Source organism: Clarias gariepinus, chromosome 22 (genome assembly GCF_024256425.1).
Source record: "Clarias gariepinus isolate MV-2021 ecotype Netherlands chromosome 22, CGAR_prim_01v2, whole genome shotgun sequence".
Taxonomy (NCBI): domain Eukaryota; kingdom Metazoa; phylum Chordata; class Actinopteri; order Siluriformes; family Clariidae; genus Clarias; species Clarias gariepinus.
In genome coordinates, this window is record NC_071121.1 from 4,766,145 (window position 1) to 4,838,233 (window position 72,089).

A 72,089-nucleotide genomic window follows, 5' to 3' on the forward strand; every position below is an offset into this window, starting at 1 on the left:
AAGCCATAATCATCGAAATTAAAAGAAATAAACACTTGAAATATATCAGTCTTTGTTTAATGAATTTACATAATATACTGTATGAGTTTCACTTTTTGAATTGAATTACTGAAATATCAACTTTTCCTTGTACTTCCAAGCTCTCCAGGTAGGTTGGCAGTTTTGGAATATGTCAGCACTGGAGGATAATGGATTCTTGTTAGCTTCACCTTTGATTCTCAAATTTTTCGCTGTTAATTTACCTCCTTTTTTCTCAACGAGTGCCTTTTAACCCTGTTGACTGTTTGCAACAAAACATTTGATGGTACTGTAATCACGCCCGATAAGTATTTTAGGGGTGTTGAATCCCTCTGAAAAACATTTTAACCTTTTCAGAGTCAGTTAAATCTCTTTTTGCCCCATTTTGCCTGAGGAAAAGAAGTTGCCTAATAATAATGGACACCTTGATATATTGTAGGGTGTTGGTGTCCTTAGGCCACACCTTCTCTTATTACACAAATACACATCACCTGATATGCATGAATCTACTAAGCATCCAAGTTCATAGAGCATGGGGAAGGATATATATTGTATATAAATTATACACACTTTACAAAAAATAAATATAGCATATTAACCTGATATTCATATAGGTATTATAATATTATCATTATATAAAACTTATAGCAGGTATTATTATTATTATTATTAGTAGTAGTAGTAGTAGTAGTATTTTTATTATATATTATTTAGAAGTTAAAAAAAAAGTTTTTATTTTTTTGGTGTGTATACATTTTTGCCCGACAGTATACACAGACTTTATATACAGACTTTATACCATGTACGTCTCGCCATGTGTGTCTCACTCTGTGTTGTCTGTCTGTCTCTATTTTTGTCTGTGTGTTTATCTTACTCTGATTATACCTTTCTCTTTTTCTCTCTCTCTGTATCTCTCTCTCGCTCTGTTTGTCTCACTTTAACAGTGTGTCTATGTGTCTCTCTTTCTTTTTGTCTCGCTGTGTGTAACTTTCTCTTTTTTTTTTGCTGTATTTACATGTGTCTCTGTCTTTTGTTGTCTGTCTACCTGTCTGTCTGTCAAGGTATTCACAGGGTCCTTTATTTATAAATCAAATGTTACTGCTGATTTTTAATCATCATAATAAACAACAACAACAATAATAATAACAATAATAACAATAACTCTCTCCCTCTCTATCTGTCTCTGTATGTGTATCCCTCTGTCTCACTCCCTCTGTCTCTTGCTCTATTTGTCTCCCTTTAACACTGTCTGTCTGTCTTTCTCTCTGTGTTTATATCTCTCTGTATATCTCTTGCTCTGTTAGTCTTAATTTAACAGTTTATGTATGTGTGTGTATGTATGTGTGTGTCTCTCTCTCTGTTTCTCTCTCTGTAACTTTCTCTTCTTCTTTCTATATCTACATGTGTGTGTGTGTCTCTCTCTGTCTCTGTCTCTCTCTCTCGCTGTCTGTCAAAGGATCCAAAGGGTGCTTTATCGGCATCTCTCTCTCTCTCTCTCTCTCTAGGCGGTGCTCCACACACACACACACACACACACGGGGGGAGTGGTTGCAGGGTAGTGGTGGTGGTGTAGTTAGTCAGTCAGTCAGTCACTCAGGGCGGGTTTGACAGGCCGCTTCTTTACCGCCATTCTGAACGAAAGACGGAGCGCAACCAAAACACACACACACACACACACTCTCTCCCCCTGACACTCACACACACTTCCTCAGCCATGTCGTCGCGTTGAACTCGGGTGTTTCGCTGGAACCCAAACTCAAGCGCGCGCCTCGGTGTGTGTTTTTTTTTGTTTGTTTGTTTGTGCAGGCGGATACCGGAGCGCGCGACTCTCTGCTTCAAAGCAACATCAATCAGGATTAACGCGGAGTTCAGGTAACATCAAAGCCTTTCATCTGAGTGCTTGTTCTTTTTTCCCTTTTTAAGTCCGAAATGTCCAGTAGAAGTGTCTCTGTGCTGCTGGCTTTGGGTTTATTGATCTGTTGCTCTCTGGGCTGATCATCACAGTGTGTGTGTGTGTGCAGGAACATAACCATGACTGCACTCTAAACTGCTTCTGCAAGACCCCACTTATCATTTAAAGGGTTAAATGGCAAGAATCAAAACTCTTGTTTAGTGTTATGGCTGTAATCAAACTCTTGGACATAAAGATATTAATCTGCTGTCATGGTTATAAAGAGTATTTTGGGATGCTGCACTAGCATTAGTATTTTGGGAAAGTGTACTATGAAAAACATTGAATAATGTTATACCTTATGCATGGTAAAGGTCTATTCTGTAAGTTATCAGGGACTACCTTTAAATCAGGCTAAAACTGGACAAACACCCTAAACAGTAATACAGTACAATTTTTCTGTTTGCAAGAAACGTTGCTCATAACAATCCATCATTGCTCATATAACATGTACCCTTTGATTTTTTTGAATTGACAACATAAAAAAAATGTTAAACACCCTCCAAAAGAAAACGAAAAGCGGTCGGCTGAGTTACGTAATCTAGTTTAAAAATGATCTATACATATTCTTTAAACGTTTCAAAAGGAAAACGAAAGCAATCTGATGTGAAGCATTTATTATTTTCCCATAACAACACATCATGAAGTGATTTATTCCTATTGTACTACAGTGACTTGTGTAAAATTGCATTTTTTTAATGAATAAAAAACCCCCCATATTATTAGTTGTAGGTCTATGCTGTTGTCAGGAATGACCCCGAAACATGTTAGTTCCTGTTCTCACTTATGTTATAGTAGTTAGAAACCGTCACTCTATCATCACCCTGTCTTCCCCCCCCAGCAATATTTTTTTGTACACCAAAAAAAAAAAACAAGGCGAGTTATTTAAATTATTCAGCAGCTGAGTTGCTGACTGCACATACAGTACAGTACGATTAAATACCATATACAAACATTTCAATATTAAGAATGCTCTTCTTATGCTCTAAAATCAGTAAGTGGACAACGCTGTTTTTTTTTTTTAATGATCAGTCATCTATTTTTAGGGCTTTAGATATCATGTATCTATAGTGTGATGTTATATGATGCTTTCTCTGTAGCTTATTGTCATATCCTGTCATTGTCAAACCTCTTACAAATCTGAGTTGCTTTGTGCTTTCTGTGTAATCCAAGAAAGCGTTGGAAGCCCTGATCGCGAAGGATTCCCACAGGGTGAGGTGTTCCTGCCAAACTCGTTCTCCCTCAACCTGATTTCACACCGTACTGGAAGTCTTTGCGCGATAATAACAAAAATCTAAACCTGTTTCTTTGCTGCCCTGGGTGTCGCAGATCACGGCCGAAAAAATCGTGTGCGTCTCTTTGGTTTCAATGTAAATTGTGTTTTGTTGTTGCGTCAATCTGGTGGTCATGTGACCCAAAATTTCCATGCGTGTGGCACAGGAACAGGCAAAAACGCAGATTTTTGCATGGTCAGGGATGTCACCGTGATGGGGAAGGGGACAAAAAAAACCTAAGCGTGGACTGTATAGCTGTTTGCGTTTGCATCAGCAGGATGTCGATGAATCATGAAAAGTTCAGCAGCTCGGTGAAAGTTTGCTCGTCTTTTCTCTGTCCTCCTCCGCTTCTTTACACCTCTCAGCTAAAGTGTTGTGAACGCTTCGGGTTTTGCAGTTGTTGTCGTTTAAAACACAATGGAAAGAATGTAAGAGTGCTCCGCTTCAGTTTTTCCAACCCAGGAGTTGATGTTTGTGCTCATGCGTCATTGCGAACACGTCACAAACACACAGAAAAGAATCGAAATTAAAACGGTCTGGAGGGTACATTTTCTTCTTACACTCTCTCTTACTCACTCTCTCTGTGTTTCTCTGAGGAAATCCTGACCTCGCAAGTTTTAGAGGTCAGTAAGTGGTAAATTCCCTCTGCTCCGATATTTATATCTACTCAGAAATCAAAACTGTGCCCAAGAACAACACTGAGGTTTTCCTAAACCGTACATGAAGCTAGCGTTCCAACCGCTTCGAACCCTAAACGGCTGAGTGGAAAAACCAGGCCCGGTGGGAGTTATTGGGGGTGATAATCACCATCCCAGAGTTCCCTTTTTGCTAGCTTGAGGCTGCACATGATCTTATTATCGTGCTAAAAATGGGAAAAGAACTGCTGGATTTAGAAACCCCCAAGAGTTTTTAAATCCTTTCTGACTCCAGGGCTGCGGCTAATCAGAGCCTCTGAAGGTACAATTACTGTTTTGTTTTGAGGTCAATTATCGCCCTGTTGACCACTTTTGATTCACCTCAGATTTAAAGCCCTTTGTTTCATAGAGTAGAAGATAAACCATCGATTCGGTGTCGGTATTGATAAGTAAATGACAAAGCCACATTCCTGTTGCCACCATCTGAAGTTTGGTCTCTGATATACTACGGTAATCTGTTAAAAGGTGCTAGTTTTATCTGTTCGTGCACATTGTACCCTGCGAATCAGTTACGACTACAGTTACAAACATGTGAGAGCTCCAGTTATAGGAAATATATCAACCAATCAGATTTGATTACAGAGGTACACAAAAAAAACACAACTTAATGATGCACTGATTTAACAGTGAATATCGATATTGGACTACCAGTAATACTCTGCCTGAAATTTTGGATCACATTCAGATTTCATTTTTAAAAAATATAATACTTTAGCATGTGTTGTTGTTGTAGCTAGTGCACCATGATATGAAATGGCGTTACTCTTCCGACCCTGATTATTGAAAGTTGATTATTTTCCCATAACGACATGTTCTTCTGTGGTTTTTCATAACACTATTTCTCACTTCTAACAAACTCCAGTGTCTCAGAAACAACATAGGTTGTGTTTTAGTAATGATATCGTAACCTCACCAACTTTGCATTTTACTTTTTTAAAGTTATTATAAAACAAAAAAGCAGCACATCTAACAATTTAGCCTCTTCCAAATGGTTGAGATGTCACTTCATAGTAAAAGAAACAGGAGATTTACAAAAAAAAAATTCTGTAGAGTCATATAAAGTGGTGACTTTTTGTTTGTGTTAGATGGTCCACCAGCACATATGGTTTTGGACATCATATTCACGTTATTTCTTATAGTATGCTAAGAAGCAATTAAAAAGGCATGCTATTTAAATACAGTGATATTGTGACTCCAAATGTGCTCTACCAAAAAGTTGAGCAAAGGGTTAAGTTTTTGCTTTTGCCACCACCTGTTACGGAGCACCGACACCGAGGTCTCCTCCCAACATTGTTAAAGACGCAACTACACAAAACATGTCGTCATTTGAACAATTGCTTACACTTTTCAGCGTGTGGAATGTCTGTCAAGCGAACTCCTGTATTAGGTGTTACTATAAAAATAATAACTAAAGAGGGAAAAGTAAATAATAAAAATAAATATTTAATATTTCCATTTCTGTCCTTAAAACCAGCATTTTTAAACCAAGTGCAGCTGAATGGACAGACCTCATCCTTTCCCATGAGTTCGTCAGCATCAAAAGCATTTTTTTTAAAAAAAAAAAATGCTTTTAGGTCTGGTGATAAGGAAGCAGTGAAGAAGGCTCAAAAAATGCTAACTGGTAAAATCAAGGAGGGGAAAGAGTCATACAGGAGAAAACTGGAACAAAGGCTGAAACAGAACAACACGAGAGAGGTGTGGAGAGGCATAAGAAGCATCACTGGCTATAAGACAAGCGGCCAGACTATTGAGGGAAATGTGGAACGTGCAAACGACCTTAACACTTTCTTTAATAGATTTGATGTCCCTATGTCTCACACTCCTCCCGGCTTCAGCCCCAATCCACACTCTCCTGCTCCTATGTCATCCCCTACACAGAAATCAGTCACAGTCACTACTCCTGCACTTCCAGCAATCAACATCTCAGTGGATCAGGTGAAGCATGGTCTCGGGAAGATCAGCCCTACAAAAGCTGTGGGTCCGGATAAGATCAATCCGAGAGTCCTGAAATCTTGTGCTCCCCAACTATGTGGTGTCCTCCAGTACCTCTTTAGCCTGAGCCTGTCTCTGCAAAAAGTCCCTGCACTGTGGAAAACATCATGCATTGTGCCGGTACCCAAAACACCACGTCCTTGTGCCCAGAACGATTTCAGGCCTGTTGCTTTGACATCGCACATTATGAAGGTGTTCGAGAGACTGATCCTGGATACACTACGTCCCCTGGTGAAGTCCTCTCTGGACCCTCTTCAGTTTGCCTATCAGCCGTTCATGGGAGTCGATGACGCCATAATACACCTGCTACATCGTACCTACTCTCACCTTGACCAGCCTAGGACCACAGTAAGGATGATGTTCTTTGACTTCTCCAGCGCCTTCAACACCATCCAACCGGCAGTACTGGGGGAGAAATTAATGAACATAAACATCGACACCCGCTTGGTTTCCTGGATCATGGACTATCTGACCTGCCGTCCCCAGTATGTCCGACTTCAGAACTGTGTGTCCGAGACTTTGATCTGCAGCACTGGAGCTCCACAGGGGACGGTACTGTCTCCTTTCCTTTTCACCCTATATACATCAGACTTTAGATATAACTCAGAGTCATGCCACCTGCAGAAGTTCTCTGACGACTCTGTGGTTGTTGGGTGTGTAAAGGAGGGTGACACCTCTGAGTACCAGTCTGTGGTGGATGACTTCGTTTCCTGGTGTGAGCGTAACCACCTACAACTAAACATCAGGAAAACAAAGGAGATGGTTGTAGACTTTAGGAGAAACAAGTCCCCTGTGACTGCTATATCTGTAAAGGGAGAGACAGTGGACATGGTCTCTGAATACAAATATCTCGGAGTCCACCTGGACAACAAACTTGACTGGTCACTCAACACAATGGCACTCTACAAGAAAGGACAGAGTCGGTTGTATTTTCTTCGAAGGCTCAGGTCTTTTAACGTCTGTAACACCATTCTGCAGATGTTCTATGAAACCGTTGTGGCGAGTGTCATTTTTTATGCTGTGGTCTGTTGGGGTGGTAATATTAGGGTGTCTGATAAGAACAAACTGGACAAGTCAATTAAAAAGGCCGGATCGGTGCTAGGCATGGAGCTTGACTCTGTGGATGTAGTGGCAAAGAGGAGGATTCTATCCAAAGTACAATCCATTTTGAACAATCCTTCTCACCCGCTACACAGTGTCTTTGCTGAACAGAGGAGCAGTTTCAGCCAGAGACTGATTACTATCAAGTGTTCCACAGAGCGCCACAGAAGATCCTTTCTCCCAACAGCCATAAAAATTTACAACTCCTCCCTGTAACTCATACACACATGTATGTGGATTTTTTCACTAACCGTTTCACAATAGGACATTATCACATACCATATTAAAAATACAACTACTGCAATACTACTTCACGAGAAAATATGTAATACAAGATCTCACACAATAATACAATATTACATAAACAATACTAGATTACTGTGCAATACTTACAAGTGGCCCTGAGTCATATTCTTATGGTACTTACTGTTTTAAGAGTTTTTTTTTTTTTTTTTTTTTTTAAAGATTATTATTATTATTATTTATTACCTTTATTCTTTCTTAGTTAACAACTGTGAGCACCTGTAACCGAGCATAAGCAATTTCCCTCTGGGATTAATAAAGTTATTTGAATCTTGAATCTTGAATCTTGAATCTTGAATTACGACTGTTTGATTCCGTGTTGTGATTTCCCTTTCCGTCCCGTTATAGCGCTCCATTTCAAATGGACCATTTGGAGTTCACAATAAAGCCGCGTGAGCTCAGTCTGCCTCCTCCAGCCTTTCTGTGAACCCCTGATTCTCTGAAAGGCTGACATTTCGGACCGCTTTCAGACTGTATGAAGTACTTTAGTATTGTCATTGTGTTCGAATTAACCTAACCTTTGGGTGAAAGAAGCTAACGACACTAATAACAGTAATTAGAGTGACATATTTAAAAACAGGTATTGTAATCATTAAGCCTGAAAAGGATCGGTGTCTTGTAATTGATATTAAACAAAGATCACTGTGTGTATGGAATGAGAGAAAGAGCAACTGGGTTGTATTAGGCAACAAGTAAACAGTAGGTTCTGGAATTTGATGTGTTCCTGGTAGGAAGTTGTAAGCAATAATAATAATAGTCAGCACGTTATTAATCCTAAAGGGAAATTGAAATTTCCGCATATCCCAGTTAGGAAGCCGGGGTCAGAGCGCACCGTCAGCCAGGATACAGCACCGCTAGATCAGATAGGGTTGAGGGGAATAACAGTGGCAACTTGGCGGTGCTGGGGCTTGAATCCCTGACGTCCTGAAAAGTCTTAACCATTTGAGCCACGACTGCCCCAGAAGTAGTACCAAAAGTTGGTCCAAGGAAGGACAACTAGTGAACTAGTGACAGGATCTCAGTGATGCATGTCGAGAACGAAAGGCTAGCTGGTCTCGTCCAATCACTAAAAAGAGCACAAGTTGGTGAAGAAGTTAATGCTGGCTCTGATAGAAAGGCATCAGAACACACAATGCTTCGCAGTAGACCAGCCATGGTGCTCAACCTGGTCTGTTTCCACTGCTGAAAGCTCCTACAGTGGGCATCAGGACTGGACCACAGGCAAGATGGCCTGGTTTGAAGAACTTGATGTGGATGGGTGCTTGTTTATTGTTTTCCTGGGAAGGAGATACCACCATGAGGCGCTATGGGAAGAAGGCGAGCCGTCAGAGACATTGTTATGCTCTGGGCTATGTTCTGCTGGGAAACCTTAAGTCCTTAAACCATGTTGAAGAACAAGTACACCCCTTAATGGAAGCATTGTTCCTTAATGACGGTGATAGCGTGCACTGCTAAAAGGCTTCAGGAACGGTTTGAGGAACATCACAAAGACTTCTTGGCTTCCTCAATCAAAAATCTTTAGTATGTGCTGAACAAACAAGTCCGACCCGAGGAAGGCCCCACCTCGCAGCTTAAGCACCGTAAGCTCTGCTGCTTACATCTTGGTGCCAGATACAAGCGCATTCCTCGTGGAGTCCCTGCCTCGATGAGTCAGAGCTGTCTAGGTGGCACAATGAGGACCTTATACAATATTAGTCTGGTGGTTTTAGTGCTTTGGCTGATCGCTGTGTATAATGTTGACCAATAGTGCCTTTAGGCTGATTACGTAGACACTTATTCAGATGTTTACGTAAATGTAGGCAAATCAGTAGTCCAGAAGCCCCAGCGCTTAGTCAGGATGTGGAAAGTGACGCATTTGTCCGTCCTTTCTAGAACTCGCACTGAAAGTGTTTTAAAGTGCATCATAACACGTCCCCAGGGGGAGAGCGTTCACCTGACCCGAGCGGTTCAAACTTTATTTACAAGGTGTTTTTGGCTGAGACGGTGCGAAGCGTCGTGCTGCGTTCGCTGTGTAGCGTAGTCTGCTGCAGTGTGTGTAGGAGTGAGCAGAGCGAGAGAGATTGTGAGAGCGTCCCAGCCCTCCTCTGCTTTGCATACTTCCTCTCTCTCTCAGAGCGTTCCAGGAGAAAGCAGAGCGCAGCGTTGCAGGCTCAGGCGTGGTGTCAGCAGGCCCAGACGTGCCTGTGGTTTGTGTGTGACTCTGAACGGGTTTCCTCCTGTCACGCTGCATCTGCTGTTCTCATAGCGCGACGCTGCCACCACAGCGAACAAACAGCAGACCTTCAAAGAGCTGTGAGTCATCCTGGCTGTCTGCGAGCTAGAGTTTCAGCTCAGCGCTGGGTGGAAGAAACGAGAATCTTTTTTTTTTTTTTTTCGGGATTTTCGGAGCAATTCGTTTGAGTTAGGATTCGAAACTTCATTGGCAGTGGCTTTATTTTACATGCAAAATCATGTTGTCCCAGGCGTCATGAACTAACGCACGCACGAACAGACGCATTTGACTTGCGATCCTTATAAGGGCCTGACGGGCCAAATGTTCCCCTTAGTTAAAACAGGCAAATATTCTAATCCTTGTGGGGATATTTTTCTCTTACGTCTTACTATTGACGTCACTATTGATACAGATGCTTAAAGTACAGATGCTTGACCCTGAATCTTATAAAGCTTTCCGAAACCCTTTTTAGGTGTTGATGTGAAAGTCTTGTCGTGACCAACAAAATTTCCCCACCATTTCCAACCTACCAGATATTCCTTTTCCTTAGTCCTCAACAAGATAGGAAAAACAAAAAATGTTCCAGCGTGCGCACACGGACACCCAGACGCGCATGCTGTGTGTTTCAAAAGCAGTGTTCATTTATAGACATGGCGCACCCCCTCACCGAGGAAGATGAATCACGCTCGTATCTGCAGGTGGAATGCAAACCAGGCTGTTTGAAGGCCGCGAGAGTTCAACAGCGTGGGTGGAGACCAGGGGAAGACCCATTCAACTCTGTTTCGTTCTCTCTCAATTTCTCTCTCTCTCTCTCTCTCTCCTTCTTTTCCTTTCTCTCCCCCTCGTTTCTGGCAGTCACCCATGGCAACACTGTGTCATGAAACCCAGCTGAAGGGGAAACTCCTTTCATAATGATCAGATCTGGATTTTGTCCGTAATGACCAGATGTAACCCGGCCTCTCCCTCGCAGATAGAAAACCGTTTCATTCAATTATGGCTCGGGAAAATCCAATAACCTACGATGATATACGAAAGGGAAGGAGCCACGCCTGTTTTTTTTTTTGTTTTTGTTTTTTTATCTTTTCTGAAAAGGCCAGGATATGAACTCAAGTGGTTACAAAAGAGCAAGTAGGCTTTGACACATGCATTGTGTGGGCGAGACTTCATCAAGCACAGAAAGACAGAGCAACAGCAATTATGCTGATAGAGAGAGAGAGAGAGAGAAAGAGAAAAAAAGGTTTAACTTGTGGATGTGCTTGAAGAACTTCCCATCTTCTTATTCAGAGAACGTACCGTCTGTCTTATGCACTGTGGGACTTGGGCAGGGCGTCATTGAAGGGCAGAGTCCTCTGCTTTATTGGAAGGGTGGTGCAGGTAAGTACGTTAGCGATAAGATCAGCAAGGAACGCTGCACGGGTGTGACAGGTGCTGGGTTTGTTTATCAGCGTGTTCTTGAGTGCTAACAAACCGTCTTCACGCATTGGAGTAATCCAGAGGTCTATAAAGAGCAGGCTGAATATCATGTGGATTGAGAATATACGTGCGTGTAAATGTGAAAATGTGCCATATTCGCTGTATTTAACTTATTATTTAGTGTGTAAGCGCTCTTCTCTGTTTTGATGATGATGATGATGGGATGGCGTGGGAGCATCGTAATTATTTTTCAGCTGGATTGTGACTACAAGCCATTTCCGTAGTTCTCGTGACGTCAGCATCGTCACACTTTTGTACCTCAACTCCTGCTAAACCATTCACGGGAATTTGAACAAACGTTTACCGAACCTTTATAAGAAGCGTAGATCGCAGTAGTTGTTTCTTATAAATGTTATTTTGTTTAATACGATGAGAGGTTTAATAATTTTCTCCCTAATTTAGTTGTAGCCAATTCACACCCATCATTAGGCCACTTCCATACTCCCATATCAAGGCTACGACTACCAGTCAAGGAGGGCCAAAGACGCTCTTAGAGCCGCGATTGATGTGAAAGCGCTAAGTGCCTCCCATTCCTCCCCTCTGAATTACGCCGGCCAATCAAAGCGAGAAGCTACAGCGTCACCCGGGATTCGAACTTGCGAGCTCCTGATGATAGGACAAGCTCGTTAGCGCTTTACCACTAAAGACGTTTTGCTGTGATTAGTCTCCTCGCTGAACTTGTTCTCCTCAGTAATGAGCTGTAAAGGGTGTGATTAAATTTTTTTTTAAATTGATTCCCACCTAAAATCATATAGGTAAACTTAACAACAGTTTAAAAATTGCAAAATTTCTTGAAAATATGACACTGTTTTTGCATAAGTGCATGTCAAGTGTTTTGCAAAATACTTTTTGATCATTTTTTTAAAAGATAATTTTCCTAATAATATCACGTCTTCTTCTGAGTTTATGTGTGGTTGGTGCATTACCGCCACCTACTGGACTGGAGCAGAAGCATGGAGAGGATCGATTTGTTTGTTTTACATATGTATCAAAACCTGTAAGAAATTGAGCTGATTGAAAAAAAAAATAGGCAATAAACATTAGTGCTAATAAATCAGAAAAAAAACCCTATTCAGCACCTGAGAAATCAGATCAAATCGACAATCTAGCTATGACTCATAACGCTAAACACTTCAGCGTGCGCTTTTGCCATTGTGTAAAAATATGATTGTTTTGTTAGAAGTAATTGTTGTAATTGTTAGAAGTAATCTGTAGTTTGTGATGTCACATAAGAAACTCCTTGGTTTTGGAACAATCGCATATAATATGCAAATTATGCTAGTTATGCTAGTAATTTTTACTGGTGTAAAATGAATAAACAATGCAATCACAGTTTTGCTGGAGGTCGGGCGTGGGCCAGTTTATAAATTGCAAAGCAGTAGATTCTTTTCTTTTCATCAGATTTGGGCAAAATAAACAAATTCGGGACTTAAGTAAAAGTAGAACTTTCCTATTTACACGCGTACTTGCGTAAAAGTTCAAAAGTCCTCTTCTTCAAAGTATCAAATTCATAGTAAAAAAATCTCTCTCTCTCTCTCTCTCTCTCTCTCTCTTTCTCTTTCTCTCTCTCTCTCTCTCTCTCGCTGCTTCCTGATTGTAAACGCGCTGTTTTTCGTCGCTGTCTACAACAACCTCCGCTTTTGATTTCAAACACCTGTTGCGTTATTAAATGTGCCAAGACAGAAAAAGTCGTGCACTTACACGTAATCGTGAGCAGGAGGTGAAGTTCCCGCTACAAATACTACATACTGTATGAGCACGTTAGTACACATTTATGGGTATATTATTGACGCTAAACTTCTGTATGTTTATGAGTCAGAAACCAGGTAGTTGAATTGTTTTACCTGATCCCTCTTAAACACCTCGATCTGTATCTGCGACCGCATCAGAGGACAGAGTTATGTTGCAACTCATAACACGAGGAAACCTCCAGCTTTGCAACCTGCTGCTAACCGCTGCAGCGCGCCACCGCTTTAGCACCGAAATTTCCATAGCAGTCATCACATTACTCTTTTACTGAGTAACACCTTCTACAGGATCGCTCTCCAGACGTATACGAGAGCCACACACTGAGCTTCATTACAAAAAATCATCACCTCTGCCTCGCGTTTTCCCCCCTGCTTTAATCTTTTCATTTTCATTTTTATTTATCTTTTGTTTTATTCCAGCAGCTTTGTAAAAAAATGTTTTTTTGGTGCTCCAGGCTCAGGACAGATGTACAGTATGTGTCTCTACTTGCCTGACAGTTAAGGAAGCTGAGCCGCTGCAGGTTTGGCAAGGTGTCCATGTGTGTCATGGGTGTGGCTTGGAAGCGAAGACTAATAAGCAAGATTGTGTTTGTATTTTAAAACAGCTGCTTTTCACATAATGAACGCCGAACGTCGATTATGCGGCGAATTTATGTTGCAGCGCCGCCGTGCGTTTTTGATTCACGTGATCTGACAACCAAGAACCTAATCAGTGTCCTCACACAGAAAGACCTTTGGCAAAACATTTCATATTTGAAATATACTCATGAGAGTATCATCAAGGGGTACTGTATGTCTGGGTTTGGGAGAAAATCCCACGTCATCATATGAAGACATTCACGTCTGTAGAGGTTAAAATGATCCAACATTATCCTTGAAATTGTAGAATTTTGTTTAAAACACTGTCAAACAAACTACTCGCTCCTGCATTTGTTATTATTTACAAAGAGCGTTCAAGTCAACTCGGGACATTTGAACACGGTTATGAGAATAAAAAAAAATCCTCTCCTTATTTCTCTATATAATCCCCTGCTACAATAATGCACTTATCCCAGTGTTTCACTAGTGCTTGAAAAGTTTTCTCAGTACGCCAGAGCCATGATTGGACCGCCTGCTTCATTTTCCAAAACGCCGGCCTCCCAGGAACTCCTTTAATGACTTAAACATGTGGAAATAGCTTGGAGCGAGGTGAGGACTGTATGGGGCATGTAGCAATAACTCCCAGATGAGTTCCTGTAGTGCACAAGTGGTCTTGGTGTACGATTGAACCGCAACCATCGTTCACGGACTGTGAAATGTTTTCACCGTTCAAATGTTTCATCAGAGTCTCATCGCCGTACTTTGCTTGAAGTATTCTATAAATGTTCAATTTCATCACACGTCCCGGTTTGACTTGAACACCCCTCACCTAGTTACAGTATTTTCAGTATATATATTTTTTCTTTTCAAAATCTCAACAGAACATGTGAAGTGTTTCGCTCTGTGCTGCACAAGCAGGCACTCCGACCTTCTGCCGACCTTCATAAGTGTGAGAATAAATAACATACTCCTGCCATTTATTATTTTTTAATACAAAAAAAAAAAAAAAAATAGTGTTAAGGCCTTTAGAATCCCAGTCCTGATGCACAGGTGTCATATACAGACCATTAAATTTGCTACTGACAGCCAAACTTGCATGTTTTTGGCAATAGAATCGACCGTCTGTTCATTGATTAAGCATGAAACCGTACAGTAATACTCACACCGATGCTTTACGGACTCTCTCTTGTTTAAGCGACAGGAGCAGCAGGCGTCATGAACGTGAATATCTTTTAAATTTCATTGCAGCCTGACCTCCTGAATGGGAACAATTCAGTGCTATCCGGTGTCCCCTGAAAGAGGACATGTTCCCTTTTCACACTGCCTCCTCTCCTGTCAACCTCAGGTGTCATTAGGGATCAAAAGCTGTCCCTCCGTAAAGCCACTTTGTGACAACGTCAGGACAATGTTCAAACATGCCCACCGAATATAATTGTATTGACCTGAATAGAAAGTCCTTTATATCAGAGTGTCAGAAAGCATAAGAGACCAGTGGTGCAGAACATAGAGTAGTGTGCAAAAGTATTGATCCCCCTCATTTCTTCATATTTTGCTCCCGAAGAGCAAACATAAGCTTGTCTTTGTTCTTGTATTTTTTTCATCTTTAACCTTTTTTGTTTCCAGTTTCAGAGGAACGTTTTTTTTGTGCCACACAGTGACCTATGAATCATTCAAGCGTTGAAAATATTTTTTTTTTACTTAATGCATGAGCCAGTGAGAAAACAGTGAGTGGGCAGATGATGACGGATGATCAGGCCGGTGATTAGTGTACTGGTGATGGTTGGAACAGAGGAGAGGGGAAATGAGGTTGCTGCTAAGGTTGGTATTGTACATAAACAACCAGTTTTTCAGTGGTGCCTATAGGCACTTTGCAGCCGGTCACAATAAAACATTCCTTCTCATTTCTTTAATTGAATCTACATCATTTAATATGAAAGAAATAAGGGTGGCTTAAGACAAATCTTATGTGGTGCAATCTGATTGGCTCATCATGTTGTTGTGTAGGGTGTGTAGATTTGTTCGAAAAAACTAAATGTTGATTATTTTGCGATATTTAACTATTAAATGCACCATTTTGTATTGTAAACTTGTTTATGTAGAAACACATAAAAAAATGGCAAGAAGTATGTTTTACAACATGGTTTCAATAGTTACAATATCTTACCATATACAGTAGTTACAATATATATATATAAAATTTTGTGCATTAGCAACTGTGCAATAACACCATTTTAAAGCGTGCATTATTATCCTAGTGTAGTTTGTTTGGACGTGTAACAAAGGAATTCGCCCACTGTGGGACGAATAAAGGTACTGTATATCTTCTCTTATCTTAAATCATTAAGAAGATGTTTGCCAATATTTATTTAGAAATTAGAAGCCTTTATTTGTCACGTATATATTACTGCATAGTAAATTTTATAACTCTATAAAAAAAATTATATATATATATATATATATATATATACAGCTTGTTGTTTGTAGTCGGAGCGCGGGGTCAGACACTGGAGCAGACAGGGTTAAGGGCCTTACTAAAGGGTCCAACAGTGGCAACCAGGCGGAGCTGGGACTCGAACCGCCGACCTTCTGATCAGTAACTCAGTGCCTTGACACACTGAGCCAATACCACCCCTGTAACACCAAAATAAAAAACAGCAAAATGTATTTAAATAATGGACCAACTCTACATCCTGTAGATTCCCAACTCTGTGTATATTAACTGTAATAAACGGCAGACTTTTTCGCGAATACATAATCGCACAGGTCCGTTTTGCGCTTTCTATTTATATGCGTTTACCAAATGAATCAAACACTTAAGCTAAGATGTCATCATCACCGGATCGAACAAAAGATTCACAGCGATGACATCATGTTGAAGGAGTTTTGTTCGGCGAGTGAATGTGAAAGGCTGTTTTTTTGTTTAGTTTTGTTTTGTTTTTCTTTTAAGCTTTTCCTGTGAAGCAGCCAGGTCTTAGCCGGATGTTCAGTCAGAACCACATCACACACGAGAAACTCGAGACGAGTTCTCCAAGGTGCTCAGAGCGGCGTAGCAGCTGATTTCCTGAACCACATCATGGATTATGGCACTGATGATAAAATTCTCACAAATTACACATTTTTTTTTTGTGTTTGTTTTTTGAAACTGTCCCTTTTTTGTTGTTTATACAGTTTTAACTGTTTTTAGTTAGCAAGTTGAAGTGTGATTTTTTTTTTTTTTTCTGCCAAAAACACACACACACACACACACGCTTACTCCTGTGTTTTTGTGCTGTGAGTGCGTGACAAAACGCCAAGATGCATCTGCTAGTCCTGAGGTTGTGTCGAGTTTGGCGAAAAACAGCAATGAAACAAGAACATAGTCTTCTCTCTGACGTGTTCACCACAGGGTCACCGCGAAATTTCAGAGAGGAATAGCGTGCATGCAGTCATCATTAACCCCCACAACACACACACACACACCCCTCTGTTTCACGATACGATAAATCTATATTTGGTCCTTAAAAAGATTTAAAACCATGCCCGAACGTGTGTATCTACACACACATTCTTTACACCCATCATGTGTCTGATGCATGCACACGGACGCTCCCCCTCTCTGTATAATTAGCCTCCACCCGCTTCTACACACAATCAGAGCATCGTTTCGCCGCTTCATCACGTCCGCCGCTTATTCGAAACCTCGTCTCGATGGGTTCGAGATGAATCTCAGTAAATTCCTCGCTCTGAGTCCTTTTCTGGTTCGCTCTGAGGATCTTCGCCCGACACTCGAATTCAGATTCAGCGAGCGCGAACGATGAGGACGAAGCAGTGGTGAGAGGGTGAGAGCGTGTCAGAGCTGCCATGCAACACTTCTTTGTCACACACCAGTCAGCAGATCGCCTGAACAAGTGCTAAATGCAACCTTCGCTAAATGTCAAACCAGACTCCTAGACTGCTGGGACTTCTGAGAAGCCCGCGGCATTAAAACTCACTTTTTATCCCTCACTAAAGGTACGGCGACATGAAGGGTAAAGTGACAAGAGTGTGACAAGAGTGTGATATAATAAAAATATCGTGTAATTATAACTAAAGACTTTTTTCTATGTTACACTCCCTCTCTCCTTCTCTCTCTCTCCTTCTCTCTCTCTCTCTGTATATGTGTGTGTGTGTATGAATATCTCAGTAAATATATATACATTTGTATGTATACATGTAGACACACACACACACACACACAGACGTGTATATATTTTATATATATATATATATATATATATATGCGCGTGTAAATATGTTTTGTGTACTGTAGGTCTTAAACTGTAAAAAAAAGTCTAGAGTTTATTTCACGTCCTTAATTATAGACAAACTAATGATTAATAATTAATAGCAAATCTATACAGTATATTTATTTTCTGATTTTTTATATCAGTATCTTTTATTAAATAAGCAATAGAGATTTTTTTTTTTATAGCAACCTTAAACTTGTTTTGCAGTATTTATATCACGTTCAAGTCAAACCAGGACTTTTAATTGTACAGAATAACAGAGCACAGTTATATACACTTCCCTATATAACCCCCTGATACACTAATGCACTTATCCCGGTGTTTCACTACTGCTTGGACACCGTCAATGTAGAAAGTTTTCTCAGTACGTCGGAACCAAAGTTAAGGGTCTAAAACCCTGTCCTCCCAGAAACTCCTTTAACCTTTTAATGACCCTTTTATTTAATAGGAAAAAAAAAGGCTTGGTTTGATCATCAGTTTTTTTCACGGACCTTGCACGAACTCGTACTCCTCACCGCACCACTTGTACGGTACACGATCTCAGCTGGGAGTTATCACCGCTTCGCCCGTACGCTCCTGACCTCGCTCCAACATCAGCACCAGAACTCATTAATAGTCACATAGTCATGCTCTACAATCTAATGGAAAGCCGTCCCAGAAGACTGGAGGTTATTATAACCACAAAAGGAGGACCATATCACTTTAATGGCCACGGTTTCAGATAATGATGTTCCTCATCACATCACATCACACAACACCACATAAGGGTGTGATGCTCCGGAGTTGCTCAAATTCGATATAAATCACAAATGGCTTCTCATTCACTGTATACAGCGATCATTCTTATTAAATACTAAATAAAAGCAAACTCTAGGTATGTAAACTGCTTATATGTCGTTTTAAAAAAAACGTCTGATGTATTTTCTACTTGTGTCACAGCAGCAAGACAAATGACGGGTTTATATAAATATCTCTGTTCTCGTTTGTTATTGTTTCTATGGCAACATGTCGTTCTTGGGATTTATATTATAGGCTCAATTAAACATATAAACTAAACTGTTTGGGGATTAATCAGTCCGGTGAGTTTGTTACAGATCAGTTTTTCAATAACTTCATGTTAACTTTAAGCACGAGAGAGAGAGAGAGAGAGACTGTTTCTAGGTATTATAGTGGAGCCTCATGATAAAAAAGCATGATGGGAAATCCTGCAAACTATAATAAGTAAAAGTCTGACATGCTGTGGTAGGGACATGCTGTTCCCAACGAACTTCAGGGTGGGAACAGGGAGACCCTGTCATTGCTCAATCCTTACATAACCTTCTCTGTTTGCTGAACTTTCTGTGTGTGCGTGTGTGTGTCGTATTATATCACCTCATCATCATCATCATCTCATTACCACTTGATAATCCAGCTCCTCTAATTGCTCGCTCTTGCTAATTCCTCCGTTTTCGCCGGAGAAGAGTCGTGATATTTGATTTGCTTTCTGCTCGCTCGCTGCCTCCTAAACGACTGCAGGATGCTGCCAGGCTGACTCACTCCTCCATCCTTTCTCCATTAGTCCATTTCACGCTTTGTTTATGGCGGCGTCTGAAACCGCAATAGGCTACAGCTCGATCAGAACTCCGCAATCAGGGCGGTTACGCGCATCAGAGAGAGTGGTTCAGCATCGCTACGCCACGCCAGGCCGCGGCTCTCGGGGAGAAATCGTTGCTTTTATGGCCTCTTAATGGTCCTGCACTTTCGTCCATTTCATGATGATTAACAGCCTGACAGGTTGAAGATCAAGTGCAGCCTCGCTCAACATCCTTCAGCACAAGAACAATGAAGAAGCAGGCTCATTTTTTTTTTTCTTTTGATTTTTTTTTTCTTTTTTTTTTTTATGCCCCAAACATTACAGGCCTTCGATGTTCAGTACCGGTTTAAAAATTTTAAAGAAGCAGCTTGAGATATTTGTATATGATTCTGACAAAGTGTATATATTTTTCATGATGTCATTCATTTACCCTCTATAATAAACAAACACCCTGTGAGTGTTCGGAAAAACGGACAGGGGCGGAGTTCCGATTCGGATTTCCAAGCGGAGACGGAGCTAAATGTAAGACTCAAAAATATAAACCATGCCTAAAATTAAGAATCAACAAACAATAGCTTTAAAATCCATTTCTGTATTGGCGTTGTATTACCATGGTATTTATATATACTGAAAATATTTACTTTTTGACTTGCATTGATTGACCTTTTGCGTAAACTACATTGCTGTTGAGTTCTCAAACCTGATTGGTCAGAATTTAATTCATTTCCTATATAAATTTAATTTAGTTTATAAATTACACCTTTATTTTATCGCACTTCTTCTAATATGCATCATTTTCTATACTGTCTTTATGGAAGAAAACATTTATTATTGTTATTGTTATATAAACATTTTCTTAAAGGCAAAAACTTTTATTACATCATAAGTGGTGATGTCGCTGATGATTTTTCTTATTCGTATTAAAAAACATATTTTATCCCACTTCGATCAAATAAGGTGTCCTCATGTTACGCTCTCATTAATGTCCTCATATACTTTCCCTGATGTCCAGAAGCCGGAGGAGGTCGTCCACACCCCCCTTAAAGTGGGTCACCCAATTCAACGGCAATTAGATCCGGATGCTTCTTTTGTCTTTCCCTGGAGGACTGAAAAGTATCGGAGTCTTTAGCACGCTGTCATGCTCTCGCGTGTCTACAGAGCTCTTCAAACAGACGGCAGAGCGACAGCGCGCTAAAGACTCACTTCCTACTCGTTCCTCCAGGGAAAGCCGAAAAGAGGCTGCTGGATCACACGGCTCCGTGAGCCAGACACGTTTTAGCGACGGCAAGTTGATCTGTTTCCCATCACAGATGAGATGCGCGCACACACACACACACACACACACACACTATAGACATTGCATGCTATAGCAGAGCGTGTCAGTTCGGTCTGGAGCCTGAATTCTTGTGCACGACACCATGCACGGTCACTGCCTTTGGTTTTACGAATGCATCAATATCGATGTGGGTCTGAAACTGTTTATTACTTGTACTGTATCTGATTTTACGTGATGTATTATATGCCGTGAGCATAGTTAAGCAATATTGCGCGAAAGTGAGCGCTGTTGTGCTGAATATCAGCACAGCTGTGATGCGGATGACTGTGATATTGCTTTTATTTAAGATTTCCACAAACACAATTTTAGGAACCTTGCAAGATTTACTTTATATTTCCACGTATTTCGATGTAGAGTATCAGCTACTGTAAGTTCTTGGGATTTTGGTGTTGAATCACAAATAGCGTTAAATGGAAAGCTACAGTATAGCGCTATGTACAGTAGGGTGTACAATCCCTTGTTCCACACACTAAGTAGTTCCCTTGATCAGAGGATTGGAGAGGGATTAAGGATTTAGGCTTGTGTTAGAAGCTAGTTAGCTTTGTAGTTAGCCATAAACAGGACAGCATGGACGGTTGAGAGGCAATTCGGCTGTACAGTTAAACGTCCAAGTGCTGTTACGCTTTATATCACCACTCATGGAATGCTTCTCATCCAATCAGTCCAATTTCGCAGTCAGAACTGGCTGCTGTATGAAGTTCATTGACGCACCACTCGTTCCCACGTGTCCTTCGGAGGACAGATGAGTTGTGTCAAATGTTCCCTGGCTCTCCTGGCTGGAATAAAAGCTCACAGCCCGCTCCAGCCCTCAGTGGATAAGCTTGGACACCCCTGAAGTAAGGATTTGCATTTGATTCGGGGAGGGCTGATCTGTCTGCTGTTCAACACGACCATGTTGTTTACATTTACATTTGCATCGACATCGACATTTACATCAATTCATTCGACTCCTTTATCCAAAGTGACTTGCGAGCGAGACAGGATCCAGTCCGCACACGGAGCTGTCAAGGAAACTGACAGTGATAAGAGAGATTATAAATAAGTGCAGGATGAACAAAGAGAGAGCGGAATCCCAGCTGCGCTTTCCTGCTCCTAAACAGAACGGAATGTTAAGTTGAGGACACACTGTACGACTTTGACAATCCTGAAGGATTCTGAAAAGACTGGAGTACACACATCGAACGGTGGATCATACACTTAACCGCTGCGCCAGGTGAGGAATCGGGGGCTACATGACTCGTCAGGCCAACAAGAGAGTCAAGAGTACACTTTTAAGACGGAGAGAAGAAAAAAAAAGAAGGATGCCAGACAGGCAGCAGCAGTTTTAAAATGCCCATCTGCACGGAGAAAGAAATCTGGCAGCGTTTCTGGGTGCACGACTTGGCTTTACTTCACTTCCACGTTGGACACTTATCCCTTCTTTATTTTTTTCCCTATTATCCATCCTTCCTTCCTAATTTCCTTCCTTCATTTTTCCTGGTACTACAAATCTTTTTCTTTTTTTTGCCTTCCTTCCATCTATCCATCCATCCATCCATTCATTGATCCATCAGTATTTTCCATCAATCCTTCCTTCAGTCCTTTCTTCCATTATATACATACTGTACATACACCCATCCATCTATCCATCCTTGTATCCATCCTTCCTTCTTTCCCTTTTTCCTTTATGATCGAAAATGCCGGTACATGCCAATTCTTTTTCTTTTTTTCCTTTCTTCTATCTATCATTCATCCAGCAATCTTTCTATCATTTTATCAATCTTTCCTTCCAACATTTTTCCTCCCTTTTGTGCCTCCTCCTGATCTTCCATCCATCCATCCATCCAATAGAAGTATTTTTTCCTCCTTCCTTTATGATTACTGGTATGTGCTGATTCTTTTGTTTTTTTTTCCTTCCTTCTTCCATCTATCCTTTCATCAATCTTTTCATATGTCTGTAATTTTCTCTTCTTTCCATTCACCCCTTCTTTTTTCTACCATCTGTCCCTCCATCTGTTCATCCTTCCATCCACCGTTGCTCCCTTCCTTTCTTCTTTCCCTTATTATTACAGATGCATTACAGCTCTTTCTATTTTTTCATCCAACCATCCATCCATCCATACATCCATCATCAATTCGTCTATTATTACTGGTACACGACAGTTTTTTCTTTTTGCCATTCGCTCATCTGTCCATCCATCCATCCATCCATCCATATATCTTTCTTCTTTTCTTTCATCCATCCATCCTTCGATTTCTTTCTTCCTTCAGTTTTTCTTTTTTTCATGTAATTCATCGAGCCATCTGTCAATAGTTTTTTCTGTTCCGTCCTTCATTCTTTTTCTTCATGTTTACAGGCACATTCAACCAAAGATCCATAAAAATGAAGAACATTAAAACAGGAACAACTGACAAATGTAGGAAGAGCAGTGATGCAATGTTTCACAGACCGGATGTCCATGTCTGTACTGTAGGCTGAAAAGTGTGATCATGATTAGATCTTCAGCATGATATAAGATTAAATGCTCTCTCTCTCTCTCTCTCTCTCTCTCTCTCTCTCTCTCTCTCCCTGTAGTGCGGTGTCTCGTCGCGGGCCGTGATGTCAGATCCTGTGGAGCAGGATGGTAAGGAGCTGAGTCCGGTGGATTTCATCCAGCTGCAGCAGTACATGGACTGTGAGTGTCAAACCTCCCACACACTGGTTACAGGGTCTCAGTGCCTCACTCATCTCGCTTCACACACCTCTAATGTGTGAATGTGAAAGCATCTTCTGTGTGTAGTGTGTGTGTGTGTGTGTGTGTGTGTGTGCCTCAGTTTAAAAGAGGCATATTAAAACTCAAAGCCAAGGTTTCGTTTTTCAGACATTTTCTCTTTCTGTGTGTGTGTGTGTGTGTGTCTCCAGACTGCAGTTTGAAGGTGAAAGATGTGCTGAAAGAATTTGACGCAGATGGCCAGTTGGCTCAGTACAGGCACGGAGAGGTGAGAGTATGAGCTGGCGGGTCGGGTACCAGCTGCCCTGCTTCACTTTTCACGTCAAACCAATATGCAAAGTGGACATGACTGTGTGTCCCTCCTTTAGCCTCAGTCACACACACTCCCACTCCCACCTCCACACACTCGAAACTTTTCTTTCTGCGTGAAATCTGCCAAGTGGATAATTTTGATTATATACTAAATTATATGTGAAAGTCTGAGGCCTCGGTGAACATTTGGGAACATTTCTACATTTTTTATTTTTTAAAGTTTTTTAATCGAGAATACATTTTGAAAAATGAAAAACCCAAACTTCCAAGGCAACTTATTGCAATACATTTTTGAGGTTTGAAGAGGTTTTGAATGTTTGTTTTGGAGAAACAAACATTATCTTTAATTTAGATCATTTATCCTTTATATAGTGCGGTCAGTCGATTAAAATTATTTTTTTTAATCTAGTTAATCACAGTTATAGTCTGTGATCAATCTTGATTAATCACAATTTTAAAAGACTCAGATTCACTTGTACTATAAAAAAGAGATGCATGACAAAATGGTTAGAGGAAACAGATTATGCAGTTTTATCTTATAACATTACCAATCACATTCTCTTTAAATTTATAATCTTTTAAATGGGCCTGGCACTGCGTACAGTGGCTGGGTATTATGGGGTGTAGAAACCCACCAACGGTAGGGCTTGATCTCCGATCCTCAGATCCGAGGATCAACATCCTAGAGCCTTAGCCGCCTGAGCCACCGCTCACACGTCTTACATTTAACATATTCTTGCAAAAATAGTTTCCCTTAAAGGTAGCTTGAGCACAAAACTTTGGTTTTATCAAAACTATTATGTAGAAGCTTTTTATAATAAAACTTGCCATCAGCACACCTGGTGACGTCTCCTCTGTCATTTTATTATCCGCATTAAATGTCCCGTCATTAGGGTCATGTGATTAATCACACACATTAACGAGTTAATATTGACAGCCCTAATATATATATATACATTTACATTTGGCATTTGGCAGACAGCCTTACCCAGAACGACATTTTTATCTAATTATATATCTGAGCAGTTAAAGGGGTTAAGGGCCTTACTCAAGCGCCCAACAATGGCAACTTGGTTTGAACCTGGGACATGACAGGTGGGGCGCAATGAACGGGAGGAAATTAATGGAAAATAATTTTAAAAAGTACCTATTCTAACTCATGTTTTTTCTTTATTGACACTGAAGAGCGTACACTCAAAACTAAACAATCACACACAAAGAAATTGATCATTAATACAAGTAAATGTAAATAACATCAGTTGGGGGCCGGGAGAAAAAGTGGAACCATAGTGCGTCAATAACGGTACAACGTCGGCATGGTCACAAACCGGGTCAGTGGCGTACGCAGTGGGCATAATAACGTCGATGGATAAATGTGTTACATGGACCACAAAGAAGCAGGTGATTCAGCACCATCAGCCTAATCAACCGAAAAGCCAGCCGAAAAGAAAATATGATGACTCAGTGGACAGCAAAGCACAAATGGCTTCATTCAAAGCTGCATACAGAATTGCCCCGTGCAAAACACCTACAGCAGCTAATGCAGTGCAAACTCACTTCAAATGTGGTCAATTTGAGAGTTCTACACGATTCTTGCTCTGCGCTAGAATTCGTCTCGGTGTTAATTCTAAGGGATTTTTTTTGGGCTGCCCCCCCCGACCCCATACAAAAAGTCATAGCGCCCCATTCCAGAATAAGCCACTCAATTTGACAACACAATGGTTCATGGGTCTACGCCAAATTATGGTACGGGACTAATTACGCACAAGTTCGAACGGAAGAAGAATAAAAATAAATAAATAAATAAACAAGGTTGCAAGATAATACGGGTGATGCTTTGCTTCACCATCACCACTAATAATTTAGATTTCAATTCTTATTAATGTAGCAATGCTGAAGCCGTATCTTCTTAGCACATACCGAATTCATCATGTCTGAGCTCATTGAGGTGTGTGTGTGCCTGTGTGTGTGTGTGGGTCTAATTCTCTGTGGCATGCGGCATCTTTTTCCACTTTTACACCACAGGAGCCCAGGTGTCCTCAAGGCTTTAAAGTTTGAGTTTGTCTCGCAGAAAAGAGGACGGCATTCGCGCTGAGACACAGAACTGGGTTTGGGTTTGTAGCGCAGCACCAGTGGGAGGAAAAAAAACTTCACCTTCCCTCAGGAGCTCAGATGTTATGTTATGGTGCTATAGTTCAGTTTCTCTTCAACTTTTTGGTAACATGTTCATGAGCACATTGGAGCATCGCTGGTTCAGTTGTATGAGTAAAAAAGGACTGTGAATGGGACGTCGGTTCCCATCAGCAGATCGCAAGCTCGGATAAAATGGGAGGGGTTGCGTTAGGAAGGGCGAGTGGCATCCATAAAACCTGTGCCAAATCAAATACGCTGGAAAGATTTTCTGCTGTGGAGAGCAGTAATGGAGTAGGAGAGGTAAAAAAAGAAAAAAGAAAAAAAAAAAAGACATTTATTAGTGCATTGTAACTGTGCTTATACTTCTTGCTGGTAATTAATGCTTGCTTGTAAACATTATGATTATAGTGATAATAAGTGCACATAAAACTCTAATCCTCTAAAAATAATTCTAATATTGAATAATTATATGATTATATAAGTGTATATGGGCGAATAGTATTATAACGTCTTTTATTATTAATTAGATGAAATGCCAAAAATAATTAGTTGATAAATGACTTATTGTTTTGATCTTTGAAAAGGTTTTAATCCTAAACTCAAAGTTTTTTCTCCAGCTGTGATTAAAAAGCATTCTTCTTTTTTTTTTTTTTTTTTTTATAACTCGCTCTGCTGGTTGAGTTATTTTAAGGGTAGCAAGGAAATCCTGGTGTGACAATGAGGCTGTGGGTTCCTTATTTCTTAATATGTCGCAGAATCATCATTTAAATATTAGAAAATAGCATTCTAACGAGTTTATTCCAAGCTCCTCTACATAACCATGCTTTCGATAGCTATATCTCACAGTACAGTAATCAACTTGGAATTAAATGGAGTTAATTGAACCAGGAATCTGAAAGTATGCTTAACTCAAATCTCCCAAAATGTGACTCAATACCTGGAAAAGAGAAAACAAAACCTTAATAATGATTATGTTCCATGTTTTGGAAAATGAGGCGTAATCAATAATGACACCATTATGGTATTATTTCTATAAAAACTCATTAAAAACATTTCTGAAGCTGACTATTGTCCTGAAACACTACGTCCAACAGTGTACAGTCCTCATTTATCATGAAAAATAGGCAAGGACTATTATTTTTCATTCATACTTTTTAACCATTTATGTTTGCATGTTATGTTGTTGAACGTCCATGAAACACGTCAGCTCCAGTTATCACTTATGCTAGACTTTTGTTTCTTTTTATTAACCCTTTCTTTGATTAGCTGTCCTATAAATAAAACTAATTTCTATTATCTGTCCAGATAATTTTGGCAATAAAGGTTGTAAAGTCAATTTTTTATTATTGTAAATTTTTAAACGAAGACTTATCAATAGTGGACCGCTTATCGTTTCAGAGCTCTGACACTGGAGACTCCTTCCTTTTCTCGCTATAAAAAAAAACATATTAGAATGGACATATTCATTATAAACCTAGATTTTGTGTTTAAGCAATTAATCAACAATCCGAACAATAATTTAAACAGATTTAAGACTTATAAGCAGGTGTAATGATTCATGAGGATGTGGTTTGAAGAAAACACTTTTTTTCATCTCAAGCTGCATTTGAATTCTTTATATTTTACTTTAACTGTGCGAGGAGTGTGTGTTACTGTGTTCATTAATCAGAGGATTGTCCTCTTCTCTGTCCATCAGTGCATTGATGGGGAAGGCTTCCGTCTTTTCCTGAACACGTATCTGGAGGTGGACGAGTTCCCCCCGGAAATGTGCGAGCGCCTCTTCAACACCTTCAAGACATCTGACGAGGCCGGTGAGTCTCAGAAGCCTAAATTCGTCCTATGAGGAAGAGATCAGTGATAAAGCTGCACTATATATATATATAAATCCTTATGCACATCATCATGGTTAGATTATTACGTATGCTAACTGTAAAAGATTAAAAACTGCAAAACTGGCAGTGTTTGCAAATTCTTTAAACTTTATCTGTTTCAAGGGTCTTCAATTTTCCTTTATGGAAAAATATACACAGGTTAAAAAAAAAACCCTGGAAATTGCAAAGACATGCACAAAAGATTATAAAACCTGTTAAATCATCTGGTTCACTTTTACATGTGTATTCTTTAGTGTCTGTCTCTACACATGACTAATGAACCATAAACCATAAACACTGTTTGTTTTTGTTTTGTCTCTAAGGGGAGGTCTTCCTTAAAGACGTGTCCTGTTATTTCTCCCTGCTGGAGGACGGGCAGCCTCGGGACAAACTGGAGTGTGAGTCTTGGCATGTTTTAACACAACCTTCTTTCCACGAACTCAGAGGGGATAAGAAGCTAAAAATGTATCTCTCTTTCATCAGATGCATTCAAACTCTATGACCGAGACGGCAATGGAGTCCTGGACAGTTCAGTGAGTCATGCCTGTCTGCCTGTCTGCCTGTCTGCCTGCCTGTCTGTCTGTCTGTCTGCCTGTCTGTCTGCCTGCCTGTCTGTCTGCCTGCCTGTCTGCCTGCCTGTCTGCCTGTCTGTCTGCTGTCTGTCTGCCTGCCTGCCTGTCTGTCTGCCTGTCTGCCTGCCTGTCTGTCTGTCTGCCTGCCTGTCTGTCTGTCTGCCTGTCTGTCTGTCTGTCTGTCTGTCTTTCTGTCTTTCTGTCTGCCTGTCTGTCTGCCTGTCTGTCTGTCTGCCTGCCTGCCTGTCTGTCTGCCTGTCTGCCCATCTGTCTGTCTGCCTGCCTGCCTGCCTGTCTGCCTCTCTGTCTGCCTGTCTGCCTCTCTGTCTGCCTGTCTGTCTGTTTATGCACCTGTCTGTCTGCTCATTTGTATGTCGAGCTTTCTGTCTCTCTGTCTGACTGATTAGATATTTACTCTATAATAAATACTAAAGTAATAAATACTCTTGTGTTTATTGAATTGGGCATTTGTCCATTTAATTATATTTGTTTGGTGGTTTTGATTTTGCACTTGTTTAATCTGGCATTTATCTGATCATGTGTTTATATGATTATGTGTTTAGGAGTGTATTTGGTCAGGTTTTTATTCGACCTGTTGCTTTTTTGATTAGGAGTTTAATTAAACAGGTTTTTATTAAGACCGTAGTTTATTTTGTCAGGAATTTATTAGATCTGTTTTTTTATTTGATTAGGAGTGTGTTTGTTCGGGTGTTTATTTGTTTAGGAATTTATGTGACCTTGTTTTTATTTAATCAGGTGTTTATTTGATCAGGTTTTGATTTAATCAGGAGTTTATTTCATTATGTGTTTATTTGGTCATTATTTTATTTTATTTGGGGTTGATTTAATTTGCTTGAATTTTTTTTAATCAAGTGTTAGTTTGCTCTGTGGTTTATTTTATTACGTGTTTATTTGATTGTGTAATTATTTGATCTGATGGTTTCGATTATGAGTTCGTTTAATAAGGTGTTTATCTGATCGTGTGGTTGTATGATTGTGTTCATTTCATCGGGCGTTTATCTGATTATCTTTTTATTCGGTTGTGTGTTTTTTGAATGTGTTCGTTTAATGGTGTTCGTTTGATCATGTCCGTTATTTGATCATGTGTTTGTTTAATAATGTGTTTATCAGGTGTCTGATTAGATTTTAATTAATTTTTTTGCTTGGTTGTTGAAATGATCAGATGTATGAATGTTGCGGTGGTAATCAGCTTCATAAAATCTTTTTGCTGTTACAGGAAGTGGACCGGATTATCGCTCAGATGATGCACGCAGCTGACTATCTGGGCTGGGACGTGTCAGAGCTCAGACCTGTGAGTCTATCTTCTTCTTCTTCTTTTGTGTGTGTGAGTGTGTGTGTCTGCACACACACACAGTGGTGTCAAAAGTATTCACATTCATTACTTGAGTAGTAGTATAGATAGTAGGGTTTAAAAAGACTTAGAAGTTGAAGTATCAACTCGATTAAACGTGTAAAAGTACTGGTTTCAAAACTACGTAAAGTATAAAAGTAAAAGTAACGTGAGGGGGGAAAAAGCATTAAGGATAAAAGCTTAGGCTGTGCCACGGGCCTATATACTGCACTAACAACTCATTTAAAAAAAGAAAAGAAAAATGTGGTGTTGTTTTTTTGTTGTATTATTTAACGGCCATAGTGATTTGGGATACTGTATATGGCAAGAGAAAAAGAATGCATTTTAGTACAATGCAAATACATTAAAGAACCATATATGTGTACTACTGAGCATTAACATGTTTTATGGAGAAGAAGATATGATAACTAGTTGCCTATAAGTATTTTAATGGTGCAAAAAGTCAAACTTCGAAGTCATGTCATCAGCAACCTTTATTGAAATGTAAATGTACATCCAAGCAACATACAAGAAAATTAGTGCACCCAGGGCAGGCTTAGTAACAATTACCCTCGTATGGTTGTCTACAATAAACATTAGTGCTGTCGGAATGAATGATGAGTCCAAGTGATTATTACATATATATTATGTATATAAACCTTATCAACCGAAAATGCTATTTTATTCAAACGTCTTTGCTGGAGTGTGTGACGTGACGTCATGTGCAGGTGCGATGGATCACGTACCAACCAATAGGGTGTCGGAATGGTATGTTTATACTTCTCATGCAACCACAATCAAATTCGCTCCATCCGGATGGCGTGATTTATCCAGAGGTTTTTTTTTTTTTTGCTTATTTTTTAAATGACGAGCTGAAATAAAATAGGAGTAACGAGGCTATCTTTAAAATGTAAGGAGTAGAAGTAAAAAGTCGGCTGAAAAATAATTACTCCAGTAAAGTATAGATACCCAAAATTTCTACTTAAGTAAAGTAACGAAGTATTTGTACTTTATTACTTGACACCTCTGGTGTGTGTGTGTGTGAGATGCTGCCGGAAAGTGTAGCGTATCTTCATAACACGCATGAGTACTTGGGTTTCTTTCTTTAGACCTAACCTTGAGGTTAGAGCTTTGTGAAATAAGTTTGCATACCAGACATCAATGCGCTTTCTTTGCTCCGTAGCTGAAATGTGTTTTACAAACTGAGACGTTCTGTAACTGTTTGTCTGCTTCGTAGGTTTGGTTTTCACACGGTGGCCACAAGGCTAACGCTTCTCCGGCACTGGAAGCTCCAGTCCATTTTTAAAACTGTAGTCATGTTTTAACGTGTAATTGTTATACAACGCCGTACGGTCGGCTTCTGTTAAAAACACTGACTTGAAACATTAGTGGTTTTTTGTTGTGATTGTGACATGCTGATGTACGATGAGTCAGTGGCGATGGGAGCAGTGTGTAAGGATTGTTTTAGGATAATAACACATGAATAGATTAAAAAAATATGGCGTTTTTTGTTTTAAATTTTTTATCCGACTCCCACACTGATACACAACTTCACGCACTCACACTCACACACTCACACAATAGTTTTACATTCTGCCTTCTAGGCGCTGAAGGACATGATGACCGCGATCGACTCGGACAGCAGCGGAACAGTGTCGCTGGACGAGTGGGTGCAAGGAGGGATGAACAACGTGCCTCTACTGGTTTTACTGGGGTTGAAGGTTAGACAGAAAGACATAGACACACACACACACACACACACACACACAGTTCCCAATTCCCTAAAGACCATGTTGTTATTCCTCTTTCACATAATGTTGAAATAAATGCTGTGAAGTTCATTGTGTGTGTGTGTGTGTGTGTGTGTCGGGTCTGCTCTTCACATCCACTTTCTCGAGCTAATACTCAGGAAGTTGTGGCTTACTGCACTTGGCATTTACACAGTGGTACTGAACACACACTCACACACACACACACACACACACACAATTCTAAAAGTCACAGATCTCGGTCGTGGCTAGAAGAGCGGATTAAAATGAAAATAATTGAAAATAAAAGTACAAGTATAGTGCAGTAAATAAAAAGGTGTCGATCTTGTATTTAATCGCTACACATTCTTCATTATTTACTCCCTACGTTCCTACAGCCTCGTCCCCGCCCTCCCCGGGCTAAGTACTTTCCCAGAACGCTACACTACACGGCTCATTGTGGATGCTTAGTAGTACACTCGAGCTACACTGGTTTTTTCACACCGAGTGTGACCGAGATCTCAGATCTTCCTGTTCGGTCACATACTGAGAAGCGTGTGGAGGGATTTCCCCGCAGTCTATTTCCATCCCAGAGCGCAGAGGATGTACCGTGCTCTCTCTCTCTCTCTCTCTCTCTCTCTCTATCTCTCGCCGGCCTGCTCGGGGTTTATTTTGGTTGTTTGCAGTTTCATATCTCCTTGGGTTTGTTTTGAAGCTGGCCCCTCTCTGACTCATTTCAACTGGCAACTGTCTCTAGTAACTAACCCGCTATAAATAGGACCACGCGCAAATAAATAAAATTGTCCAACGTCTCCTGTGTCTGCGCACCCACACTGCGACGATGAGTTATGATTGATGATTGAAAGCCAGATGTGTGGATGGAACTGTGGGCAAAGTGACTAACGACCTCAATGAGTAATGAGCTTAAATTACAAGCTTTTTGTCCCTCTTCTGTAACACGGTGCTTTGTGTTCGTGGTTGAAATCCCACCTACGTCTAGTTCACATTAACTTCATACGTAAAGAATGAACCGAGACAGGAAAGGCTGTAATAGGAAAACAATCAGTGACGAAGTGGTGTGTTATGTGGAATTTTAAGGTAACCGTTACTTTCCTGTTTTTTTTTTTCTCCATTTAACAGCATGTCTCAAAGTCATGCTAGGAAAACGTAGGACGTCGATAAGAAACCTAACTTGTTATCACTTGTGTTATAACAGCTGTAAACTTGTCATTCCTTTACCAGCTTCTCTTATTGCTAATTGAATAATAAAAAAAGGTGACTACAAATCTGTTTGTCCAGTGTTAAAAAGCCCTGACGCTGGAGACTCCTTCCATAAAGATTAAATATGAAAATCCCTTCTCCCTATACAGAAACTTCACCATATTAACATTAAGGATTTTTTTTTGTTGTTACTTTCCATAAATCTGACTGTAATTTAAAGTGTCAGCTTCATATCTGAATGCACTCACTCTCTAAAAGTCATAAAAAAAACATTTAGAGATCTCTTTTAGTAAACTGAACTCTTCTGAATGTCATGCGGTAACATTTCGATTAGGTGTAGATAAGATTGCATCATCCAGGCGTACTGCAGGGTGTAATATGAATAGTGCGCCTACCAGTACTTAAACTCAATACACAAGTAAAAGTACAAGTACATACATGGCTAAACATTTACTCCTCTGCATGTAAAAGTACCTTATTAACTTTTATGTATATATGATGAAACGGTCTGTTTAGGCAGATAGAGAAGACGGCGCAGTATGAAGCTGTTCTTTTGCAGGCCAAACATGCTTTGTACTGTATACAGTATGATGTCAGGGACGCATCATATTTTTTGGGATGCATAAAAATGTACAACACGTGCTGTACTGAAATATATTTTATATATTTATAGCCTGTTAAGATAACATTATATGTACAGTTAAAGTTAACATATAATCACACATACATGAAAAAAGCATTCTATAGTCGCCGCACGATTGTACTGTACGCTAACTGCACGATCCCACCAGTAGCAGCATGGGGTTATGGGCGTTCCGCGAAATTTAAGAAAGATGCGGAAACTTTTGTTTTGATTACATTTTGGTTGGTGAAACAGTCATGCGGTAGATCTACCAGCTGCATGTGTAGAATAAATGGTTTGGAAAGTAATGGGTCGAATATAGCCCAATGTAGTGGAGTAATTAAATGAATGATGGATAGCATTGTCAGCCTCTTTTATATTATTTTGGTATCTTGGCTAGCTAGTTTTTACCCTGTATAATGCAAGTTGTCTACACGATTGAACATGAGCATACTGCAAGCACCAGTTGCTTTGCTCAGTATAATAGTTTGTTAGCTAGATTGCTTCTAATCTTACTTTGACGAGTGCAATCACCTGTGCAATCCAGGAGAATATGTACTGTAGCCCAGAGACCAAGTAGGAGGGATTTGTTGGCCAAAAAGGTAATCGTCAATCACTTTGGCGCACTAACCGATCTGTGCTTTAATTATGACCTGCCAGTCATTTTGGTACCCTAGGATGGGTGGAATGGGTTTTGTTCTTGTCCTTCCCAGATAGGATGTAGCTCAGTCACGATATTTACATTTAGGCATTTGGCAGACGCTCTTATCCAGAGCGACTTACATTTTTATCTCATTACACATCTGAGCAATTGATGGTTAAGGGCCTTGCTCAAGGGCCCAACAGTGGCAACTTGGTGGTTGTGGGGTTTGAACCTGGGACCTTCCGAACTGTAGTCCAATGCCTTAACCACTGAGCTACCCCTGGTCCACGATATGGTGTGAGTGAGAGCGTACACATTTATAGTTAACTTAGAAAATACAAAAATTGAAAAAAAAAGTGTAGCAAAGAAGTAAATATGGAAAATACTCAAGAAAAGTACAGATTCAAGTTACCCAAGTACAATGATGGAGTAGTTGTACTTTTGTTACTTGGTACGTCTGGTTCCTACAAATCATGACACTCCAGGAAATTATGTAATCTGACAACCTGGGTTATATTATATGTGTCTACTGTCAGATTTTGCAGAAATTGCAAATACTGCACACATAAAGTGCCGTAAGAATTAGTTTTTTTTCTTCTTTTTCTCTTTTAGGTGATTTCTTGATTCACTAGGTGTGGTAGTATTCTATGAAGGACTAAACATGACATCATTATAAATAAATAAATAAATGAATGCGGATTAAATAAGTAAGGTAGGGGGTCCCAGCCTTAGTCGAAATTGTGATTGGTTAAATGAAGTGAGATTGTTTCGACTCAACTAGCAATGCCTTGGGTTGTAATGACTGCTGTCTGGCAACTATGGCGTATTTTTTAAGTTAAGATCATTAGCCGATGTGTTATGCGCTAAAATTTTTCATCATGAACAATATTTATTTATGTAAACATTTTTGAATTACATGACAAACCCCTGCAACATAAATGTGTCACAAAATAAACATTATCTGAGAATTTGTATTAATGGTCTCAGTGGCTGTCACGTGCCTAGGGTTCATTATAATAGTAATATCATATGCGATAATAATAAACATATGAATTTATGTTCCATTATAATATTTCCTAGAGATTATGTGGGGGGGCATTTTAGCGCATAACAGATTAAATTAAGAACCTCGTAGCAAATGACTACGTTTTATATCGTGTCGAAAGATTAATGGACGATTTATTCCAGCTTGATGCTGAGATAACTAAAAAGCATCACGCTGATTAGATCGATCGCTTCTGTCTGAGGTGTCCTGCGGCCCAATCACGGTTTCGACTAAGGCTGGGACCGCCTACCGTATCAGCATACAGCGACGAATAAATAAATGTAGAAATGTGGAAATGCAGAAATAAATATATGTAAAAATGTGGAAAATCTAACATGGATAAATAAAGAAATGTGACAAAACAAAAATAAATAAATGAAGAAATGTGGAAATTCAGAAATAAATAAATCTTGAAATATGTTAATAAACAAAAGTAGGAATACATTTTGCAATTTTCCAGGGTATATTGTATTTATGTATTTATTTATTTCTATATTTACTTATTTATTTACACATTTATTTAGTCCTCCATAGTAATCTGGCCTGGGTGTGGCAAAAAAAAAAAAAATGACTCAGCATTCAAAACAATGTGGTTAATTATAGTTCATTCATGATTTACCAAGGGGGTAAGATTTGGATAGCTTTTTTACCCCTAGTAATTGAAACCATAATTTAGTATTTTGTATTTACATATCTGCATTTTGTATTTACTCAGGTTGTTTTTGTGTAATGTTAAAATCTGATTACGGATCTGAACACTCATTTAAGTGTGACTTAGACATTTTTTAAAAACAGCACGGGGCATATACTTTTTTTTTTTTCAATGGCACTGTACCGTACTGTTACCATGGTAACCTCGGTCACGGTCATAGGAATGTCTAAATTAAGATTTATGTATGATAGAAATGTGTCACTTTAATGCACTGATGTTACATATACCAGTTCTAAAAAGACATTAAGTGTGTGTGGAGGGTTCGGCATACAAGCACATACAACTGAAGCAAATTAATATAAAACTGTGATTCCTGCTTGACTTGGGGCTGCTACTGTATCAGAGCTGTTGTTAAAGAAGGTTAATTGATACCTTCTGTACGTCTTATCGAATCTAATTTTGCAGGTGACTCAGACGGATGGGCAGCACCTGTGGAGGATGAAGCATTTTAACAAGCCGGTGTACTGTAACGTGTGTCAGAGCATGCTGCTTGGGCTGCGCAAACAGGGCCTCTGCTGCACATGTCAGTAACTCGCACGCTCGCCGGTAATCAGCTAATTATTTTAAATAAAGTGTTCGTTTCATCAGCAGCTCTCTGTTCTCCCGCAGGCTGTAGGTACACAGTGCACGGGCGCTGCGCCAACAGGAATCCGGCTCCATGCACTCGCACCTACGTCAAATCCAAGAAGGAGGCAGGGGTAAGATTACTCCAGACATGCCTGTGCATTACTGCACATAGCAATATATAGAAACACACCAAGTCTCTGTCTGTCTAAATATATTTTCCAAACTTTAAACCTACAATGCATATCCAAAAAAAAAAAAAAGTGTTTTCTAATATAAAATCAATAAAATAAATAAATAAATAAATCTTAGCATTTTAGTTGATAGTGATGCTGGCATTCAGGCAGGAGAGGATTAATGCTAATACCAGCTTTTATTTATAAACCACATGACAGAAGCAATCAGTTTGTGTATATGGCGCCTCCAGGGCCTGGGTTCACCTCCCACAGTCCAAAGGCATGCGGATTAGGCTAATTGGTGTTCCCAGAATCGCCCATAGTGTGTGAATGAGTGTGTGCCCTGCACTGGATTGGCACCCTGTCCAGGGTGTACCCAGCCTCGTTCCCTAAGTCTCCTGGGATAGGCTCCAGGCCCCTTTTATTGTGTGTGAATGGCTGACGAGCTTTTCAAAATCAGGATGTGGAATCACTGACAAAACCAATCAAAATTAAACATTATACATCAAGGAAACTTTCCATACACAGCAAGAAAATAGACATTAGCCAGCCTTAAATAAAACAGCACAGCATGTTTGTGGACACCTGACCCTCACCAAACTCTTACCAGACAGTTGTGTAGAATAACTTTCTAAACTGTAGCATTCCCTTCACTGTATCCAAGAGGCACAACGCCAGCTCTGTGAACACATGGGTTGCCAAGATTGGAGTGGAAGAACTCAGGCGTCCTACACAGAAACCTGACCTCAACGCCACTAAAAACCTTTGGGACAAACTGGAACACCGACTGCATCCCAGATCTCATTAATGCTCTTGTATCTGAATGATCACAGGCTTGCGTCAATATCTAGTGAAAAACCTTCCCAGAAAAGTGGAGCATATTGTAACAGAACAAATTAATCTTTAATGGGATGTTCAACAAGCTTATATGGGTTTGATGGTTAGGTGTCTGCATACTTTTGGTTGTATAGTGTGTAATATGAGGACAGAACACTGCATCTAATAGCCAAGATATTAGATGTAGCCTAGTGACTTATATATATATATATATATATATATGAAGATAATCTAAGCATATAAGCAACTAAAGAATTTTATTCTCAGCCTTTCCAAGTCAGCTGTGGTGTTCCCCAAGGCTCTGTCTTTGGCCCCCTTCTGTTCATCATCTATCCTCTCCCTCTTGGTCACATCTTTAAAAAAATTCAGTATACATTTCCATTGTTATGCAGATGATGCACAACTTTATATCTCCACAAAGCCTGACTCTGCTCTTCCATGCTCTTGTCTCACCAACTGCTTAAATGGAATAAACACTTGGTTTTCCTGCAATCCACTTAAAACCTCTATTTACTGTAAATCTCTATTTGAATTGTCATTTGAAATATTTAAGATTATGATAATCTATCTTGTTTCATTTGTTATTGTTTTAATGTCACTTACTACCGATTGTTTCTCATGAGTTTGAATTGTAATGTGACCTTGGGTGACCAGAAAGGCGCTTATATAAATAAAATGCATTATTAATATTATTATTGTTGTAGTTAACATTTAGCTAGCTTGTAATATGTCTTTTTTAGAGCTTTAATCACTTTTGCCCTAAGGATCTTTTTACTTGTTTTAAAACATAACACCATTGTACTGTATAAAAGCCTATAATAAATTAAAGCAGGGGCTCAGCATTAACAGGGGGGATTTTGCCAGGATAGACAAATAGACGGCACATTGTTCAGAAAGGATGCGGGTGGGAAATTCCCAGGAAATCCTTTCACCCATTTGGTGATATAGCACTAAAACACAGACTAATTTTTTTTGGCCGATGATATGATAAAATTTCCAGCGAAAAACAGATTCGCTGACTCCTTTTAATTTCCAATATTGTGCTCCGGGTTGCCATGGCGATATAAAATGACTTCTGGAAAGTTGATTTGAATGACTGCATTCCGGGAAAACACTGCTTGCCTGGTCCTGTTTTTGTCTTTAGTATTAAAATCCAATAATGCATATTTATAAAATGGTATGATTTCTTTCCTTGTGTGTGTGTTTGACCCAGGTTTCGGTCCATGACTGGGTGATCGGGAACTGTGAGTCTGGAAAGTGTGACAAGTGTCAGAAGAAGATTAAGGGTTTACATGGAAAAAGCTGTGTGTGGTGCCATACTACTGTAAGACTCAGCTTTACTATATAAAAAAATGGCATCAGATATTAAACCGTAATAAATAATTACCAAAGACTTGATTTTTGATGTTGACAATGATGTAAAAGTTTTAAGTAGTTGATTATTTATTTATTTTTGGGTACTTTCTGTATTAGCGCCATAACGAGTGCGCGAACCAGGAGCCTACAGAGTGTAACTGCGGCCCAATGAGAGACCACATTTTACCTCCATGGGCCATTTACCCCGTCATTAAGGTAGTGTGATTTTCCAGATGTGAGATTCTCGGTTTTATGTTTAATTACTTGAGGATTTCACTCTTCCTGTTCTTCAGGACAGGCAAAACTGTGTGAAGAACGGAGCAGACGACACTGAGTACAACACTACACCTGATGGACAGGTACTGCAGGTGAGTCGTGCTTAATTACACTTTTTTTATTCTTCACCTGCTTGCTCTGGACCTTCTCAAGCTCACGTGATTATTAACGAGGCGCGTTCAAGTCAAACCAGGATTTCTTATAAATGGAGCTGTAACACTTTACGTATTTGCTGTGTTTACGCAGGTAATTCCAATCCCTAACACTCATCCCCTTCTGGTGTTTGTGAACCCTAAGAGTGGAGGCAAACAGGGTGAGAGGTGAGACCACGTCCGACACGTTCTTCTCAAACGACTTTCACTAGCATTGCATCAAATTCTTAGACAGTCCATACTGTGTATTGAAGGGAAGAAAGATGTCTTAAGAGGCTTATTGCTTTTTAAATTGGTAAATGAAACACCTAAAGAGTGTTTAGTAGAATACATATGACCGAATACATCAGAGAAGGCGTGTTTGCTGTTTGACGTGTATTCATGCACCAACACTGCAAGGTTAACGTAGCTTTCCAGGAATAGAATCCGACAGTTTAACATTGTGCAAACTGTACAGTATGACATCATCACACGCTCACCTTGGACGGTGACAGATGTGCTTGTTTTTAAACACTGGCATGGTATAAGTAAATCTACACAAAAAGTTTTATTCCTGTCTTTACTTGTACAATGTTAAATTACTGGCTATACACTCACATGCACTTTAATAGGAACTCATTTATGTGTCAGCAGTGCAAGTTATAAATGTGAAACAAGCTAAACTGAGCTCAACCGTTGAAGGTTGGGGAGAAATGCCATGTTTTTTCACTGTAACTCTCAGATCCTTGTACTTAGCTGACAGATGTCAAACCCGATTTGGTCCTCCGCTGTTGTAACCTATCCACCAAAATTGTGTGCATCAGGAAAGGTGTTTCTATTGAAGCGAGTGTTTTACATCGTAGCTCCAGTCCCAAACAAACAATGCAAGCTTAAGATGTCGAACATGTCTCACCTGGCAAGTGGAAGACGTAAATGTAAAACATAAATGTAAATGTTTTGGGGGCGTATCGTCCCTTTGACCAGCTCATTTGCATGTTTCTTTGTGCTTAGATGTCAAGTGTCACTAGAAAGTCTTTACTCGAAGAAGTAGGAACATAAACGTGGTCTAGAAAAGTGACACTGGTCTTGCTCTTTGAACCGAAATGTTGCACCTTTTAGGACAAACTTTAGGAAATTCTGCATATGTTTTGAAAAGAACTGAGTCATAATAGTTTTGTGCAACTGAGTATGTTAAAATATTTCATGGGAAATGCTGTTGGACCAAAACAATAGATAAATAAATTATAAGGGTCTTATACAGTAGATAAGAAAAAAGTGTACACTGTGAGATTGTCAGAAAATAATCGACTTGTTTTTGCCTATTTTGTCGCATACGCAGTCGCCGATTGGGATTTCAAAAAATGTTGTATGCTTTCACTTAAAAAAAAGTTTTTGTTTAGCTTCATGGATTAAAAATCTACATCATTTTAACAAATCTCCAATCAAAAAGCAGAATTTAAGTTGCATTAATATCACTTATCACAAATCAAATGGCCGATATCTAATGTGTATGGCAGCTACACTGCTGTTTTTCAGGCCAGTGTTTAAAGAATGTATTTTATTTGTTTGTTTTAGAGTTCTGCGCAAATTCCAGTACTTGCTAAACCCCCGCCAGGTTTTTAACCTCAACAATGGTGGACCAGCACCAGGGTAAGAATCTTTCTTCATCCAAGGTGGCGTTGATTTATTTATTTATTTATTATTAGAGTTTGTTTAATTTTGTCATTTTTATATAATTTATTTTCATTTTATCTAATTTTATTTACTTGTATTTATATTTTTATTTTCAATCTCATGAAACCAATCAGCCTAAGGCCGCTTCCTTTTTTAGGCACTTTTTTTGTAAACTTGTCAGGAAAATTGAGTCATAAGTTTGTCTTTCCCTACTGTAATTCTTTAAAAGCATAGCCTGTTGTCCACACCTCCATCCATCATACAGATTATCTGGACAAATATTAGTTCACAATTTGACTACTATAACTTCTTTCATCAAAGCATAGCTTTCATCAAACACATTTTTAAATTAATTGTTAATGCAATAACACTACTGTCACATATGACATTTAATTTGTATTTATTTAAATTCTCTATTACATGTGTTGCCCTTGGCTTGTAGAACGCCATCACTATCATGTCCTCTACCTCTATAGTAGTCTCCTCTGCTAATTGCGTAGTTGATTTGATTAAATAGATCGTTGCTGATACAGTTGGTAAAAATCATGTTCTAAAAATAAATTCTTGAAAATGTCACCATGTATCTCACACACACACATCCTGGTTCACAGGGGAAGTGTGGTTTCCCCATGTTAATTTACACATCTGCATGCAAGAGCTTTATCATAGAATATACAAATGCAAATTGATTACAGACGTTATCCTGGAAAAAACAGTCCCATGTAAATAGGTCTGATGTCTGGGTTTCTTCCTTCTTCCTGGAGAAATTTCAGTTTTTCATCCAAAAGAAAAGAAAAGTGTTGTCTGTACATTGTTTAGGACTTGTTCTTTCATTGATATTATTATGTGTCATACATTGCAGGACATGAAACTAGTCACAGGATCACCACAGCATGCCCTTTTGCATTTGCTTGAAATTAAAACTGCGCCATACTGTAGATGAAATCAAAATGTTGATTAAAAGGGAGGTCATGGACAGTTATAGTATGGGCCAGATAATAAACTGCAAGTTTTGACAGCTGTGCATGCGTCAAATGGTGGCGCATCTTAATTGACCACTGGACAGAATTTAATAAACCTTTTTCAGAACTTCGATATCTGCCTGAAGTTTAACCTGCACCATAAGTGAAATCAAAAGGTTGAGTTAAGGCAATGTTGGAGAATTCTGCCGTACAGAAAGACAGACAGACATGTACAGTATGTCTAAAATAATAAGATCACTGATTGCAATAAAGCTGATCAGGTTATTTTTTGTTTCAACCTTTTGCCTACTTCAACGAACTCTTTAACTGTCAACGATGGGTACTTGCACTGGTACTGTAAAAATTTAATGAAAACACCAAACATATGAATTCAAGACTTCCAGTGGTCAGGTATAACTCTTGTGGAATTTTCCTACTAATATTGTTCTATTGTAATATTGTTCACACCAAGCATTAATTATTCTGCTATTTTCACTATTTTCAAATCTATCTATAGAGCAAATATTTAAGTCATCGTCAATATTGTAAAAATGTTCCTGCAGTGTTTCTCATGGAAGTGAATCAAACAAACCAAAAGTTTGTTAGCATAGTTTTTAAAGGTGAAAAATTTCCCAAAATTGGTCTATATTCAGTTAGCAAGTGGAGCTGAATAAGTTTTTTTTGCTCAGTCTACGAGCCCAACCCGCTTTTCTCATTCCTGAACATAAAAGTGGTGAGCTAGCATGCTAAGTAGAGGAAGCGTTAGCAAAGACTATCAAGACACAACTCACAAACACAATAAATAGTCCTATAAACATGCCAAATCTGACTTGTTGTGAGAATGGTTACACACATTCTTCTTTTGTTTTAGTAATAAATTCTTGTGATTTCTAAGCTGTGGGATTAGCATGCTAGCAGGGTGCTGAGGGGAGCAGTAGGAGGCAGTGTCTAAAAAATGACTAACAGAGCAAACATGTAAACACAACCATATATTCTTAAACGTGTTTTTTAAAAGACATGACTTAATTTTTTTTTCCTTTTTTTTTTTGGTACTTAAGTTCTGCATACTTTTCCAGTTTATGTGATAGTAAGAAAAACATCACCCCTTTTCTTGTAGTAAACAGATTTGTTGCAAAAAAATTTAAATGGAAGTTTTGTCATGTTTAATATCACTGATATGATGATGTGCACAAAACACACTGCATTAATATAGTTAAACACAAAATAAAATAAAAAAAAAGGTTCAAAGGTAGAATTTATAAGTCGAACTAAGAAATACTGCAAGGTAAACCCCTTTAAAGACATTTATAGCAAACGCAGCATACTAAAAAATATTACTAAAAAATCTTCATTAAAATGACATTAATCCTAATTATTAAATATACATTATTATATTTAATTGAAAGTATGGACACAGTGCCAGAAACATAGAGTCAATTAAAATCAGAACGAACCAGCCACAAATGTATGAAGTGAAGGTCAAAATATGTTTATGTTTAAGTATTAAAAAGTTAAAAGTCATTTCCAGGTGATGAATGAGTGCTTGTCTTCCTTGAGCATCCTTGAGCATGCAGGCAGAAGGGGTGGAAAGCGCTTCTCTCCGAGTGTGTTTTACGCTGTTTTATACGGTGCATGAGATGAGAAGCAGTTCCAAAATATGTGGTGTGGGGCTTCACGTGCTAATGTGGTGAAATTGGTGTGTCATGTTTTTATGTGTCAAAGTAATTGTACAGTTGATTTTTAAAAATTAGGGTTCATGGTATTTACAATAAGCTGCAACTTTTTAAGCCGATTATACTAGCTACTGGAATTGACTCCAGTCTAACCTGAGATTAGCCAAGGCTAAAAGTTTAATATATAAACGGGTTGCACATGGCCTAATGGTTTACACTGTGGTACATACAGTATCTCGCCCCGTGCTTGTGAAGTAAGCATGTTCTCCCAACTTGTGCCCCGAGTCCCTGGGGATAGACTCCAGGCCCCTTTTATACAGTAGAATAAGTGGTATACAGTAGACGGTGAATGAAAGAAATTAGACCAAGGTGACTTTAATAAATTAGCAATAAATTAGCATGCCTTCCCAAAAATGGCTTTCCAAATTAGATAGAGTTCACATTATCTCAGGAGAAAAAGAGGTCCGTTGTTTTGTAAGAGTCTTTGCTAAGTCCAGCATATTGAAACATTTTTTCTGAAGTGGAGTCAGGAGCACTCAACCTCAAATTTTCACACTGCAGTCCAGTGACTTATCCGTATTTTACATGCGGATTGTTACTGCCGGCTGCAGTAAAGAGGAACGCCTGGAAATCAAGAAGGAAGTGCAAGTGGTGGTGGTAGATATACAACACACTGGCACTGAACAAAATAGCTCAATGCACGTTCTTCCTGTCGCCAAGATAAAGAAAACGAAAGCAACAAGCTGCTTATAAACCATTCCCACCAAGTCACCATGTTCTGTGTATTTTAGAGCGTTCTTTAAAATTCCCCCTTGCAGCTCATATCTTAAATTTTCAGTGGTTACGTTTTGCAAGGTCGGCCAAGCCTTTTTGCATGCAGTGATGAAATGAAGCGCTCAAGTGTGCCAACCAGGCGTGCAAAATACACAAAAGTGTGATACACTTGTGAGACAAGAAGTACAAATACAGAGTACAGTGTATACACAGTATAGTGCATGGAGGGAAGTCATAAAGAACTGGTTTTTCTGTGGGTTTTTATTCTAGCCAATCAGAAGGATTTACTTCTGGCATTATGGGTTCATTAATAATTCATTCAAAAGATACAGTACTAGTCAAAAATTTGGACACACCTTCTAAAATAAATGCTGAAGGAGTTGAAAATATGCAATAATCTTATTTGCCTGCTACTTATACTCTGTAAAGCCTTCATGCGGCTCTAATCTGAGGTGCTGTTTGTTAATTGGTGATTCTAAATGAACTTCTCCTCTGCAGCAGAGGTAGGTTTTGGTATTGCTTTCATGGAATGGTCTTCATGAGAGCCAGTTTCATCACGGTGCTTGATGGGGTTTGCAAATGCACTTGATAATACTGGTCTTGCAAGAACTGTTCCAGTTGTGGCCACCACTGTAGCCTCCTGGGGTGGTTTTATTTAGACTATCTCTGATAGGAAAACCTTCTGGTTGTGCATAATAGGGTTCTCGATTTAGCTACTCTCTTTGTGTGCCGGGTGAAGAGTTCCTCCTTAAACTTTCTGTTAGTTCCATGGAGAGTCTGTTGCTGGATTTTGTCTCCAGTTGTGAAAGGTGATTGATACGTAATTGTGATCTTTTTTTTAAATATATATAAATCTGACTGTAGTTTGTTTTGTTTTGTTTGTTTCCTCCCCAGGTTGAGCTTCTTCAGGGATCTTCAGGACTACAGAATATTAGTATGTGGAGGTGATGGGACTGTGGGCTGGATCCTTGACGCCATAGGTTAGAATGACTTTTTTTTGCTAATGTTATTTAAAATACTGTAAATATGATAACAACCTTTGCTTGATATGGCCACTAGATGGCGGAAGCAGGTTTTCCCTGTAGTCATATTATATGCTATACTGTATGATGGCGGTGTACAGTATATATTACTGACCAACTTACATTACCATTTATTCACTCTGAACATATGGACTGTTTGAGGTAAAAGAAATGAGAGGACGTCTGCTTTGAGATAGGGTTAAATATAGAGTGGCTGCTCTTGTAGTGCCTGTCACGACTGAGAGAAAAGAGCCCTTTTACAGCTTTTTCATACTGTAATTATTTCATGATTTCTCCCCAAATGATTATAATCATCCAATCTTACACAACTCAGGAGAAAAGCGCTGAATATCCAGCTGATCATCATTCAAGTGCAGCACCGCAGACTAAAATAGCCTGATTTTATGCTGATGTGATGGTCATTATTCTAATCGTCTTGTAGATAAGGCCAACCTGCCGGTGCGCCCCCCAGTGGGTGTGCTTCCTCTCGGGACAGGAAATGACCTCGCGCGATGCCTTCGATGGGGAGGAGGTAAGAACATCACCTCTGAGGCTTCTGTAAGGTTTATGTTTAAATTATTAAATCAAATTAGATTTAAAAAAAAATTGAATGTTATTTAGATCATCTTTAATTTATTTCAGGTAATAATTTCACAGCAGCTATATTTTTTATTTTGTTGAACTGAAAGTTTTTCCATCATTTTTTTATTTATACAGTTATTTATTTATACAGAATCATTTGGCTAATTATTTTCAAAGAGGAAACTTGCCACCAATTCTGCAAGTTCTCCCATTAAAAAAAGATGAGAGAGGCCTGTAATTTTCATCATAGGTATACCTCAACTATGAGAGACAAAATAAGAAAAAAAATCCAGAAAATCACATTTTTAAAGAATTTATTTGCAAATTATGGTGGAAAATAAGTATTTAGTCACATACAGACAAGCAAGATTTCTGGCTCCCACAGACCTGTAACTTCTTCTTTAAGAGGCTCCTCTGTCCTCCACTCGTTACCTGTATTAATGGCATCTGTTATCAGTATAAAAGACACCTGTCCACAACCTCAAACAGTCACAAACTCAAACTCCACTATGGCGAAGACCAAAGAGCTATTAAGGGACACCAGAAACAAAATTATAGACCTGCACCAGACTGGAAATCTGCAGTAGGTAAGCAGTTTGGTGTGAAGAAATCGACTGTGGGAGCAATTATTAGAAAATGGAAGACATACAAGACCACTGATAATCTCCCTCGATCTGGGGCTCCACGCAAGATCTCACCCCGTGGGGTCAAAATGATCACAAGAACTGTAAGCAAAAATCCCAGAACCACACGGGGGACCTAGTGAATGACCTGCAGAAAGCTAGGACCAAAGGCTACCATCAGTAACACACTGCGCTGCCAGGGACTCAAATCCTGCCGTGATAGACGTGTCCCCCTGCTTAAGCCAGTACATGTCCTGGCCGTCTAAAGTTTGCTAGGGAGCATTTGGATGATCCAGAAGAGGATTGGGAGAATGTCATATGGTCAGATGAAACCAAAATAGAACTTGTGTTTGGAGGACACCATACCTACTGAAGCATGGGGGTGGAAACATCATGCTTTGGGGCTGTTTTTCTGCAGAGGGACCAGGACATACCAGAAGAAATAAATTTGCAAATAAAATCCAAATCAATGGATTTTTTTTTTTCTTATTTTGGCTCTCATAGTGTGGAGTACAAGATGTTTAGAGTTACCACTCCCACATCTTACGTTTAATGTATTCCTGTAAAAATAGTTCCCCTTGAAGGTAGCTTTGGTTTTATCCAAACTTCCATCTAAAAGCTATTTATAATGAAACTTAGCATTTATGCATTTATATATATGTATATATATATATATATATATATATATATATATAATTTCCTTAAAAAAATATTTTATTTTAAATCTTTATTATCGTTTTTTTTATTTATCATCTTGAATCAGCAGCTCATTCTATTATAGATAATATATTAAAAAGAATTATAGTTTACAGAAAATGCCACCATATCAGTAGAGAAAGTAACACATCACATAACAAACCACATACAGTATTATTTAGAAACCAACATAAGTATATTCAGTACTGTGTGTACAGTGTCCTGCAGCATGCTTTATATAATAAAGTATAGAGTACAGCAGCAGGATTGATGCGCTGTGTGCCTGCAGGTTATGATGGCGTTGACCTGAGTCGTATCCTGAAGGAGCTGGAGTTCAGCACGCCGGTTATGATGGACCGCTGGAGTGTGGAGGTGGTGATGGAGGACAGTCAGGAGAAAGGGGACCCCGTGCCTTATGAGATCATTAACAACTACTTCTCCATCGGAGTGGTGAGAGAGAGAGGGGGGAAAAAATCACTCATCACACATTAGCCTAGAGCTTAGAATAATTATAAAAATTTGAATAGTGGGAGTATAGGTTTAGATAGTTTGTTCGAAGCAATTAGCCATATCCTATAGGTCATTATTCAACACACTCAATTTTGTTACTAAGGATGCTAATATATCGTAATATATATATAACTTTATAATGGAAATAATGTTTCTTGTGTACACACACACTTGGGACCCAGGACAGCATTCAATTATTTCGTATTTGTTAAAATGCAAAACGATGATGATGATGTTATGATGAATTGCTTTATTTATTGATTGACTGATTGGTTGATTGATTGATTGATTGATTAATATTTTTAATGCTAGTTGGGTGGATGTTGAACTACAGTATATAGGATGGTTTAAAGCAGTGTGTGTGTATGTGTGTGAGTTTTAGTAATATGAGAATGTAGGATTGTATGAAGATGGAGGACAGACAGATAATATTGATATAATATTAAAAAAAACACTGCATTTGATATGGATTGCATATAAATTAGTTTTTGATTTTTTTGTTCAGGACGCATCAATTGCTCACCGGTTTCATACCATGCGTGAAAAGCATCCACAGAAATTCAACAGCAGGTGGGAGCTCATTATAATTCTGCTTTAAATGCCACTTACGTAAATGATACAGGAATATTGCTGTTATATAATTTAAACCACGTAATACCATAGCACTGTGAAAAGGATGATTCTGATTGGTCAGAGATCACAGGTTCATAATGTAATTGTATTGTTGTTTCTAAAGCAATGAGTTGTTCGAGGGGGCTTGTATTTGATATTGTATTGCAGTATATTAGTATGTTGATGATCTCATAACGTTTTTGGAAGGAGTCTCCAGTGTCAGGAAAGTTAAAGTTGACTATTACATTGATTACATTGCTAGCATTGGTGAAGCTGCTTTGCTATAAAACACTTCAAGACATGTAGGAAAACAAAGTTGCTACTTGGTGCATTAATTAAGGCCTGTTGTTGATTATATTCCTGTAACAGCAAGTGCTCAAGTGTTCCATCCCGTATGTGTTGCACGACATCATCAGGACAGGACATTATTAGGCGTCATGACATAAAAGAAACCCAAAGATTAATAAATATATTATGATCTGGTCATTCAGCCCTAATGTCATGCTTACTCTTTTGGATAATAAGCAATTATCACCTGGAACAATCACAATTACAGCAATTACTATCAGGAGAAACTAATTTTCAGTTTAATTTCTAATCTTCCCACCAGGGTGCAGTATTGCATATATACAGTAAACACTGAAGGTTTAAGTGTAAACTGCTTGGCATGTTACTGTACATGTATTAACAGCTTGTATTTGTCACTGTTGCCTTCAGAATGAAGAACAAGCTCTGGTACTTTGAGTTTGCCACCTCAGAGACGATCTCAGCGTCCTGTAAGAAACTCAAGGAATGCCTCACCATCGAGGTAAGACAGCGACATCATCCCTTTCTTTGAATCAAAATTGTTTCATCTTAAAATTGAGAATGTCAACCAATCGTAATTGTATGATTGAAAATATAGTGTGTGCATTACATTTACTAGAAGCATTACATTTACTTTTTCACTTTTGGTGCAAAATCTCAATAATGGTTGGGTATTTACTGTAGGTTATTATATTTACATGCATTGCCACATAAAATGAACACATGATCAATAACTGAATACAATTTTCCCCCATCTCTACACAATATGCACCTTACCAGTTAGGGATACACACTTAAGGCATAAGAATTGCATCCTTGATTATCCCATCCAGTATTTTGTTAGATTTATTATACTTTAAGTCTCAATTTTCAATTTCTGTAAAGAACTTTACAACGAAGTACAAAGTAGGAGTATGTAAACCCCATTTAGAAAGATGTTTATATCTTATATAATAATATAATGTATAAGATATTTCATAATATATAATCTATTCTATAATAAATCGTGATATGAAGCAGTTGACTTCTTTTAATGAACTGTTTCTGTCCTGTGTAGTGTTGCGGAATTCAGCTGGATCTCAGTAACGTCTCCCTGGAAGGCATCGCGGTCCTCAACATTCCCAGCATGCACGGCGGATCTAACCTGTGGGGCGAAGCCAAAAAGAGTGACCGAGCGAACCAGGAAGTGCCCGAAGTCATCGTAGATCCTGAAGACCTAAAAGTCAGCCCTCAAGGTAGGACTAGTTCTGCGACTGAGTCTCATCAGTGTACTGAGACAGAAGCATGATGTAAAATTTTTCTTTACATACTTTCCAAGCCGTGTTCTATATCTGCCCTTTCCATCTATATATCCTAATAAAAACTTTTTCACTGCGGGTGATAAATTGAATGAACCACTTTGAAAAGACTTTATTAGTAAACCTGACACCCTTCGGTTGTGCCTCTAGACATGAGTGATAAGCGCCTGGAGGTGGTGGGACTGGAGGGAGCCATGGAAATGGGACAAATCTACACCGGCCTCAAGAGTGCTGTCCGGCTCGCCAAGACCTCTCAGATCACCATCAGGTCAGCCATCATGTATACATGCACACATACACACACATTCATGCACACGTTTAACCCAGTTAACCCAGTGTAAGTATGTATCCAATGATGTAAACTTTAAAGCACTTTTTGTAAGTCGCTCTGGATAAGAGCGTCTGCCAAATGCCTAAATGTAAATGTAAATGTTCACGTAAACACGTGTACAGTAGAGATGAGGAAAAAATTATATTAGTTATTTGTGGCAATTCTTTTGTTTAAATGACGTACTTTGCATTTGAGGTGTCGCAGTTCCTCTATAATCCTCCAGGGGTACTTTAACCTATTCAGCACATCATCCTGTGTAGTAGGGGCAAATTATTTGATGTTTGTTTAGAATTGAAAAGATATCTAAAAAAAAAAAAAATTTCATAGAATCGCAAAACAAGTCGAATCTGCACTTACTGTACTGGTTTCTCACACACACATTAAAACGGTGTTATCGATTATTCTGTCGAGTTTCCATGATGTAGTGTAAATAAGGAAAACCATCCTGTACAGATAGTGTTAATGTTGTTATTATTGCAATTACAACAAGATACAGTGTGCAGATCCACAACATCGACATATAGATTAGGCAGATACAGAATCGTGATGTATAAAACTCATCCCATCTCTACCGTCCATTTGCCTAGAGAATGTATAAATACAGTATGTACAGCACTAAAGTTGCTACAGATATATTTTCCTGTGCAATGGCATTTGTGACGCTTCCGGACAAATTAAGCGGCGAAAAATCATGTTCAGAAAAACATGCAAAATATTAGTGCTGTGAAGTGAGGCATTAATAAGTCGTGCATTAATTCAGCAGTGAAACACAGTGATAAAATTACAAAATGCTGAAACTTTCTATAATGTAGTTTTATTGTAATCCCACGGTATGGTATTTAAGCATTGTGTTTTTTATGTTTAAATAAATGAAGTCACACATGCTGAGACATGTCCAGGATCTGAAATCCTGCATGTCTGTCCAAATTGCCCCATACACCAATAACACACCGACACCCCCCCCCCCACCCCATCCCGCCCCCCTTCACCACGAACTGGATAGTCATTAGTTCACACTTAGGAAAGTGTTATTCTTTTGTTATGCGTAGAACGTAGTTAAGAACCTGACGACACTAAGGATTTACAGCAATCTGTCTAATCGCATTTATAATTACAACACAAGTCTATTTGACTTATTAATTAATTTATTAATTTATTTATTATTTGTAATCCAGATGTTTTTACACCGAGAACCACAAAAAACATTCATTTAAATTAATTGTAATAAATAACATTTAGCATTTAGGACTCGTACATGACCATCCAACTGGGGTTCTAACTATAATAACTAAAACTAATCCGATGTAACTTGTATAATATAAAATTATAATTATAAGCCTATACTAATTTACAGACCTTATTAAGTTGTTTTATAAAATGCAGCAATCTCAGATTAAAGTTACACATGACATCCATATGATCAGGTCTAAATACAAAGTATGTTCAAGTCAAACCGGGACTTTTCTTTTCCTGAATGTTTGTTTTCCTTTATATAATTCCCTGCTACACTAAAGCACTTGTCCCAGCATTTTACTAGTGCTTGGATACATCAAGATGGAAAGTCTTCTCAGTACACTATAGCCATGATCAGGCTGCCTGCTTCATGTCTAAAACACTGGCCTCCCAGGAACTCCTTCAATGGCGCAAACATGTGGAAATATCCTGGAGTGAGGTCACGACTGTACGGGGGATGTGGCGATAACTCCCAGACGCGTTCCTGTAATGTGAAAGTAGTGTTAGTGAATGATCAATCGATATCACGCCTTCATTCACGAAAGTCCTGGCTTGACTTGAACGCCCCTCAATATCATATCTATTATGTATATTATTTTAAATGTTTGTATTTTTTGGTACCAGGACAAAGAAGCCCTTGCCCATGCAGATCGATGGAGAGCCGTGGATGCAGCCGCCGTGTACTGTAAGTGTGCATTAGCTTTTAACTGCTAATTATACTTGGTAACATCCTACTCGAGGAACGATAAAACAAAGAACGGTGAATGTGAATAATTGTGCTGCTTTTTTTGTAGTTAAGTATGCTTTTTATGGTTTTAATTGTACCCAAGGGTATTTAAATATTAATAGAAATGCTCTTAAGTGTACATTTCCATGACTCACACTTTTTTAAAAAGATATATTCGGCTTATAATTATCTCACAGAATCATCATAAATGTAAAATATTTTAATGCCCTAGTGTTTAAACTATGACTATAATACCGATTTGGATAAAACATTTTGTATAACTTTTCAAATTCATCCTTACAAAAACTGAAAGTCTTTTTCATGAACAATTTTAAAGGTCACATGACTGGGGCTCAGTATAATATATGAAAAAGAAATATGACTGAGACGGCTTTGCACAGAAATGAATGCAAAGCAAATGAGCTGCCATGAACTAATATTTAGTAATAGTTTTTAGTAATAGTTTTTATATATACGAAGTCAGCCAAAAGAATGTATACACACTTCAGGAAATGAAAAATAGTAGGTTGTATATTATATTAATATAATATTAATTAATCATCATCATATTATTATCATAATATTATATATAATGTACAGTGTAGCAATAAATTTAGTATTTAAAGATTTATACTAGTTTTTCTTTTCCTGAAGTGTGTATAAATTTTTGTGTGTGTGTTTTCATAATCATCGAAATAAAAAGAAATAAATAATTGAATCATATCAGTCATATCATATGTGTGTAATGAATCTATATAATATACATGAGTTTCAATTTTTCAATTAAATTACTGAAATAAATCAACTTTTTGATAAAAGTAAGTCCTTAACATACAAAGATCAAAGTAAAAAAAATGTTAAGATAAATATCAAAGATCATGTTTATTTTTTTCTTTCCCTCAGCTACTGATTTATTCAATTACATTTTTATCACTTGCATTGTAACCACAGAAATGCTAAATTGTTAATAAGCTGGACATGTGTATACTGTATTAGCTGTTTAACTACACTGATATGCTTTAGACATAAGTGAAGTCATGTTTTTTATTTCTCCTCCACAGATTAACATCACACACAAGAACCAAGCGTCCATGCTGATGGCTCCTCAAGCCAAATCCTCTGGCTTCTTCAACCTAAAGTAGTGCCTGCGTATGCGACTGCACCTGCATCTGCATCATCAACCTGACGTGTCTATGTGGTCCATATATAGCAATTTATTTATGTATATTAATATATATGGATGCTGAAACCAATGTGGCCAAACCATGAGTGTGTGTGTGTGTGTATTGTAAAGGATTCTATATACAGAATAAGAGGCTTCATTTCATGGTTTTTAAACCTTCCTGTTATCTGAGGAGATAATCTCCTTTTCAAACTTACTGGTGCAGTGTTAGATGAACTCGATCCCCGTCGTGCCATTATACTCGTCTTTCAGAGTAGTGAGAAAGTCCACAGCTACAACACACCCTGGCAAGAACCACCGCTTTCGTTGCAGCGACTTAAATCTTTTACAGCTTTAGAAAATACTAATCATAATTAACATCAAGGTATAAATCAGCACAATTTATACCTTGACAGGCTACATTAGGGGTTTAGAGTGACTATTCGAATGCATGACGTAACCTGTCATTGTGTTTACACCTGCAAAGTGCGGTGTAATATCTGAATAACATACAGTAGAAATCATTTTAAACTGATGATTTCACATTTCGCATGGCTACTCTGATATTCGCTGGAGATGCTTGATTGGGGCTCTTCCACCTGACCATCCTACTATACTATAGTACATTTTAACAGTTTTAAGTTTATAACTTGTCTTAAAATCTATAGATATTATACACACAGACACACACCTACATGCTTCTAAAAGTAGATTGTAATAAGATACATGCCTTTTAAGAGGTGACATAATTGTCACCTGCTCTAGCTTATTAACAGAGAATGTAGATCTTTCAGAATACTGCCTGTAAAAAATGACTGAATAAATGTCTGAACAAAAGGTTGAGCATTGTGTGTTGTTTTCTTGCATTGTTAAATTTTTCCAGGTGCAGTTAGATTATTTTTTTTAACCAAGTAAAATAATCATTTTCATTAATTAAAGATAGACGTATTTACTTTTATTGTACACTAGATGGCACTGTTTCCATGTCATTGACAAATCACTCTCAAATATCTCAGGATTTATTCCTGATTGGATTATAGTTTTGCAGACACAGAAAGTTTATGGGTTTTTATAATGTAACTACTACTGTACCATACATTTTAAAGCCTATACCATATTCTTACAGAAAGCCAACTTAATAATTAATTTGTACTTAACATAGAGAGTGCTTATATTAAAGGCTGAAACTGAATATTGGAGTTATTTAAAAACTGTAAGGTGATACATTGTTTTTTCTCTATAATTTATATTTATTGAATATTTCATCGGTATTAAGTCCAAAATCTTAAAGTTAAGGATCAAAACAATTTACAATTCACAAGCTACATTTACTGAGCTTGTAGTGGTTGGCACTATCCACCTCCAGGGTCCGGATTAGATTTTTTTCCGGTCTGTGTGCATGGAGTTTGCATGTTCTCCCCATGCTGGGTGGGTTTAGCCTGTACATGCTAAGCGCTATAGAAGATGAATGAATGAATGTAAGAATGAATGAATGAATTAATTAATTAATTTACATAACACAACAATATACACACAAAAAAGAAAACATGTGCCTTGCACCTCCAGGGTCTGGATTCGATTCCTGCCTTGGATCTGTGTTCATGGAGTTTGGATGCTCTCCCTGTGCTTGGTTGGTTTCTTCTGTGTACTATGGTTTCCTCCCACAGTCCAAAGACATGCAGATTAGGCTAATTGGTGATCCCAAATTGCCCCATAAAGTGTAAAAGAGTGTGTGTCCTGCGATAGATTGGCACCCCATCAAGGTGTACCCCGCTGCAAGTCTCCTGGGATAGGCTCCAGGGCCCCGCGACCCTGTATACAGGATAAATCAATGTAGATTGGTGTGAGAGCAATATTGTGGTAGAATCATTTATTATTATTTCTAATAATAATAATATTTGTTTATTTATATATATATATATATATATATATATATATATATATATATATATATATATATATATATATATATATATTTATTTATTTATTTATTTATTTATTACTATAAAATACAAAATAATTATACTCTAAGAATAAAATATTTTATACATGGTTTATGGATTGAAAAAAATAATACAATTACATTTAAATTTTCACACACTCGGTTTAGTTTTCTTAAAAAAAAAAAAACTATATTAGTATTTTACAAACATTCATTTTAGTCCCCAAATTTGCAACAAAGTATCAATTTTGCATTATTAAAATATACTTTTAAGAACAAGAAGAAGAATACTATTATAAGACTACTATTAGTCATCAATGCTAATATTACCAAAAAAAAAAAAATTCCAAGCTTATTTAAATTCTTTACCTTGTACGCATTACGTCATTATTCGGTCAGGCTCGAGTTTATTCAAATGATACAAAAACAAAACATTGTTGTTGTATTCTCCACCCAGATCAGATCCCTGACCCCGCCTCCTCCATGCGACATGTTGCCATACCACGCCCACCCCCTGGTCGGTGCTTAAGCTCAGGTTTAGTGTCTGTTCTGTGTTCATAGTTACAGCGGAGCGCGCGCATAGAGCAGTATTATTATAAGTCTTTATAATAAACTCAGGAGTGTGTTATCGTTTTATACGCGTCGGATCATGAAGAACATGACTTTTCGACGTGTCAAGGACAGCGGGACGGGCAGCGGGGATATTTACTTTTCATCCTCCAAATCGGATAGTTGTAAAAACATGGATTTACCATCAAGTTCCTCGGAGGTTTATAATTATAAAACCCTGGCGTACTCCGGAGGAACACTGCCCAGGAACTTTAAGAAGGTAAAACAGACTCTTTCAACCTGTTCAACTCCATGTCATCACTTTCATTCTTTTTTGTTAAAGTAAGCTGTACCTCTTTAGTGGTTAAGCCTGGAAACATAAAGTGAACAAATTAATAAATTGATTGTGAATAAGTTGCACATTTAATCTCTCTTTTTTAATGTTATCAGGTATGTTAAGTTGTCTGAATGTTATAATTAGTCAAAAGATATTGCATACAAATGAGGATTTTCGTTTTAAAAAAGTTAATTAAACCCCCCTGAGTAGCCTCTGTCTTTAATTAGGGCGCGTGCAAGTTTTCTCCTTAATTGAACGAGAAACGCCGACGCGCGCGCTCGGGTAAATCAGAAACCTCCATGAGGATAATCGCTCATCATCAGTTCATAAGGAACTTGTTTTAGTTACTTGCTTTCACTCACCTTACCAACCCCCATAGTACTTGCATTTAATAGCAGCACTTTTTTTTTTTTTTTTTAGTTTAAAAGTATTTCTCACCTGCATCCGGCTGCGCGAGACATTCGCACCTGCTTTACTACTACTACAGTATTTGGATTAATCTCACATGGTCAAGCACACTTAAAAAAACACACACACACATTTATTTAAAGATAAGTGTTGATCCAGGTACTGCACAATAAAATGTTTATTCTGAAAAAATACAATAATATATAAGGGGGACAGAAATCTGAATGGTATTTGTTGTACTTTAATATGTATTCTTCTATCTGGGAATGTGGATATGATGTACCTTTTGAAATCATCGAAGGTACTGTAAATCACTGTTTATTTAGCTGGACATTAAAGGTAAAAGTGATTATTTGCCCCTTACTTGGCTGAACCAAAGACCGTACAAAAGATGTACACTTCATGGCAGTTAGTGTGTTGCATCGTGGTCCATGAAAGAATCTGATGGAAAGAAATGAAGCTGAGATCATGGATTAATTAAAATCAAGTGGGTTAGATGATCTTCAAGCTGTAAAGGTAGTAAAGGGCAAAGAGAAGGTTAGAGATGCAAGAAAGTTTTTAGGAGAAAGTGACTCATCTACACTCGAAGCAACCCATGCCAACCTTCAGAGTGTTGATATGACCCGGTTCAGATTTAAAGCATCTTTCTCCTTTGGAGCATATTAGTGCTAACTTGGGAGATTTAAAAGCAATGTTAAAAATTCTCCAAGCATGACACGACTTAAGTTTCACAACTTGATGCCATCAAACCTTTTTTGTTTTTTTTAACCCATGAGGGCTGTTAATCTCTTGAACGACCCTCTGTTGAGAGTAACTGGTGTCATTTCCAAGCCTGAAAAGCTCTTTGGTGGCTCATTTGGCATCCACACATATGGAAGAGTGTTCATGCTCAGCCACGGTGTTGGTGTTCTTATATCCTCCTGTTTAGACCACCCACACACACATACACAAGTCCTGACCAGGGCTTTGACCCCTGGGCTCATTTGACGCACTGTAAGCAGTAAGTAGCCTGTCGTACAATGGACCCCCACTGTGTGGCTGCCCAGGCTTTTTACGAGGCAGCGCAGTGGCCGTATTCTGTATTGTCTGAACTTGCGTTTTTGCGTCATTCTGTACTGTTGGCTCGTCATTACAGTGACCGTGGGTCAATGTGGCTGCCCAAGTGACTGGTTCAGCGGCAGGATCCGGATCTTCCGCTTGAACTCCTCGCCAGTGTGTTTTAATATTGTGAGATAATTACCCGTGACTTCCTTAAAAGATTTAATTCCGTCCACTTTATAATGTCGAGTGATCACAGCATGCATGACAAATGGCAATGCCTGAGACTCCCAGATTACAAACGAAGGTTTGATGTGAATCAGTGGAGGATTTCGTCATAAATTAAAGTCGATTTTTATTGTATCACTGGTGTTTAGGTTTGTGTAAGGCAAAGATTGTTTTTTTGTAAAATCATTTAGAATATATCACAATTTTACAGTGTTTTTATATAACCAGAAATTAAATTATATAATGACATTTAGTGATGTGTAGTATTTTAACCAGCTGGAACTCAGTAAGTATGACAGAAAACATATATATATTATAGTATGTTTACCGATTCTGCTTGCACCCTGGGAGAAACATGACACCAAGGTATACAAAAGTAAATTAAACTACTTGCCACGTGTTAGACGTGTGAGTTAAGCTGCTGATTTTGGGACATAACCAAGTTAGCTGATACTTCTATTACCTAGTTGTCTGTTAACCGGGTAAGGTTGGTGAATAACTAGCTTTATACAACACTTTGTGACTTGATGCATGTAAAAATTTATTCGTAACGCAAACAAAACTGTTTAATTATACAATGATGTCCGTTGAAAGTCGTATAGCACTGTTTTTTAAGTTTTAAAGTGTGTTTACTATTGCATTACGCAACAGGTGTCTTAAGACTCAAAAGGGTCTTGGTGTAGGGGTGTGTGTGTGTGTGAGTGAGAAACCCTGATAGTCAATGTATGTGTGTTATAAGACTTCATGTGAAGGAACAGACCCACCAGTTGCAAGATATGAAGTGTCCACTGTAATCCACCTCCTACACCCAAACCAGCCCCCGGGCCACAACAGTGTATTGTGTGTCCGACAGATTTACCCCACCTCCCCTCCCCTCCTTACAACCTCCCCCGAGGGAGCCTCCGAGCCACTTGGAAATAAATGAAGTCATTGAAGGCCATTCTGGAAGTGTATGAAAATAAAGAAAGACACAGTTTTACTAGACCAGAAGGGCTGAGGGGTACAAAGTACACTTTTACTGCAACAGCACTGTTAGGCCATTGAAGGTGAAACAGCGGTGAATTGACTTCAGACAGAACACAGGGGTGTACACTAGCGGCTCCTTCTCAGAGCGGAGGCCAGGGTGGGTCTCGTCTGGATTTGGCTCGTACCTCAATGCTTTTATTGTGCTGGGATGCGAGCAGCTCGTTGCCTACACACACACAAGCACTGTAGTGTATGTCAAAATGATGGATCGCTGAAGTCGTGCAGTTTCTGCAAACGCCAAATAGTACTTATCTCTACTCTAACAAGTGTGTGAAGGTTGAGGAAGTCAACGCAGTGTTGAGAGCGGGCAGACACGCATTTCAGGTTTTATCTGTTGTGTGATCTAAGCACAGTTTACCTACTTAGACACGTGCGCACTGGACTTTCAGGGATTTTTGAATGTTGTCTGAAAACAAAAACAGTTTTGTCCTTACTGTCAGACATCTGTATTTCTCCTGAAAGCACCAAATACAGAGAATTTGGTTAGATGTTCCCGCTATAACCCCCTCTTATGTTATTTTCTTCCTTAGAACGCAGGTCTACAGAAGTGGAAGCCCCTCATGCTGCCACCCGAACCAGAAAGGTACTTCTTCATCCCCTACTGATCTCTTTTCATGGTTTCACTTCAAGTATTAGTGTTGTTAGAGTGTCTGGATGCATCAGAGTCATTTCCTCAAAATGTAGTGCAAGATTCACACACAATTTCATCATACAGCATTCGAGGGGACTCGTCTTGCTGTTTCAATGGCATAGAGGAATTTCCTCTGCAATAAAAACTGTATAAAGTGTGGACTAACACACAGTAAGGTGAGCTGTTAAGCAAAATAGAATGGTGTGCCAAAGCCAGACCAAAAACACATTTAGATCAATTATTTCCCTATAACATCATGTCCCGAAGTATTTTATTTTATTTATTCCTCAAATATCACAATTTTTCCAAAACTATCAAGTTCCTTCATAAGATCCTTTTGATATTAATATAAGAAAAAAACATTTCGGTTTATCATGGCACAGAAAAGTTGAAAAAGCTTAAAGAACAAAGCCTTGACAAAACACTGGAGACTCCTTCCATAAATATTACATGTCTTTCTTATATAGAAAAAGCCACCACATCAGTGACTTAACATCTTTGATAAACAATGAACCATGTTTCCTCTGTTATTTTCATGACGTACTGTATACGCCTGAGCTGTTCCTATAAAAACGATACCATTAACATTTACATGTGACTTACACGTCATCAGCACCGTCCTAACAATCAGAGAAAGCTCTGTGGAATAAAGTAGTATATTCAAATCCGTTATCATTGACATTGTTCAGTTGTTCGTTCTTTAGAGGAAGGTAAATCATGTATACTGCAGGTGATAGATCTAACTTAAGCTGAACAGCAAACACGAATTGGAAATTCGCTTCTATATTAACAACTTCCCCACACTGGACACTGACGCCTTTTCAACCTCAAAGAGGAAACGTGGTTCAACGAGGAGAGCTGACCTTTTATAACGGCACACCCATGATTGTTTAGACCTAATCAAAACTCTCAGCCCTGTTTGTGCAAGTTTCATTAAGATCGTGGTGTTGTGTGTTACTGTTTTTTTGTTGTTTTTTATTTGGAGCACTGAAATGATCTCTCAGAGGAAGGGAGTTCTGTATAACTGAGTGCACAATGCTATTTTACATTTTTAAAACACACATCTGTTGTAAAGTCAGCATTGAAATAAATCTAGAGCATTCTCCTTATCATCATCATCATCATATGATTTTATGACTTTCGTGACAGAAATGAGTATGTAGCAGGACACGCTCGTAATACCAAAGAGGAAAAAAACACTTTATGTAATTATCTAAATGAATCCTTTAATCATTAAGCCTTAGATTGATGATGCAAAACTTGTCTTTACAGGAAGACCGTCATCCTGGAGAAAAAAGAGAATGAAGCATTTGGCTTTGAGCTTCAGGTAAGATTATTATTTCTTTTTTTTTCCCTGGTGGAGGTTTTTTACCTAGTGGGACAGTGGTAGCTCAATCGGGGGTTACTGGGCTACTGATCAGAAGGTTGGCGTTCGAGCCAAAGCACCGCCAGGCTTCCAATGTTGGGCCTTTGAATAATTCTCTGAACCCTATCTGCTCCAGGGGTACTGTGTCCCGGCTGACACTTGCGTTCTGACAATCTGAAAAACAAAAAAATCACTGTGCTGTAAGGTACATAATGATAAATAACCGAATCTTAATCTTAATCTTTGGTTTATTTAAAAAGTTAAAGTGACAGTTTCATTAGTCCTAACAAGAATGAAGATTACATTCAAATAATACCTATTTTTAAATAAAACCTGTCTAAACTGACCAAAACAAAACAATGTAATAGTTAGCCTAGTTTCAGCTAGCTTGTTAGCAAAGTTGAATACTAGCTTTATGGCTCAAGTTGGCTTAGTACTATAGTTAAGCTATTTTGATACTAGTTAGCTAGCTTAATGATATAGTTAGCCTAATGTTTACTAGCTTGCTAAATTATTTGGTTGTGATAACAAAATATATAAACAGTAGCTCTCTTTATCTGAGCTAAATAAACTAGCTACCTAGCTTTAGCGTGATGCTGTTTGTGTCTTTCCCTTTTCTATTAATTAGTTAATCATCTTGAAGGTATAGTTAAAGATTTAACATTTTATGCTTTCCTGAAGAAACAGCACACAGTCTGAGAGATGAGGTACTTTATTTCTTCTCGCTGACACACAGAGTTCACCTTTGATTCTTTGGCACTGTAGCTTCCCTTACAGTCTCCTTCCTCCTCTCCTTTTACAATACTCCCTCTGTGAGGGTTCGTCCTTACGAAGACCTGTATCTATCGGTCACGGTCACTGAGTGCAGGGTAGATTTTTGGTTTATATTTAGTGATGGATGGCTCGAGCTATTGTAAGACATTGGACCCCACCTTTCCTGCTTGGTCTGATTCAGGATGTGACACTGTGTGATATCGAGCCTTAGGCTGGTTTTCACAGGCCGTTATCATAAATTGGTGTTTTCACATCTTGTGAAGCATCTGGTGCTATATGAGACTAGTTCAAAATGGAAAAAGAACGTAAGACATGGCAATTTTGTCTGTTTGGAACATTTGGAAATGCTTTAAAATCAACATCAGATTTCATTCACAATAATCTCCACGTTTCCGAGCATCTTTAGTCAACATGATTCAGGCTTTTGGGATCTTGCGTCAGTTGTCACTCTTGTTAGCAGACGAATAATTTCACCCTATCGGTTTTATGATGCTTTGTGGTCAAAAATGAATTTCCCAGCTCTTCTGACTTTTGTTTTTTACGTTTTCTTCACTGTAATGTATGAATTAAATGAAGCAGATGTTAGTCAGCTTTACCTCTTTCTATGAGTGAATTTAGTTTCAAGACACCCTCAGCTGCCACACGTGTTAACCTCAATTGCATTGCTGGGGTTTATGTGTAGGAAGCAAGACGTGATGCGTACACACAAAGCAGTCTAATAGATGGGTTTTTTTTCTGACAAAGACTTTGTAGGCTCCATTTCCTACTTGACCACATTCTGTACTGTTTGGGTTTTTTTGAAACTTTCCTTGTAAAAAGGTAAGTAGGTAACTGTGTTGATCAAACTGTAATACTATTGGGGTCCTACTGTGATTCATCATAAAAACTGTTTATTATATATTTAACTAATGAGATCATGGTACTTGTATTGGCACTGATACATGATACTACCTTGGGGTAACTATACTTCTCACCATGACATGGTTTAACAATTATGTTCCTATATTGGGTTAATATTTGATATGGAAGAATATCATGATAGCATATCCTGGTTAAGGCTTTCCAAATAAAGTATTTTGTCTTGGTGGTTAATTATTTATTTGGGTTATAGAACAGTCTCTAAACTATTGGTGTAGGTGTTAGGATGTCTTGGGCTCTGTTTGGGTTTGTCTTGGTTTCTGCTGATGTGGATCTTGGGCTTGATTTGGTTTCTGTTGGTGTGGATATTGGGCTTGACTTGGTTTCTGTTGGTGTAGGTGTTAGATTTGTCTTGGTTTCTGTTGGTGTGGACCCTGGACATGTCTTGGTCTCTTGTGTGGATCTTGTGCTTGTCTTGGTTCGTGTAGGTGTTGGAAGAATGTTGGTTTCTCACCCGTCTTGGTTGGCCAGGATTTTGGATATAACTTGTTCATAAATGCAGCACTACTTATTTCCTTCTGGAAATTAGTAACAAAAGATCACATCACTTCACAAATCCAGTTTCATAATATAATAAATACTACATCTGTCAGAACATTTTAGAATAAATAGTTGAGTTTTCCCAAACATTTCTACAAATAATTTCAGTATCCTGTGGTTGGTTGAGTTTGGAATGACTTGCTGACCGTAGTAGTGCATCAGTTCATTTTACATCTATCAACTATATTTGTAGTGGACATTTTACAATGGATTTTTTCTACATAACCGGATAGCTTTCAGTCTGTCCCAAATGAGACAATGGTGGCAATGATGCACTACTGCAGTTGACATGAGGAAGAGAGGAACCAGACTCAAAAGGGAACCCATTCTCATTTGGGTGAAACCGTATAGCATGACCATAAATTATTACAAACGTTAATCTAGTAATCATAGGTGTTCAACAAAACAGCCAGTTGAATAATCGTTGAAAAGTGTGGTGTTTATTTGAATATGCTTTTACTTCAGCAAAGAATTGCTAATGCCATGCAGAACAATAAGCAAATGAGTCTAACAACCGTCTCTGTGATTACAAGGCTGCTGTGTCCTCTGTGAGACATTAACGACTGTGCCGTCAATCCAGAGCTGTTCATTAGCACTGCAGTAGGAAGCAGCTCAGCTGTTTTGCATGTGGAAGCGCTACCAGTAATCTGCTAGAGTCGTTCTTCCTGTAGCGATAGTTCTATCTTTGTTCGTATGCATCTCACTTCCTCCCTGTCTAATGTTTGAATGAACGAAATCCAAAACACTTAGCGGCTCATGGGGATGTGGTGAAACATATACTGGCCTCCCTGCACATTCTGGTCCTTCTTGGTTTGCTATATTGATCTAAACACAGCTTAGCAAAGCTAAAGGTCTGACCCCAGGGTGTGCTGATTTAACAGCAGAGAGTTTCTGTTCCTTACAAAAAGTTGCTGCCAATAGTTGAGCAACAAACTGCAGAAGTTTGTCAGATTACTGCAATGTCACCCTGAACAGAAAAAGAGTAGAAAGATGTTGAAGAAGTTTCAGGTTGACTTGTTAGATGAGGATGTTATGTACGTGACCAACAGTCTGAGATTGTTTACGACAGACTGGTAAACTGTCAGTCAAAACATTGACCATTTCTAGCTTATGGTGCAGATACATTTTGTAGAGTTCTAACCTTACAGCCACTAGTTTAATATTGTGACTGAATGTTAAGTCATGTTCTAATTATTACACACTTACCTTAATGGACTCTGAATATTAATTTATGGATAAGTTGTATAAAATATTATTCAGGTGGGTAAACAATACTGTGCAAAAGTCTCCTCATTTCTTCATATTTAGCTTTAAAGAGACAGACTTTCCTGTATTTGTAATTAAGTCTTGTGGAATAGTTCTCCAGCCTTCCTGAAAGACTTGTTTAGCTTTAATTTCCAATCCAGTCCCTATACCTGAGCAGTTTTTTGTTTAAGTCGCACAGTAACCTATGAAAGATTCTTGCCTTAAAAAACATCTAACTATATATAAGGCATGAACCAGTGAGAAACAGGTGCGGATGATCAGGCCGGAGATTAGTATACTGCTGATGCTGAATGCTGAGTGGGTGGAACCGATGAGAGGGGAAATGAGATTGCTGCTGAGGTTGTAACATAACAAATTATAAATTGTATTTTCAGGCACTTAAATTTAAGAGGGGGACCTTTTTACAGTACTTGCTGTCCTATCAGTAGGCATCATGACTGTGATATGTAGGTCACTTTGCAATGACCTGTATTTGAAATTTAATAACATGACCAAAATGCACAATAGTCAGGATCTGTTTTTTTTTTATTATTATTCTGCAGTTTAACCCTGCTGGTATTCAGTGGTTTCAGTTGAACACAGCACTAATGTGCAAACTTTGCTGTGACAGTTGTAAAGCGGCTGCTGTGGCTGATTTATTTATTTTTTTTTTTTTTTATCTCTGCAGCCTCCTATTCTTTATTTTAGAAGCCGTCAAAATTCGATCGGTATTAGAAACCACACGTGCATACTGAGTAAAACATTGCACTATGAACTGACAAATTAAAGTTCTCTCTTTTTTTTTCTCTTCTTTTTTTTTTTTTTTACACAAACTATGTGCAGAAGTTAAGAACCTCATCAGACAAGTCAGACCCCAAAACCTGTTTAGGTTTGGGCCAAAAAAAAAATTTGCATAAAAAATTTCATTCACAGCCAGTGGGGCATCTTGAAATTGGGTCATGCATATCCAAAAAAAAAAACAAAAAAAAAACAAGGGTGTGAGTGTGCCCATAGTTATATATAGCAAATCTGTGAGTCATAGTTTTGTTGGTAAAACTACAGTCAACAGCCGTTTATACATTTCAAACTCTTTCCCCTGTGTTTACATGCCTGATCCTTGTGTATATTTACTCGTGTCTGGATAGCAAATGTCCTCGGCACGCGAGGCAGCCTCATTTATCCTCCTATATTTCTTGTTTATCTGTTACAGACGTACGGGCTGCACCACCAGGATGAGAACTCTGTGGAGATGTGCACGTTTGTCTGCAAAGTCCACGAGGACAGTCCGGCTAAGCTCGCCGGCCTTAAAGTGGGTAAGTGTGTGTTTGTACAGTACATTAACACCTCGCCCAGTGTGTTTGGTTAGGCCCTCTGGGTCTAAACTGGTATTTGGCACATGGATACAAAATAACCATATGTGGAAGAAATCAAGAAAGAGGAAATGAAGACAAAAGCAAATAATTTGTCTGGTATTCTTTTATATCGATACTGCCTTGTCACGGTGGCCAATTTCCTTTTGGCAGAGTCACAGCCCCGAAGCAAAAAACTTACCAAGCTTTACTTTGTGCTCCACCACGTCTTGTTTTTTTTTTTCCCCCGAAGGCCTTCTGTCATTGTGTCAACACCAGGGCAGATGTCTGTTTAGTGAAAGGCAAATATGACCAACGTTGTGTTACCTGTTTTTGAGTCAACAAGCCCTGCAGTAGTCTGGTAATAATGCCACATCGAGTTCAGGACGTCCCCTGCCGCGCAGTGTCCCTGTCTCCCAGAACAGCTTGGTTTCTCAATGTGCATAAACTTCATAGTGATTATTTACAATAATGAAGATTCATTCATTTTATAGGGGAAAACATATTTTGGATATCTATTACTGCAGCACAGAACGACACCAACTCTTATAATCGCTTTGTTTTTATGCGCTAGGAGGAGTCTCGCTTAATTTACAGTACTTAAGGGCCATGAAGAAACTCATTCCGACACGTAATTACGATTATGTAATTAAAATGGTTGACATAATTGTATTTTTCCTTTTAAAACACACCTCTAAAGAGGACGAGTGGAGTGTGATTTTATAAACAACTGTTTATCGACACAGAAACGGTACATTGCTGTTTATCTTTTAGCCAGTAATGTTCAAAAAGGCAAAAGTGTTTTACGCCAAAGCCAATGTGAGATTGTTTTTGGTCGTCACATTTTTTTCTCACAAGTGCAGAAACTCCAAGCAGAAGTTAAGTCATGAGCGCTTGAGTCAGGAAGGTCCTGAGGGCAAAGGAAAAAGAAGAAAAACGCAATTTGAACGGAAATTTAATCATGTGATTGTGATTAAGGGTTCGACTGCACAATGTAAAAAAAAAATGAGTATCTGATTACGTACAGTAAATATTATGTACACTCGTCCTATTAAGGATGTTACAGGAGCTTGGATCTTTTTTTTTTTGTTGTTGTTTTGTCCCGGTCAGTCAACTGTCCGAGACAAGAGTTTACCTACTGACATGGTCTGGTGGTTGTGAGAGCTGATGGTATGTTCAGTCTCTACACTTTTATCATATCATCTTCAAAAGTATTCGATTCAAACAAAACTGATCAGAGATCAGCTGTGAAGTAGCTCATGAAGCATGGTCGTCAGTTTCATTTCCTACATTCTCTGCATGCTTTGCTCTTTTGTCCTTTTGTCCCGCCTCTCAGACCTTCATGACCTCATCGTGTTAGGCTTAAAGATTTGAAAGCAATCTTTAATCTTCGAAACTTGCGGGTGGAAATGAGGCAGTCTCTAGAAACAGTATCTTTATAGACCAGTGGCTCTCGAGGACCAAAGCACCCAGATCCAGTTTACTGTTTTTCGCTGCTTTATTACACCAACTTCAATTCACAAAGGCATGTTAATTAGCTCTTTACATAAATCAGACGTTTGAGAGACGTCTACAACGTCCAGGTGGCCCAGGACCAAACTAAAGAGCAAGTTGACTCGGTGCTCCAGTGGTGCTGAGGAAAATATGTTTTAGGTCCCAGATACCTCAAAGGAGATCTTAAGGCTCATACAAACCACAAAGTGGCCTGACATTGGAGATAATCTGAATTAGAATTTTTGCTATGACGTCTGCAACTGAATGAACCTGATCAGACTGTTTTCCGCTACGGTAGTCGTATAAAAGTCAGACACAAAAACATTTAGGGAAATTCTCCATGTCTGCTCGAACAAGAAGATACTCCGGTCTTGTTGTCACCTCAGGCTCTGTTTTTGAAATGTGAGAAACCTATTTGTTTCATAAAAAAAAAAAAAAAACAACAATCAAGTGTCACTTCCTGCAAAGTTCAGAAAGTTAACCGCTCTTTCTCAAGTGGTAAAATTTATGCTGCTCAGCATTTAATACTGTGTGGATAAGTTTCCATTATAGTTTCCATTTTATAAAAAAAATTATAGGCCAGATAGAGTGAAGAATATGAACATACATTCTTCAAGACGCATGAAGCAACTCGCCTACATACACACTGCAAAAAATTATATTTTAGCAAGTAAAAATATCTTGAATATAGTTTAATCTATCTACATTTTCTTAAAAATAAATATAACACACTTACAACAAACCAAATGTATGACTATTAAGCTTATTTCCAGTCAAATATTACTAAAATTGCGAGCGAAAATGTGTTCTATTGGCAGATCATTTTACTGATTTTTAGAAAGAAGAAAAATGGTCTGTCAACAGAACAAGACATTTTTACTCACAATTTTAGTGAATTTGATTTAAAAATCTTGTATTTGGTTTGTTGCCATTTTATTTTAAGAAGTGATGGACAGATTTGGCTAAATTCAAGAACAGCGTGACCAATTTCACCTTGTTTTCCAGGAGACACCATCGCCAGCATCAACGATAATTCAGTCGAAGGAGTTCGCCACAAGGAAATCGTCCAGCTCATCAGAGCATCCGGCAACAGCGTCAGGTGACACTTTTCTTTTCCTTTTCAAATAAAACAAAACACGCAATCTGTTTGCTGTCATTTCAACCCAAATTACTCAACCCAGTCAAAGTGATCTGGTCTATTAGGACTTGATTAAAACCACACACGCTCTTGAGCCGATTAAAAGATAAAAAAGGTTGTGAAAAATAAACCGAGTCTTGTTTATACGCTGAAAGCCGCGAAGGTCTTGCACGAACCACATGAACAAGGAACCGTGCACGGCTTTGCTTTGCTGATTACGGCACCAAGCGGTGCTGTAAACAAGAAAGTTATCAATCTTGTAAAACGAAAAAAAAAAAAAGAATTGAGGTCCCCACATCATATCCGTGTCTTGAAATCAGATCCATGTGTAGGAGCTTGTAAATGGCTGAGCTCAGACTCAGACGCCGGGTGTGTGTGGTGCAAGGATTCATGTTAAAGCTGAGCTTTAAACATGGCTTCTTTTTCTTCTTTTATTACACATGGATTAAGACACAGGAAGCAATTTAGTCACGGTACTGACGTGCAGTTTGTCTGTGTTACGTTTTCTTTCCCAGGTTGGAAACTGTATACAGTAACACTATAAGGAAAGCAGAACTTGAAGCCCGTCTACAGTATTTAAAGGTAAAAACGCACCTCTTGCAAGACTCTCCATGGACTCATAATACTTTGAATAACCCTGCCTTGTTGCTTTCTCTGTACATCTGTTGCAATGCACATGAAGCGCAAACGCACATTCACACTTGCACACATGCCAGCCCCACCCATCCACCTCGTACCCCACCTGTCGCCATGCGCCTGTGCCCTCCTAATCCCCCCCAGCATACCAGTACACAGCTGAACGAGCACATTTCAGACAGAATTGGCACTCAGACGCACATTCCTCTCGGCACAGGCTGTTCTCTGGTGGAGAAGCAGAAGTGGGGTTTAGCGGCATCAGTGAGCATGCAAAAACCACATTGTTAAAATGCAGCGACTTTTTCAGTTTAGATCGTTTGTGTTATTTCTACTTTCGCACTTTTTGAATTCTCAGATGCGGTCCGCGTTTCTTGTAATTTCTTCGTGATTAGGCAGTTTGTTCACACTGGATGCTCAACATAACAGTTAGTGAGACTGTGTAGGTTGTTTTTTGTTTTGTTTTTTTGTCTTGAGGTCGAGTTTTGCAGCATGTATAATGCTCATGCTTTTTAAAACAGTTATAATGCACGCGATAACCGGAACTTTGTTGATTCGCAAATGTTCCATAATATAAAATGTAGCTTTAGATTGGGAAAATATAGAAAGAAGTCATAAAAGGAATACAGAACTTTGGAACATGCTGTTTTCAGTCAGCAACAGTAACTCGACAGAACTGCAGGTTGCATGTTTTCATCCCTAATTACATTGTCTTAAAGTGATGGTTTTATGGGGAGGAAAAAAAAAGTTAGCTTTGCACTCCATGGCTAATCGCTGCATGGCTAGCATTAATGCTATAGGCTACTTCGAATCAGACTTGCTGTGATCTGTACAAATGAATGAAGCCATCTTGGAAAACTAGAGTTGTTTGTCTTTCTGCACAAAGACACAAAGCCCCGCCTCCTGTTTGAAGTTTTAATCATCCCAACATGAGGTTCACTTTGAACTTCTATTTGTGAATCCAGGTTGTTTTACCAACTCATTTATCTTAATAAGTCAATTAGATTAAAGTCGATTAAGATGTTAGGATTTTCGTTAGAATGAGGAAGTTACTTGTTGGAACATTTTTTTTGTTTGTTTTATACAGTATGTCCCGATTTTATAAATATCTGAAGTGAGTAGTGACATTCAAACAAGTAACAGGAACAAAAGCAGAGACGTAGGAAAACATTGCTGTTCAGCTCCAACTGACCACTTCTGTTTTTCGCATGAGAGAAGCCTCGTGGGTGAAATCGAATGTTCTCAGTATTTTGCGAAGTGTAATTGCGTGGGCACATCAGGTTCGACACTAACCGCTTTGTGATTCTGTCTCTCCAGCAAACTCTACATGAGAAGTGGGACGAGTACAGATCGCTGATGGTGCAGGAGCAGAGACTTGTACATGGTGAGACCTCATTAGTGTGTAGTCTTTCTCAAACAGCAGAACAACTTGGATTAGCCAATGGTCTAAAAAAAGAATAAAAATAAAAAAATACATACACACACTACATGTGATGGAACTATGCCCTAATAAAACCCCAGGCGTGGCCGAAGTTGCAAAACTTGACATTTTTAAAAATAGGGAGGCGAGGTTAAAATTCAATGAAACAGATTGCATTATTTTTACCATAAAACGCACAACACGCACACAAATGCAGTAGTTATTTACAAAATGCTGACGTTATCCTTCATTATGACTAAGCAAGCTTGAGAAATCTGTTTGTGGCGTAGGAACACCCATAGTTCTAGATTTTGTTCTGACTCTGGCTGTTACACCAGAAAACTCACTTTATACAGTTATCAATAATGCCAAGAGTTTGCTTAATCAGGCCTGACCTTGATATTTCTCCTCCTTTCCCCTCACAGGCATCGTGATGAGCGACGCAGACCTGTACGAGTCGCTGGAGTCGGCCGGAGTCTACGGCAGCCTGGGTGCTCCGAGCCCCCTGACCTCCCGCTCTCTCCACTGCACAGGCAGCACCAACAGCAGCGCGAGCCACCTGAGCGAGGACGACCCGCTCTACCAGACCTGCTACTACCAGCCCAACAACAGCAAAGCAGACAGCGAGGACGCCAGCGATGGTTCCGTCAGTCTGGATGACAAGCCACAGCGGAACCGTAGGTTCCTCCGGCCCACCAGCGAGTTATTCACCTCGGCCAAAACGTCGCTCAGCCGCAGCGCCAGCACACGCAGTTACCTAAGGGGCTCTTCGTCATCAGCGTCATCGTCGTCCTCCGCACCAGGTCCAGAAAAGCAGCAGTGCGGCGCTTTCAACTCGCTGCAGAGGAAATCCAAACGTACAAGCATCAGACGCAGGCTGCTCAAGTACATCCCAGGTCTGAACCGAGCTCTAGAGGAGGAAGAGAGCAAACTGTGATTTTCACTCAGGGGAAGAAAAATAAGAGACTCACAGACTCTCACTCAGCCAAAGACTGCACCAGGAACATGCCTTTGATATATCAAACCTGACACCAACCATATACGGGAAAACCGACCAGAAAGGAGTATATTTTGAACGTTATTTCTAGTGTAAACAACATCCATTTTCAGTTATTAGAAAACGCTTAAAATGTTGCGAGTGCTTACTGTATAAGTACTTGATGAACAGCTTAAACTTTTTTCCCGAAAAAACTGAGGCTTTTTTTTTTCTGTTAATGTGAAATGTTAAACTGTGTTACGAAACAAAACTGAAGTTGCTTTTTGTTTACCTGGGCTCTTCCTGATGTACTGTACTATTGTAACCGTGGCATTTTGAATGTCTTATCTTCCAACATGCATCGTGAAGAACCCAGGCTGTACCAAACAAGGCCAAAATGAAAGCAATCGGGACCAAAATTCCCAGTATTCAAAACCAAAGAAACCATAATGTGTTACGTCTGTTTATTTTCAGCACTCTGTTAACGCTTGTGCTGGCAATCCTGTTTAGTCAGTCATCATTCGTCATGTACATAATTTGTTTTTTGAATAATTTATTTATTTATTTTCACTAGTTTTTTTTATGTACAAAATGAAGGTTTTTCTGTTGAATTTTTTTTATTCTGTGATGACGTGCATTTTCAAGTGTCTTTTTTTAGAATATACTGTTCGATTATGTCTGATGTCTTTTCTACTCTGAAAAAAAGGTAAAAATAAATGTGTGATATTAGTTGTGTCCTGCATGTACTCACTTCGCACCTCCTACAGGAGTCATTTTGTTTTTAATTTAGTTTGCATCAGTGCTGTTATTTCAGACCTCCTGAACGCCTGAATTTTGCTGCGACGTCATTCTGTTTATTGTATAAATAAAGATTTAAGAGAGTATTTCTAGGAAGTCACCCAAAACAACACATTTAAATAACTGTCACTTGTGGACAGTATATTGTTGGCTCTTTAGGAAGACTATAATAATAATAATAATAATAATAATAAAAGTAGTACAGAAGAATTTGGAGATTATGTAGTACATGGTATCTAGTACACGTGTTCTATAATTGCAGCTTTTTATGGAAAAATCAAGAAAAATTAGGATTAGGTTGAAGTATTTACCAG

At 38.7% G+C, this 72,089-nt stretch overlaps 2 protein-coding genes across 4 annotated transcripts; both read left to right on the top strand.

Annotated features, from left to right (window-relative positions):
• The first annotated feature begins 1,574 nt into the window (after positions 1-1,574).
• dgkaa (diacylglycerol kinase, alpha a) lies at positions 1,575-53,808 on the top strand. 3 transcript variants are annotated; one of them, XM_053482424.1, is made up of 24 exons: positions 1,575-1,890; positions 23,075-23,174; positions 23,402-23,478; positions 27,352-27,466; positions 27,850-27,924; positions 28,010-28,059; positions 29,336-29,410; positions 31,054-31,170; positions 35,846-35,963; positions 36,050-36,138; positions 38,231-38,341; positions 38,491-38,589; positions 38,667-38,741; positions 38,896-38,969; positions 40,356-40,430; positions 44,758-44,843; positions 45,328-45,417; positions 47,076-47,236; positions 47,802-47,866; positions 48,626-48,716; positions 49,272-49,449; positions 49,663-49,780; positions 51,701-51,761; positions 52,865-53,808. In XM_053482424.1, exons 2-24 carry the CDS (start codon positions 23,099-23,101, stop codon positions 52,943-52,945), a joined length of 2,157 nt encoding a protein of 718 aa, XP_053338399.1. In that variant the 5' UTR covers positions 1,575-1,890; positions 23,075-23,098; the 3' UTR covers positions 52,946-53,808. The 3 variants fall into 3 exon arrangements, with proteins under 3 accessions (XP_053338399.1, XP_053338401.1, XP_053338400.1); XM_053482426.1 differs by lacking the exon at positions 1,575-1,890 and adding an exon at positions 10,900-10,920; XM_053482425.1 differs by lacking the exon at positions 1,575-1,890 and adding an exon at positions 21,416-21,733.
• A 1,648-nt stretch (positions 53,809-55,456) lies between these two features.
• Positions 55,457-71,706, top strand: tamalin (trafficking regulator and scaffold protein tamalin). The gene is made up of 8 exons (XM_053482824.1): positions 55,457-55,736; positions 59,024-59,076; positions 60,397-60,451; positions 65,178-65,280; positions 67,816-67,909; positions 68,464-68,530; positions 69,899-69,965; positions 70,427-71,706. Exons 1-8 carry the CDS (start codon positions 55,557-55,559, stop codon positions 70,936-70,938), a joined length of 1,131 nt encoding a protein of 376 aa, XP_053338799.1. The 5' UTR covers positions 55,457-55,556; the 3' UTR covers positions 70,939-71,706.
• The last annotated feature ends 383 nt before the right edge of the window (positions 71,707-72,089 follow it).

Bases quoted from the DNA above. Each gene is read 5' to 3' on its own strand.
- dgkaa (XM_053482424.1), top strand. From the start codon at position 23,099: ATGTCAGATCCTGTGGAGCAGGATGGTAAGGAGCTGAGTCCGGTGGAT. The intron at 38,342-38,490 runs GTAAGACTCAGC...TTTCTGTATTAG, and splicing joins GTGTGTGGTGCCATACTACT to CGCCATAACGAGTGCGCGAA. The intron at 48,717-49,271 runs GTAAGACAGCGA...TGTCCTGTGTAG, and splicing joins AGGAATGCCTCACCATCGAG to TGTTGCGGAATTCAGCTGGA.
- tamalin (XM_053482824.1), top strand. From the start codon at position 55,557: ATGAAGAACATGACTTTTCGACGTGTCAAGGACAGCGGGACGGGCAGC. The intron at 60,452-65,177 runs GTAAGATTATTA...TATCTGTTACAG, and splicing joins CATTTGGCTTTGAGCTTCAG to ACGTACGGGCTGCACCACCA. The intron at 65,281-67,815 runs GTAAGTGTGTGT...CTTGTTTTCCAG, and splicing joins GCTCGCCGGCCTTAAAGTGG to GAGACACCATCGCCAGCATC.